This window comes from Pimephales promelas, chromosome 6 (genome assembly GCF_988280905.1).
Source record: "Pimephales promelas chromosome 6, fPimPro1.hap1.1, whole genome shotgun sequence".
In the NCBI taxonomy this organism is placed as follows: domain Eukaryota; kingdom Metazoa; phylum Chordata; class Actinopteri; order Cypriniformes; family Leuciscidae; genus Pimephales; species Pimephales promelas.
The window spans coordinates 32,687,531-32,740,000 of NC_142774.1; the positions used below are offsets into that span (position 1 = coordinate 32,687,531).

General features: G+C 37.6%; 1 protein-coding gene and 1 long non-coding RNA gene across 2 annotated transcripts; both read right to left on the reverse strand.

Moving 5' to 3' along the window:
- Window positions 1-3,407: 3,407 nt before the first annotated feature.
- On the reverse strand, window positions 3,408-41,478 carry pcdh7a (protocadherin 7a). The gene is made up of 4 exons (XM_039674667.2): window positions 38,013-41,478; window positions 36,577-37,293; window positions 8,594-8,792; window positions 3,408-7,170 (listed from the first exon to the last, which is right to left on the reverse strand). Exons 1-4 carry the CDS (start codon window positions 40,572-40,574, stop codon window positions 6,668-6,670), a joined length of 3,981 nt encoding a protein of 1,326 aa, XP_039530601.2. The 5' UTR covers window positions 40,575-41,478; the 3' UTR covers window positions 3,408-6,667.
- LOC148978753 (uncharacterized) lies at window positions 28,880-31,711 on the reverse strand. Its single transcript, XR_016168907.1, has 3 exons — window positions 31,090-31,711; window positions 29,925-30,037; window positions 28,880-29,759 (listed from the first exon to the last, which is right to left on the reverse strand). It is a non-coding gene; the product is annotated as an uncharacterized LOC148978753 (long non-coding RNA).
- Window positions 41,479-52,470: the final 10,992 nt, after the last annotated feature.

Consider the following 52,470-nt stretch of genomic DNA (forward strand, 5'->3'; position numbering starts at 1 on the left):
GAATGCAAAATATATATACAGATAACTACAGTTGACAGCGGATCTAGTAATTGATGTGTGATTATGTGCATCAAAATCAATAATAATAAAAAAAAATAAATAAATAAAAAAAAGATTCTTTATGTGTACTGGGTAACAAGCATTGGTCTTGTAAAATGCGCTAGATTTGATAAACGAGTCCAGCTCTTCAAAGTAGCAGCACATCATGACCCCACTGTGAATCCAAATTAAGCATACATGAGCAAGCAGTAAATAAGTGCACTCTTTGAAGGCAGAAAAAAAAAAAATATATATATATATATATATATATATATATATATATATATATATTCTTTGACTTTGGGAAACTTGAATGATTTTCGTCTGATATTCTTTCTACATTGGGGATTAGTTATGTTTCCAGATTGCTTTAGACTATTCAAAGAGCAAACAAAATGTTAACATGCTGGACTAGAGAAATGATTGGACATCCCTGATGTTCTAAAGCTACAGGCAGAAAAGGAGACCCTGAAAATGGCAGAGAGATAAAAAAATTTAGAAAGTAAGTGAGCTGTTTCTATAACTAGAGCAGCATTTCTATATTCCATCGGGACGAATGAATCCGTGAAAACATCATCCTCCCTAAGCAGCTCCTTTCTTCAAAGAACTCTGGATCATTGAAAATGCCTTCAGGGGCGAGTTCCTCGATTTTAATTCAGGCGAGTTCCACAAAATTTTAGATATTCTATTGCATCAGCCAGTACTCTGGTACAACTAGTAAAGACCACGGGATTTCGATATTGTGTCCTAGGGGTATGCTATGGGTCTGTGGAAAATTTGAAAAGAAAGACTCCACAAAATGTATATTAACAGTAATAAATAATAACTAAATCATATAGTTTTAAGAGAAAAAAATGAAATTTGCTTTTACAGTGCAAAACACAAAACGCAATGCCAAAGGATTCAATGGGAAACAATGTAGTGCCCAGATGTAACGACTAGTCCTAGTTGTCTTGCATAAGATAACTAATCATAAACTAAAAAAATTGGTTGCCCTCATTAAATAGTGTTGTTGTGCTTCATACAATTGGAACTTTACATGCTGTGCAGTTTCAAATCAAACAGCTTTATGTTGGTCAGCAAATTCATGTGACCGAACTGAACCTGTGAAATCCGTGTTGGGACATTGCAAACGCAAAATTTCCAAATGCCTGGTTTCCTACTGTTATAGATTTTGCAGTGAAAATTCGCAGAACATAGCGTTAGAATTAGATTAGACCACCCTCACGTTACATGAACGCATGGCCCTGGTTCATTCTTGTGTCCAAATAGTGTCAAGCATTTTGGATTGCTTTCACATTTTAATGCCCATAAAGTTTATAGAGTGATATTGTGTTATTGTTTTGATATCGTTGAGGACACTGGAAAGACAGTTGGAACAATATTCCCAACATCCACTCAAATCAAAGAAATTGTTTAAAATCTACTGCCATGTTCACTTAAAGGGTTAGTTCACCCAAAAATGAAAATTAAGTCATTAATTACTCACCCCCATGCTGTACCAACCCCGTAAGACCTTCGTTCGTCTTCGGAACACAAATGAAGATCTATAAGGAAGTCTCGTTCTGGCCTACAAGGAAGAAAAGAAATAGTCGAATAAACTCGTTATTTTTGTTTGTTTTTTCGCACAAAAAGTATTCGCGTCGCTTGATAAACATATAGTTGAGCCACGGTAGTCACTTGGGATATTTAAACATTTTCTTCATTGACTTTTTGGGCCGTCAAGAGGCAGTCCCTTAGGAGCCAATGTGGTAGTTATACAGCTCTCAAATTTAATCAAAAATATCTTCATTTGTGTTCCGAAGACGAACGAAGGTCTTACGGGGTTGGTACAGCATGGGGGTGAGTAATTAATGACTTAATTTTCATTTTTGGGTGAACTAACCCTTTAAATGGGATATTGTTATAACTAAAACGTAACTCATGATCTTCATCTTTAAAAATGTTGTTTAGTATTTTATCTAGCATATTAAGAGGTGTCAGAAATGTACTGTGTCAGGAATGACCAATGAATGATTTATGCTGAATTTATTACTTTTAAAAAGGTCAAATGGTTCAACAAGACAGCATTGCACATCATGTAGTTGTTGGACAGCTGGGTCTACTGATAAAATATTGGCCCATTTCCTGATGTGGTAACCGACATGGTTAGCCGCCCAATTCATTGGACAATAGTTATGACATAACTTCTGCACTTCTGGTTCCATCGTCCTCAATAGGTTTTTAAAATGGGGTTTTGGTTAAATCCCCGAAATAAGGTCTGTGGATAAGTTCAAGATATTTCCTTCTTTTATTCTACGACATAAAATACAACAGTAATGTATTTTACCTTATGATTTTTATTTATTTATTTATTTTTAGCTTTTACCTGTTTTAAAAAAGGCGGTTGCTTACATGTGGCTAGGGTTGTCATGGTTATTAAATGTTATGAGAAGAATAGGCGAACTCTGGCCTACACACAGTCTTGTTGTGTTAATCACACGTGTGCATCCTATTCTAAGTCAAACTTTCAGGGAAAATGTTTTTTTTTAAATAAAGACTGAAGGAGTTGTGTTAGCCTTGGTCACGTGGCCGTGTATCCCTTTTATTACCTGTTTAGCTTTGTCTAGGGATTGTAGGCTCCAAAATTTATAAAACACTTGTCAAGATTGTCAAGGTGAACAAAGTGCGTGAGAATCAAACGTTTGTTGGTCACTTAGCTTTTCTTTTCTTTCTTTCTTTTTTCCAGTAATCCAAAAGTCAATGGAAAAATCCCAATGGGTCGATCGAGGGAAACATGGTGATGCTAACTTCCGGTGCTGATGTAACAAAAATACATCATCATTACAATTAATTCATTAAAATTAGACAACTTTTTCTACAACTCTGCCGATTGATCATAACCATTTTACCTGTCAAGAACAAGCAAGTTCAGCAACCATCAAGCGCGATTCTCAAATTCCTCCAGTCGAGAAGCCAATGTGTTCACTTATCTTGCTTTTTTGTTTTCTTATTTTTTGGACATTTGGTTTTGTAAGCCGTTATTGGCGGGTGAGAAATCATAAACTTTTCTCAGAATCCTTTTTATTTAGCTAATTAGCGCTGTCTTTTGCAACACATTTCATGGGTTTACAAAGAAATTGAATACCCAGGATTATTTACTGGTGATAAAAAAGTTATGTAAAACCATGTGGAAATTCATAAAGAGATATCAAACGATGCTTGAGAGGACACTGCGTATTTCTGTGACTGAAGTGTATAAGGAATGTAATTTTATATTTTACCAGCAGGGTGCAGGATTGCAAACGTTATTGTCTGTTCATTATCAACATACATATGTGCAAAAAATTTATCAAACAGCAAGTTCAAGAGTGAAAAAGGAAGCATGACACAGTTTAAAGGTGTTTTAATGTCAAAATCAAACTTTTACATATCACATACCAAACTTTCAAACCATTCCAACCCCATTTGATTTGTTATTTGTAATAACAAACGCAATGAACACATAAATACCATGAAAGAGAGAGAGCTTCAAAAACTCCTCTTTTACATAGCATAAAAACAGAGAAATAATAATAATAAAAAAATCCTCACATGGTGCAGGATTAAAGATCGTCAACATGCCTTTCAGGTTAAAGTTCAGTGGTCATTTCTCTACAGGATAACAGTAAAATGGCGGATGTTCTTGAAGTACATGAGTTCAGAGTTTATCTCATAAAAAAGTTCAAGTGAATGTTATGCTTGAGACACAATGTTATTTTGCCCCACCCATCCCTCCCCGTTTTGCAGTAAGTGAGCTGAACTGTTAGGTAAACGTGCAGTAAAAAAAGAAGAAAAGACACAGTTTCATATACATAGTCCGTTATGCACCCCCTACTGTACACTACTTACAGACTGCTGTATAACAGCATATTTAGCCTATAAACCTGGCAAAGGAAACATGCCATCTTTAGAGACAGATTCCCTCTTCTCAAGTCCTCCAGTTTCACGAACCCTGTGTAGGCCAGTTCAACACTTTCCTCTCATCCAGGCACTGAACCACAGGTTCTGGGCTAGTCTTTTTTTTTCAGATAAGTTTGTGCACCAGTGCTTCCAGTTAAACCAGAAATGCTGGACAGATTTTGGCATAGATGGACTGGAGTCCACCAGTCCCGCTCCAGACCCAAGGCTGTTCCGTGAAGTGAAAGGGATGAGTCTGCGATTCTCGCCGTGAGAAGCAAGGAAACACACACACTTCGGGAACCGTCGCCAGGTGCGGTGTGTCTGAAAAAGGGAAAGGGCAAGAAAACAGGCTCCCCAAATGTATGGCCTCGTGAGGACAAATCGGAGCGCAGACTAAAGCCGAGGACACGCACTGAATCTCAAGTTTCCTGAGAGTTGGTGAAACACACGTCAATTTGTTCTTATCATTCAGATTGTACTTACAACGCAGAAAAGGGGCTAAACATGTCACTCCTAAACTCAATTTGAAAATTCCAAAGGCTTGATGAGATGCCAATTGACCTATGGCTAAGCCACACCCCCTCCACTCACTCGGACAAACACGGCACGGGCGCTATGGCTGCTGTCACAGTAGGAGACATTTCACAGGAGGCTATTGGTGATTTTTGGAGACAGAAAAATTATTTATCATCTTGAAGTCACCTAAAGGGCATTAACTATGCATTGGAGGGTTATATTAATCATTTATTGTTGAGAAGGTCGATGAAAAGCTTCAGCTCCAGGCAGAGATGTACAGGTCACAGTGTAAACATGATAACCCGCATATCGTTGCCATCACCGTTTGGTGCTACAGTATTTACATGAATCATTCGGCACAACATTGTTAACATTTGTTATCTCGGTTATTTACAGATATACGTTAATGAAGCTAATTGACATGATGTACAACACAGCTAGAAGCTAACGTTAATGTTTTCTAATGTACATGTAACGTTAGGCTAACGTTACATTAGATATTTTAAACGTTCAAATACGTTGTTGACTTAACTTAGATCAGATGTAGATATCCTTGTTTAATTTATCCGCATTTAGTTGGTGTTGTGGTCTAGCTACCGCATAACTTTATCCAGAGCAGACACTTATCTCGGTTGAGATGTGGCTTGGGAAAGGGTAAAAAAATACACACCGTCGCCAAGCCTCTCGGGAACCTAGTGTCAGAGTTGCATGTACCCCATGCACACCGTTTGACCATTTTAAACTTAAAATAACAAGAAAAAACGAATGAAAACTGACTAACTCCAATGCATTTCAATGGAAGTGGAAGCAGAGAATGTCCGAGTGTATTGAGGTTAGCTGCGCACTGTGATTGGCTCATCGCGTTTGAGGGCGCGGCTTAGCCATAGGTCAATTGTGGCGAAGACCTGAACTAGGCTGATTAACAAAGACTCATTGGATTCGTTTGAACTGTAATACAAGTATTTGAACAACTACACGGTGTGTGTCATTTCAGGCTAAATTAAAGATCTAGCTCTCCTCTGCGACTTGCGCGCAGCGACCTCGCTTTGCATTCACACACACTCGAACACGCTCCTCCTAACGAGGTCATGTCCTCAGAAAAACATCAAAATCGGATTCTTTCTTATTTAACAAAATAAGCATTAGCTTATCGTCATGCAGTGTTGCCTTCAAAGAAATTTGGTTTACATATGAGCTCTACTTAAAATGGATGAGATACAGTATAGTTTTTGTTCATAGTATAGTATAGATGTATCTAAACATTGTTTAATGCCCCTGTGTATGCACTTTACACAGATGATTAAGTTATTCAAATACACTTCAGTGTCTTATATACTAGTTGAAGATCAAGCAGGCAGAAATGCTACATCTACTTTCAAAAAAACGCTTCTTAAAAAATCCTCAGGTATGCCAAACATGTCTGTTTATACAGTACATACACACGTGTACACACATCTGCACTAAATGGATATAGACATGTATCTCCGTGTGTGCATGTTTTTGTGCTGTGCACATGTCGCATGATTTAATTGGCTGATTTAAACTCTGAGGTCTGATGGGATGGTAATGTAACAGTCATTGTGAAAATATCCGAAAATTCTGAAGCACTAATGAGAGCTGTAGTATATCCCCATATCTGTTAAAAAAAAAAAAAAACTACAGGAAAAAAAAGTAGCTTTACAAATTATAAAAACGGATGACCAAATTTTTGTTGTTCTCTTTTTTCTCTAAAAGTCTGACATGAAAGCATTTACATAACTAGTGAGACTGTAATTAAATAACTGTACCGGCTCAGCAACAGGAAACTACTTATATTAAAATATGATTGGTTAGGATTTCCATTTTCCTGAAGCTACATGGTTTTATTTCCATAATGTGCCACAATCGCATCCATTTCTGTGGCCTGTAACCGGATTTTGTCCATCAATCCCCACATCGCCCCCTGTCTGCGGGAGCCCTAACATGCAAGTGTTTGCCATTGACAAAGTCCGACCAAGTTTATGAAAGAATAAACGACGATTCACTTTTTTTCCTCCTCAACTTTGATATTTTGCATCCAGAGAAATGAATTGATGATGATTTTTTTGGCAAGGAGAAGATGCCTTTTTTAACTAGTCTCTTAATGATCCTCCTGCTCCGATGCCGTGAAGTTGCTTGGGCCGGTCCCGTGGCGTGAGGGGTTGGCTGGAGCTCACAGGTACACTTCCCTGCGAGACAGAGTGAGGCACGAGCTGGTCTTATAGTCGCCCCCCGTCCTCGTAAGGGGTATGACCTCTGGGGTGTGTGGGCCTTCTTCTTCCAGACGACGGCCAAAGCCGGCGCTGCTGAACGTGTCGTAGGACGCAGAGGTCATTTTACGATTCAGGAGATTGCGGTTGTGGTCGCCCATGTTCCTGTTCCGGTCCCGGCGACTGAGAGTTCCAAGCGGATCACCGTTTGCAAGCGAATCCCGGACCTCCTCGCTTCCTCCGCTGCTTTTATCCGTACCCCCGTCTCCGTCTTCCTCTCGGTCGCTGTCATCCTCCGTGTTGTTGTTGTTATCGCCGGGCGAGGCGAAGGTGGAGAGTTGGGGTGTTTCCATGCGTCTTCGCGGTGACGGTTGCACGGGCATCCAGCAGGTGTCAGAGTGACCAAACTCATCACACTCTCGCGTGCACTTTCCCGTCAGAGCCACGTCAGGGAGCTGCCTAGGGTCTGTGGAAGAGAGACAGGGGCTGTTTTAGGATTTCCTGTCAGGGATGTGTCTCAACTGTCTCAACTGAAATATGCGCAGGTCATAGTTCAACATTTTTTGTCCAGACTGTCAAGTTTTAGACACTCGTGATGGCCCTGGAGAATGAATGAATGTCTATCTACAGTGGCGTCCTATGGTCTGGGACCATGTTCATGTCAGGTTGAGGACTGGTGTAATTTACTGCTTTAAAAAATTCAAAGGAGGACAAATCAGACCAAAATGAGAACAAACCAAATGCTAAGAAAATGTTTAAAATGTTAACCTTTCAATTGCTAAGAACATAATTAATATGGTATAGAAAAAAACAGTCTTTTGAACCTCAATCTGCACTGTAAAATATGTCATTTTAATGCTAAAATGCTGTAAAAATTACATGTTAAAACCCACCGTATATGGTGAAAATAGTTCTAAAATTACATTTAAAGTTGGCATGAAATCAAATTTGACAAATCTTCTTTTTATATGTAATACTGTAGTGTTTATCATAAATGATTTATCTGTGCACTTCATTTTTTTTTTAAATTCATGTACCCTTATAATCTTTAATCAAAGACATTACCCTACATTACCCTTCCCTCCCCCATCGACACGACCTCTCTTCTATTTCGGTCACGTGGAAAGGCAAAAGGGGTGCGGCCAGAGCCGATGAGGGTGCGGCTATCGGTGCACCGCCTCTCAGAGAATCGCATTCAAATTGTTTGCAACGCTCAACCTCCAACGATCCAATCAATTCCCGAAAGATGAAATCAAGCCCTGCCCTACATTTTTTCTTCTTCTAATTTTAGAAGCCGTTTCACTCGTAAATACATCACGACAAGGAAAAAATGACAATCTCAACTTCCGTTTCACGCCGACTTTAAAGTAAGTTTACAGTAAAATACTGTTAAACTTTGAAATTAAAAATGAACAGCCATCTTATAATTTACAGTGAAAGTGGTAATACTACAACTCCCTGCTTTGAGACTTTAAATTTGATGGCATTTTATTTATTTATTGATAATTTTTGTTATCAGATAAGTCAATTTGGTTCGTATGTTACTTAGATTGTTTCATATTTATTTGATTTTTTTTGTGAATATTTATTGCATTTTTAACAGCCTTGTGTCATTCCAAACCTGACAGACTTAGATTCTTCTGTGGAGCATAAAATAAGATATTTTGAGAAATGTGTTTTGTCCATGCAATTAAAGGTCAATAGTAACTGTTTGGTTGCCAACATTCTTCAAAATATCTTCTTTTGAATTTTCATTTTTGGGCTAACTAACTCTTTAAAGCGAAAGATGATGAAGAAGAAACAACACAGCCTACAGTGCTTTGAAATTTTGAAAAGCATGTTATTTTTCCCTTTGTGATCTCAGACCTTTCCCACGGATGACTTTTTACCATTTTCCACATGCTCCTCCTCGCCTACGCTCCCTTCTGGTGTCGTCCTTTCATATCCGTCCTCAGGCAGTGGTAAAGATCCCAGTCTGGGTCCAGAGGAGCTCTTGCTGCTCGGGGTCTCAGAGTCCTCCACCCCACTATCATAGCAGCCTTGATCCGGAGCTTGACTCACCACAGAAAATGTCACTCTTCTGAGAGGCTGTGGAGAGACACAGAGAGACGTGGGATTAAAACATGATAGGGGACAGAAGGTAACACGTCAATAAGGACGTGTTATCTGTTTAAGACATTTCATTTGATTGATCTGATTTCACAATGATCTCTCATTGAGACTCTGTGGATAAATAAATCAACATGTATACAGTTACTGTCATCACTGATATTACAGTATCATTAAGCAATGGCACCTGATTATCATAAAGCCTGGAGGGCTCTTTCGACTTAATTAACCACAACACCCTGCATAGCAACACCCTGACAACCATCCAGCATTATATTAGTGTTATTTATTTACTATAATAGTTGTTATTAATATTTTTTTTCAGTTTTTTTTCCAGTTGAATTTGTAGTTGCTTTTATCATTTTTTAAATTATTACTCATTTATTTTAGTTTTTATTTATTGTCAGTAGTGCTTCAACTTCAGTTATTTCATTTAAGGCCCTGATATACTTCAAGCTTTAAACTGGTGTGGCATCATTCAGAACAAAATCAGGCCAAATAGTATTTCCTTTGGAGTTCGCTTTGGGAGTTCTCTGCTCTGGCTGGATAACACCTTCGAACTAGCATTGGTCCATAGTGAATACATAATAGGTAGGTTTGTTCTGAGACTCCTTCTTTTTTTGACATGGAAATCTTTGGTTCATTTCTCCCGTTCAGTCTATTTAGGTCAGAACATACTGGAGAGCTGCTTTATGGTAGAAATTGAAGTTGTAATTCAAATCAAAAGCAACACTGACACTGTTTTGTTATGTTTAATATTGTAAAGCTGCCTGCTATCTAATTGTATTAAAGGTGCAATGTGTAAAATATTTGAGTATCTATTAACACAAATGCAAAATGACATCATAACTATGTTTTCAGTGGTGTGTAAAGAACTTACTTAATAAACCATAATGTTTTTTATTAGCTTAGAATGAGACATTTATATCTACATAACCGCGGGCACCCCCTTCTATGAATGTCGACATATTGTGACGTCAAGTTTCTACCGTAGCCAACAGCGAACAAACAGCGATAGAGCGTGTTTCGTCAGCAGAAAGCTAGAAGCTAGCCATAAACACCGCGAGTAGTGACTTTTCCCTTGTCAATGGTGTAAAATATGTTGTTGGATTGTTCCATGTAACATAGTTCTTTTCCCTCGCTGTAGTATGTGTTTGCTATGTGGGGAGAAATGTGCTGGTTACGTTTACTGATTACTGATGATTACTATTAGTATATTGTATATTAAGACCCTTGATCCGCACCTACTATGGCTTTGTATACTTTATCCATGAAGTGATTTATTATGGACTGAGGTACAGAAACAGTGACAATATTACACACTTCTGGCTTACACTGGCTATTCTCTGCTGTCTCAGTCAGACGATGATATGTTTGTCCCGTTTTAGCCACCGTAGCTTCTTTAGTGCAAACTCGCAACTGAACTGATTTCGCTAAAAATCACACACTGCACCTTTAAGTGCTAACATGACGTGACGTGTGACTTGACGTGATTTTATTTCAGCTTTATTGCAGATAACAAACTGTTTGTAATTGTTTTCGTTTTAGCTTTAGTTAATGATAATAACCCAGAAACAATCCAAGTTTGACATGAGCAAGCACCAAAAAAATGTAAAAAGTTAGTTGCGCATATAATAAGAAACAACACATTTTATTACACCCTGCGGAATACTTTATAGCATGTGGTTTATGGCCTCATCTATATGGGTATGACTCCATCTCCCCAACCTAATCTCACACCAGCAAATCAGCACATTCAAACTCCAACAAAATCATAAAGTCCAGTTCAGGCTGTTTGAAACCGAAGGAAGAAGGTCTCGGCAAGCAAACGAGTCCCACATTGTCCCTTCACTGTCTACTGGAGCGATGACTGACAGCTGTTAGGAGAACTGCCTTATGAGAAGCACATTTATATGCTCCAGTGTCTGCCTTAATCAAGACAATGTGAAAAGAGAGATAGAGAGAGAACGGGAGCGAGAGAGTGCGCTAAATGAACACCGTAATTAACTGATGGTTTCATTTTTCACTGGGGGGAAGTGGAATCGTAACGGAGAAGGATGAGGGTGATGAATCAGTCTTTATGGGTGTCAGGTGTCAAATGTAGCAAGCGGCAAATGACATTAATAGAACAAATCATCTGTTTTGTCTGCGAGACGATGTCTGACATGGTCCTGACACTTGAGAGGTTTTGAGGGACAGCAAGCCTCATCCGGAAAGTTTGTTTTTGTTTTTCTTTTACAAAAAAGACACTGTCTGCTTTTTATTATGCACAGTATTCCACATGTTGTATCATTATAAACTGATTCTGTGTTGTATCAGGAGCATAATGCGTAATAATTTGATGATAATGCTTACAGTCATTCCTAGAAGATCCTTGAATCTTTAATATCGCCTTTGTACCTTTCTCATACTCTTTTCTCTGTGTGCATCTCTGGAGGCACATAGAGAGATGTGCGCACACACACTTTACTCAGCTTTATGTTGAGCCAATCAATGCGGTGCCCTTGACCCTTGCTGGAAGTCTCAGTGGAACGCTGTATTATTGACCCATAATCTCCACCCTCGTTTAGTAACTCCACTCCTCACTTTTCTCGGAATGTCTGCCTTTCAATTAAGAAGGGGATCTCCTAGGGTCTAACTCTGACATTGAATGCAGCTCTCCTGTACACTAGAGAGAGAAACATTGTGCAGTTACAGATGCATTATATAAGTGCTTTCTCAATTGGTGCATAGCGACACGGAAATGGGTAGGTATTTTCTGATAATAAACAGCAGGGGAAAACAATGCTGCATGGAAATCATAAAATGTAACTGACCACTGAATCATATCCACTCATGGCATTGTGAACTTTCACTAATGATGTCAATATTTACTATGCTTTTGGCAGACACTTTTATGTGACTTCCATTGCATTCAAGTTACATTGATTCTACTAATAGTTATTTATATGTTTAAAAATAATAGTACTTAATGATTTTTTTTTAACAATTCCATTCATTTACTGGAAAAAAAATGTTTACAGGTTAAATTACAAAAAAGTAATTATGTGATATTCAATAAAAAAATAAAGTGTTTTAATAAAGTGTTTTATATTATTCTTTTTGAGAAGTACAATGCAATAACATGTATAATGGTGACATATTTCTATAATAATTAGTTTTAAGTTTAACCAAACTTTTATTTTGGAGGGCTGTAGCAAAGATACTTTAGTTTCTGAGATGCTATTTCACCATAAATGTCCTGCATGCTTCAGTATGTGCTGTAGATAAAACTGTGCCATTCATTCACACAGAGACATGCAGAACATACATCTAATTTTGTGGTTTCATTTCATACACACAAGTCAATTCAATCTTCCCAACTTTATGACTGTTTTCAATGGCATTGTCTTTGTTTTCTACACCAGGGAAATCATAGCAACCTACTGTAGCGTTACTTGCACTGCTGTGCTGTTTAATACCAGAAATGCATGTCAAGGCCACACTTCCAATTAAACTCTACTAGTACATTATGTTGGCCCACATCCATGTTAATTCTGCTTTAAGACTGCTTAAAAGGTTAGTTCCCCCAAAAATGAAAATGATGTCATTAATGACTCGCCCTCATGTTGTCCCAAGCCCGTAAGACGTCTTCATCTTAGGAACATAGTTTAAGATATTTTAGATTTAGTCCAAGAGCTTTCTGTCCCTCCATTGAAAATGTATGTACGGTATACTGTCCTTGTCCAGGAAGGGAAAAAAGACATAATCAAAGTAGTACGTGTGACATCAGTGGGTTAGTTAGAATGTTTTGAAGCATTCACATTTTTTGGGGGATTTTTTGAAAAAAAAAATTAAAATTGATGAAAATTTTAAAAAAAATTAGAAAATTTTGACGCTGCAGACGTGTATCTGGTGGGTCCATGTAATCGGGTTCAAATAAATATGGCTGGGCAAAAAATGCAAGTCTTCCTCTGTGTCAAAATCCTTAGACATGTTTGCAAAGATTGTTTTGTTTACAGCGTGCGTCTCCCTCAGACTGTGAACGAAGCTCGACGCACTAGCAACGTCAGCAGCGTCACTGAACACGGTTTGACAACAGAACTGGAAGACAATACAATGCTGAATAAAATCGTAGTTTTTGTTATTTTTGGACCAAAATGTATTTTCGATGTTTCAAAACATTCTAACTAACCCACTGATGTCACATGGACTACTTTGATGACGTCTTTATTTCCTTTCTGGACAAGGACAGTATATCGTACATACTTGCGGGCTTGGAACGGCAAGAAGGTGAGTCATAGTGACATAATTTTCATTTTTGGGTAAACTAACCCTATAATTTAGGTATATTGTTTATATATTGCTTGTTGTTGTCAGGTCTATTAAGTCAATAAATTCTATTGAATAAAATGCCATTCAAGTTGATAATTCAAATTTGGCGGTATGGCCCTGTTCAGGGAGACAGCAGCAGCATTGGGGAACGCTCACAGTTTAGTATTGGGAGAGCTGAACTATTCCCCCATTTGAACAGAGCAGCAGCGACGACAGAAAAGCAAATACCACGTTATACACGACAAGGAGGAGCTGGGGAGGAGGTGGGTTGCAGAGAGCGAGCAGTTAGGAGCGAACTGAATCTGCTTAAATAGGGCGCCCTGATTTAAGCGTAGTCATTAGCAGCGAGGGGAGAGATGAACAGCAGATGCAGCCCAGCTGATGGGACCGTGTTGATGGCCGATAGCAATAGCAGCATCTTGACAACATGGCCTGCCAGAACTGACACTCAATTTGTGTTTCCCCGTATTGGTTGTTTTATTATTATTATTACTTTTTTTGTTTCTGTCCTGTACGCCACTTTGGTCATCCTTGTTTGTTTTTAAATGTGCCTTATGAAGATTGTATTGTAATTCAGTGAAACCAGTTGATTCCTATGAAAACTGTACACGGCTGACTCGTTTAACTGTATGAGGGTGGGTCTAGAGGCTCAATAACATGGGTGGGAATATAAGCCTGTTTGCTGCATTGTTTTATCGACACAGTGGAACCAATCAGATTACGGCGGATTTTATGTTGAATTGCCAAGCACTGCTGGCTTATGTGCGACTGTATACTGATTACCCAAGCCCACATTTACACTAATGTCTGCATTTGATTTGTTTGATGAAGATTAAATAAGTTCATATTTAAGAATGATATCTGCACTTAAACAAGAACATAGCTCATAAAGAACATTTCAGAAGATTGTCAGAGCATCATTATATCCACATAATTGCCTTAAGCGTTTCTACAAATTACCCACTGAATTGAGAATCACCTTCTCATTTTTGAGGGTCCATGAGTAATGCTGTGGGTTGTTCTAAAAGCTCCACAGATTCAACTTATGTTGCCTATTTGGCTCAGAAACAGTGTAATCAGCCCTATTATGAGTGTGAGAAAGTGACTAAGTGTTTGTTTCAAGGTTTGACACAGTTTCCTTGACAAATAATGAGCCATTATTCTAAATTGTCATCATTACGCTTTTAGTTTTAGAGGGATTCTCACTGTCGTTATGTATTATTAGAAACACTTTTAATTAAAACCTTGCTAACCTGTGGGTGAAGGTCTCTTATCAGAAGGATAAAACAAAGAATTAGATCTTTTTAACATTGTTGTTTCTCTTGTTTAAATGGTGTTACTTAAGTCTCCTGCTTCTCAGATTTTTCTTCTGAGAAAAAGAGTAATCTCAAGTGTCAGAAAAGGACATTCAATATATTTCAAGCAGTTTCAAAATGTATACTAGTGAGTGAGATTTAATAAGAATTGAATTATATTTAGTGAGGATGCATTACATTCACAAAAGTGACACTAAAGTCATTTACGTATAATGTTAGAGATCCATTTTGCATAAATTCTGATCTTTTGAACTATCCAAATATATTCAATGAATAATCTTGACAAAAAAATAAGCAATACTATATCAATAATTAGAAATGTTTGTTTAGCACCAAATCAGCATATTCTGAAAGGACACTGAAAATTGAATAATGGCTGCTTATTACTGTTTTTATATTTCTGTATTTTTTTTAAATGCAGCCTTGGTGAGTGAGCGTATAATAAATCTCTTTCAAAAGCCTTAAAAAAAAAAAAAAAACGTTTGACATTTAACGTTTGAACAAAACTTATACACGAAGGAACTCCACTCTCTTCAGAGCCAAATGAGAAGCATTCAAGTAATAAAATGTTCCTCTGGGCTCTTTAATATGCATATGTAATGCATATTCAGAAGCTGCACCTGTATATCGTGTCAAACTGCTCCCCTTGAGAAATTGGAGGTTTTACAGAATAATAATATGAGTTTCTATATTTGTATCACACATGCTATGCCATATTGTTGCAATATGATGGCATAACGTTTGCGTGGGAGACAGAAACTGAGAGCGCGTCAGTCACAGAGGTTGAGCTTTTGGCTTTGTGCTTGTTTGTGTTTGTGAGAGAAGAGTTTGGCTAAAGACACAGAGGTTTGGCTGTGTGGATGTGTGTGAAAAGCAGAGTCTGGCTAAAGTCACAAAGGTTGGGCTTTTGGATGTTTTGTGTGTGTGTGTGTCTGTGTGTTTGGGTCTTGGCTGGGGTCCAGTCAGTGCACCAGCAGCAGAAACAGAGCTGATAGAATATTAATGGACTTTGACAGCAAACATTAAAAACCAACCCTTTAATCTGACACAGGCCATTTCCTTTCCCTTTCCAGCATGACATCCAACTGTGTCTGTGTATGTTTACTGATGTGACTGTCTGTTAAACCAGGTGTGCATCACCGCCTGCCTGCCTTTATGTGCATGTGTCCACATCTACAGCGGTGTGCATGAACATCTAATAATCTTGTTTGTGAGGTATCAGACCCGAGTGTGCGTGTGTATGTGTGTCTGCTTTCCGCAGTCATCAACATAATTAGAGAGAAACACTCTTACCTGACGGCTCAAAGGAAATTAACGAGGCCTGATTAATTAGTGCTTAGCCTCTCCTCTGCGTTCCATGACTCTGCATATTGAAAGGGCATGCCGCATACAATGAATAATTCAGGCGAGCTGATTTGGATATGGATCTATAGTGTGTTCCAACTATAAGTACATTCAATTAGTGACATCACTCAAACCGCACAGAAGAGCCCCTCAATCCTCCGCCATTAACCGTGGAATCAGTTGTATTAACCATTAGTGTGTACAAACTGTCCTGTTAACGATTCCGCTTATTCCGTAAATGATTCATTAGCATTTTGGTCAGAATTATAATTTTTGTCTATTACGAATATTCTGCTCTAGTCTATCTATTCTGTTCCCAATTTGTAGACAAGTCACAAATGTATTCTCTACAATCTCTATTTCTCAAAAGTTCTCAACAATATCTCAGAATGTGCTCAGATTTGCCCAGTTCAAAATCTCTAATCAAAAACCAAGGATTTCAATGCGAACCAAAGATTTTGAATCAAACTCTTTTCTGTACGTTCACAGCTCTGGCCGCCGTGTCAAGGACGCTTGAATACGCTTGACACAAGAATAGAAGTGTCACAACATGAAATGTAATAAATAGAAAAAACAAGCAATACATTGAAGAAACCTTTTATAATAACAGCATTTTTATAACCGTATTGGTCACATTTGGTGAAAAAAAAAAAAAAGCATAGTTGGCAATTTTTATTTGCGGCCAAATCGGTGTCACCGTGTGCAAATGCGAGCGTTCGTAAATATTTTAAAAGAAAAGTTGCGCTCAAGCGGTCCCTATATGCAAACAACTTGATGTCATAAATGATAGGAAACCTACGATTATTAGCTTCTCTTCTATTTTCTCGGAACTAATGTTTTGGTAGGAACTAAAGTTTTCATTGTATGTTTCTCCGGAATCAGCCAGCACGAAGGACGTCTATATTCCGATTGGTTGCTGCCTGGCGTTTTGGCCGCTGAACCCACAGCTCACAATCATAAAGTTGAGCTTCTTTCAACTTTTTGATTGACGCTCAAAACGCCCAAAACGCGACGCCGATGGATTCGACGCTCCATGCAGCTGAGATAAGTCGACGGCGGTGTGAATGTAAAGTACAGTTAGGGGAGAAAAAAAAAACTTTGTCTTTAATGACATGCCTTCTTTCAGACTTGTGGTGAAAAAAGTCCAAAATATACAAGTACATTTTATCCATTTTGTCTATTTGCGTCTGTAGATTTCTCCTAAATTTGACTAAATTTGGCGTTCTAAATCAACATTCTGCTCCGCGATCGCTGTCTGCACCATGTCGTCACATATGCCATTGGAAAGCTCTCTTTCTCTCCTATACAATGTTGTTGGATCCAAGAATGGTCATTTCTTTTTCATCAGCAACCAATCGTGAGAGTATAATGGGGCATTTAACTCAGCAAAATCTCAATGGCTGATTTCAATTCTTTAAAGGCTGTTTTCTCAAATTGTTTTTTCTTTTCTTTTCTCATACTCTGAGTCAGAAATCTCCACTTCAGCAGCACTTACATGTGTTTTGTTCAGTGGTGTTTTTGAAGGTAATTCATTCTCTATGTGACTTATTCAAAAAAGTCTCTCCTTTATGAATCACATGGCCGCTTAACTACTGAATGAGCCAATGGCATTTGTGTGGGTTAGGAGCATATTATTGGAAACATGTCCAGCGATTGGCCCTAAAATGTTAATTGTGTTTGAAGATAACATACCATCTACACTAAACTCTACCCTGAACTTATCTGACAGTGCACAAAAGCAAACATGAAACAATAAGAAATGCATCTGCTGAAGCAACCATACCCTTTTTGCCTCTACAAGTCATTGGGCTATTTTATTGTGACTGTTGTTTCAAGAACTCGGACCTGAGTGTCTGCTTTGCACTCGGATACAGAGTGTCTGTATCAGGTGAGCTATCAAGCAAGTTTACCACATCAGAAAAGGCATATGGAGATGATTATGCGAGGCAATGTGGATATATACAGCCCGTTCTCATCCAAAGGGGTCATCTAACTGACGCTTTTGACCATGCGTCAACAGAGGATGAGAATGCGTTGAAATACAGTATATTAGTTTACAAAACCTTGCACTAGCAGAAAACACTGTGTTTGGAGGTCCTAACATAGTTTTGTGCAAGGAACAAAAACATTGTCGGGAAATTTCTAATTTTCTGTTCAGTGAACAGAAGAAAGTCGAACAACAAGATATTGGGAAATTGTTTTTTTAACAGTATTTTCTTTTGTCCCGAGCTATGAAAGAGCAACCCCTGAGCATTAAAGTTTTATGAAATTTCTGTGTCTGCCCAAAAGCCAGCAATAAACAAAGCATTTATATATGTGTGACTTAAAGGCGTTAAAGGAGAATGCAGAATTGAACACGCAGAGCGAGACACTTTGTCGTTGTTTCTTCGCTTTAGCTTAGTATTCACTCATATGCTTGTTCTGTGGAAAACAATTTCACCCGCGTGTGTGTAACAGCAGCAAACACTGACAGTTATTAATACAAGCAGGTGGCAAACTGACAAGCGTAAGTTTGTGTAGGACGGAGATAGATGGACAGACACAATTTCCTGTACGTCTCCTGCTCAATGACATGAGAAGGATAAGCGTGTGTGTGCGCAGGACTCCCGTTTCTGCGGCGGAATAAAGGTCATGGAGATGCGTATGTGTTCTGCAATAGCGTGACAGATACTCCCGATGATCATCCTGCACCACGGCTCGCTCTGACTGCAGCATTTTACACTCGCGCTCCCCTCTCACTCACTCATTCTTTCTGCTCTCTTCCTTTTCCCTTGTTTCTCCTCTTTATCCATAACTCTCATCCCTTTTTCTTACCGCAATTCCCTTGCTGTTTGAACCTCTTTGGTTCATTCAGCCAACCTAGAATTCTCTCATTTCTCTCTGTCTCTCATCCTCTCTCTCTTCCTCTTTCTTCCTCTCTTTGGGCTCCAGGTGATTTACAGGGCTGCTCAGCAGTATCTGAGTATCAGCACTGAGTCTGTGTGAGGAATAATAATCACCATGCAGTGAAAGAGGCACTGCAGAGAGAGAGAGAGAGAGAGAGAGAGAGAGAGAGAGAGTGAGAAGGAGGGAGAGAGAGAGAGTGTGTGTCGTGAGAAGAGCAGAGAGCAAACAGAGGTAAGAAGTGGTTGCGCTATACACGCACACAAACACACAAAGATATACAAACGTGGATTAGTGCACATTAACTGTTGCAGAGGGGTCATCGACTGACTGCAACTCAAAGTCAAAGAGGAAGACGGGCACTAGTGCCGCTTAGTGGCTGAAATTAAGCACTGTCAAATTCTCAAGCATGCTGTGAATTTTTTTTTTTTTAATTGTGGGTAATTATAGCCCCAATAGGTCTGCTATATATTTTGATTCATATAAGTTTTAAACCTTTTAAAATATTATTTTTGACATTTTTATTGAAGAAATGATGAAGAGCAGAATAGAGGGTAGGGACTGGGAAATTACTTGAGCAGAATTCAAAATCTTGGATCCTTTTGGCTGACTATTAATTGAGTTTCAAAATGTAAAATCTGCCATGATGTCAGCATAATATTGGCATGTCACACTTAGTCTTTCATAAGGGGCATTCACGCTGACAGTGATTTACAAATTATTTGTTATCATTTAAAAGTTGACCAATCGCTAAATGATAATATTGTACAATGTTGTTGTTTATTAGAAAATGAAACTATTATTGTTATGAAGGATAAAATAGCCCTAGTGAACTAAAATTTAAATGTTTTATTGCTAAATATACACATATGTATGAACTTAATAATACCCTGCAATTGTACCTTTGGTATACTAAATGGGTATACTTAAAAGCTAAATTGGACTTTAGTTATCCATACTAATGTACATAGTTATCCAACTAATGTACTTTAGTTATCCATAAATAGTGCTGAGGTCCAAATAAAGATATATAGGATATATTATGATGTATATATGTGATTATATATATATATATATATATATATATGTGTGTGTGTGTGTGTGTGTGTGTGTGCAAAAAGAAGTCATCCACAAAGTTTATACTAGATTACAATGATTATATGAGTAAGTATCAAGCGATATGTCAGTAAATATATTAATGTACAAAAACTTGTACAAAAGTTTGGGTCAGTAAGATTATTATATATTTTTTTAAGAAATACTTTTATTTAAGGTTCTTTAAGGAAAATCAATTTATCAAAGGTGGCATTAATATATATATATATATATATATATATATACAAGATTTCTATTTCTTTTAAACATTTATATTCAATAAAGAATCCTAAAAACAAATCATATTTGACCCAATCGATATTAAACATATCGAGGACCAAATTAGCATATTGGAATGATTTCAAACACTGAAGACAGGAGTAATAATGCTTAAAATTCAGCTTAGACATCCCAGTAATAAATTACATTTTAAATGTGAAATGTAAAACAGCTATTTTACATTTTTCACAATATGACTGTTTTACTAATACTTTTAATCAAATAAATGCAGACGTCTTTCAAGTACTTTCACAAGTGATAAATAATAATCATCATATTCCTTGACCTTGGAGTGAGTTATTCATTATTATAATTAGTTTAATGAAGTCAGTAATCTGACTCCAGTCAAAGTGCCACAGCTGAGTCAAAGTCAAACAAGTCTAAGCACATAATTCCTAGAGGAACCAAAGAGCATCGTCTAAAGCAAAGCTGTTTAACCAACCACACAGTGTTTGGGACGGAGGGGAGGGCAAACTAATCCATATGTGATTGGGCTTTGACTGAATAAAAGATAATGGTTAGGTGCATGTCTGACAGACGTCTTTGTGTCTTCCTGGTTTGTTTCTCTGAAAACAAGACTTAGTTAATGAGGGGGTTAGCAAGCATTGTATGTGGAGGTGATATTTATGGCTTTCCCCTCATCATCGTCTCAGACTTCCATATAAAAGTCTCCATTGTGCTTTACGTAGTAAACAGGATGCTTCAGCTTCAGCTCCAGCTTTGCCTTAATATGTGTGTGTGTGTGTTGTGAATTTCACATGTGTGTCTGGGTAATGAATACCCACTTGTGACGAAAAGATACACCCACACACACATGCACACACACACACCGTCCCCTATTGTCCATTTTATACTGACCAGCAACCAAACAAAGCGGTTCTGTCACAGACACAGGCAAATACACAATGAAGTGAGTAAGGATGTCTTACAATGTGTGTATAATGAGCTTTATAAATATGTCCCGTACCGGGTGAGTTATTTTCACAAGAAGATGAGCTCATGCTATATACGGCATTTCTAATCAGTTATGCTACATGCAGTTTTGCCATATAACAAATGCACACACAAATTCCTGTCAGAAACCTGTCACTGAGATGAAAACTCAGAAACCATGCGATTTGGACAGTCTCTGAAAGCGAAACAATTCGCACACACCTACTCAGTGGCCCAGACAGTGAACACACCCATGTGACACACATACATTTAAAACGAATGTCTCACGACATACTGTGGTTGCTGTGACAATAAGCTCAGTGTGTGTATGCGTGTGACACAGAGGGGTGTTATTAACACTGCACACTACACTCATTCAGTCCGCCCCCCATTCTCAGTTCCTCTCAGACGCAATCGCTCATCTCTGTGAAGCCTTCATCATCTAGGTTCATCTCATGACGTCCACTGTGAGAATAGGCCCTTTCTGTGACCAAGGCATAATTAACATCTAATGTCGGGAAGAAGCTAACTAAAAGGAGGAACAATGCAAAGTTAAGATCCATTTTTTTCAGACTGACAGTATTTCTGAATGCTGTTTTCAAAAATGCTGACTTTTTCCAACAATAGTGATTTAATGTACAAAACACTAAACAAATCGAGGTACTAATAAAACATTGGATGTATAACTCAAACAAAACATTTGGGAGACTGATTTTAGTGAACTGGTTCAAATGAACAATCAGTTCAATAAAACGATTCACATTTGAGTCAATGCAGTATTTTCATTTGCCATACACAATATTACAGTAAATTCTAATGTTTATAGCAATCATTTCTCAAACTATTTTTTGTTAAATGTCTTCTTTTAATGTTTTTTTATTTTTTATTTTATGGCATTGATTCATTTGTGTCCATGCTCAGATGTCTGTTTGGAAATTTTTAATTTTCTGACAATATATCAAATTATATTAATAATAAAATGATGTGTATAATATTTTTTGTAAAGATAAAATACTATTTTGCTAAATGTCACTGTCGGTCACTATTTTTAATATAAATGATGTTGTTTTCTAGCTTTATCCACGTCATTTTGTGCAAATAAATTTGTCAAATGCTGGTGCTCATTGTTTCGATACAAAGAAAATAAAATAAAAAAATATATATATAATATATATATTAAAAAATGTATTGGAAAGTAGCCAACTACTTTTCCAAATGCATAACTTGACAGTGTTCAGCTCTCCATTCCCTCTGCTACTGTTTTATTTTCTCTCCAACTGTCGTTTTAGGCTATAAAATAGTCAGACCATTAAGTGCAAACATTAAATCACTCTGCACTTTAATAAAACCTAATCCAGAGTTATAACGACCAACATAAACCATCATAAAGACACCTGACAATATAGGCACCTCTCTTTAAAGAACAGGTTGTTGTAAACATCAATTTCATGAGTTCAAATGTTATAATTTCCTTGAGTGTGATGAAGCATCCACAATGAAGGGGCATGAGACCACCCCCAACTCCCAAACGTATTTAATTATAAAAAATTAAGGTGGAGTCATGGTGGTGGAGAGATGCCAGACGAATTATCAAAGGAGTGTGATAAACAGCTGTGTATATATCCTTCATGGCATGATTAGCAGAATTAGATGAACATGCTCCTCCTGAACATCCATTTGGAGCTTGATTATTATGTCTCAAGTCTGTTATACTGTAAATATATAGAGTTGTCTGTACACTCTGAAAAATGCTGGGTTGATTTAACCCAATTTTGGGTCAAATATGGACAAACTCAAACATTGGGTTAAAAATTTAAATTAAAAATGTAACTCAATGGCTGCGGGTTTGTCCATATTTGATCCAAAATTGGGTTAAACAACCTAGAATTTTTAGCTGAAATAAAAGTTTAAGGGTTTTTATATTTTTAATTTTATTTAGACGTTAGTTACCTTTCTAAGTGATCTGAAATGTGATTTTCAAAAGTCCCATAGGCTTACATTGAAAGTGGGACATGATGAGCCATATGTTTTCACTCTTAAACATGCAGGGCTGTTTTAACCCAGAGTTGGGGCAAATATGGACAAAAACAAAAGTTGGGTTAAAAATGTAATTTAAAAAAAGTAACCCAATGGCTGGGTTTGTCCATATTTGACCCAAAGTTGGGGTGAAACAACCCAGCATTTTTTAGAGTGTTTTGTATATTTCTCACCATGTTACTGCGCGAAACAGATAACTTAAAATGATCAGGATAGAATCAATACAAGTCAGATTCGAACCCACATTTCTCAAATGAAAACCATGGCTCAACATATAAAACCACTATATTGTATAATAGCCTGCAGCTCAAACATATTATGTGGAATATCAGACTGTTCGCTTTATCAGATTTGAATATAACTGATGGCTCACAGCGCTCCAGAGGGAGAAAGTTGCCATGTTTTCTTATGAAACACTAAAACTGCCACAACCACTGTATTTTAAGGAATGGTGATATAAACTGAGATCAGGTCAGCAATAGTGGCCTGATGGAGACTGGATCTGATGCTATAAAAGGCTAACAAGGTAAGTATCACTAATCTAAGAAGCTTGAAAGGGCAGTTTTTAGTGCTGCCTCTGGAAATACCCAATACTGGAGAGGGGAAAAAAGTCCATTTAGCAGCAATAAACAATTGTAGCCCACAAAATGGGGACAAAATGTCCCCACAAAGATGGCAATATCTGAAATCCTTGTCCTTGGTGGAACATTTTGTGGTCACCATGATGGAAACAGCTTGTAATTCATACTAAGTGATATTTTTTCCTTTTGTTTTTTAATGTTAAAATGCAGAAAGTTTTCATTGGTGGGTAGGGTTAGTGTAGAGGGATAGAATATACAGTTTAATCATTACGTCTATGGAATAAAAACATGAAAACTAAAAAAAGGAGCGAACAAAATAGGGATTATGGGAAACTAAAAGTCATTTTTAGATTTTTAGAACGTTAGAATGCCTTTTGACCCATAGGACTAAGATTTCATAATTACTTCTATTGTCTTTGAAATATAATTAAAGAGTGATAAGTGCACTGACAATCATAATTTAAGGTAAACTAAAATATACTTCCCTTCTAAGTCACTTCTATTGAAAATAGTCTTATTTAGTCTTCTAAAATAGTCTTAAAATAGTCTTCTTATTTTTGAAACTTATTTTCAAAATAAGTGCACTTCTTTAAAGCATCTTTTAAATACTATAAAACATAATGATTCAAAAGTAAATTGTTTAATTTGACAACATTATTGCAAAGTGCACTTTATAAGTGTGTTAAGATACATGAAAGTATACCCTCTTTAAGTAGTTTGTTTTTTATTATTTCATTAATATACAACCCATTCTCACCCCCAAGGCGTCACTTAACTGACGCCTTGGGAAGCATTTGGACATGCTTCAATATCTGACGCTTTAGGCGCCCTTTAGCGTCAGTAAGATGACGCCCTAGGATCGCGTGTACCCTACCCCCACCCCACACCTAAACCTAACTGCGTCCTCTAACTGACGCTTTTCTTTAGCGTCAGTTAGATGACAGCGTAGGATCACTTCATGTAAGTGACGCTAAAGGGCGCCTAAAACGTCAAATATTGAAGCATAGTCAAAGGTGACGCCTTGGGGTGAGAATGCGTTGTAATATAATCTTCAAGGCTTTTTTGAAAAATATACTTTTAAAGGAGAACTCCGGTCAATTTTAACATTGAGCTCATTTTTTGTACATTTGGAGTGCTGTCAGTACAGACAAAAACGACAAAAAAATCGGTGTTGCCAACGCCGTGTTATCGTCTTTTTAAAATTCGCACCCTGTTGACTTCAATGGGGCATGTTCTAAACCTGCTTTTAGCCTCTTAACATCCTTTATTTGTCATTACGAGTGCACAGCCATGTGAGTGACCACGGTCAATCTGACTGCAGTAGATTTGAAAGATATGAATAAAAATGATGTTAATTCAGCCAGCTCACATACCTCTATTAGCTTCCTGTATTCGGTCGAAGGTTTGAGATGATATTCACTAATGATCGAGCGCGTGAGATCGACAATCAACTACTGTGGGCTTCAACTGAAAACATCTTTATCTCATATCTTTCACATCTACTACAGTCAGATTGACCATGGTCGCTCTTAATAACACAACTCACATGGCTGTGCACTCGTAATGACAAATCAAGGATGTTAAGAGGCTAAAAGCAGGTTTAGAACATGCCCCATTGAAGTCAACAGGGTGCGAATTTTAAAAAGACGATAACACGGTGTAGGCAACACCAATTTTTGACGTTTTTGTCTGTACTGACAGCACTCCAAAAGTACAAGAAAATGAGTTCTCCTTTAAGATTTGAATTACACAAGGGCATATTCAATATTAAAAGCCCACTTCTGTTTCACAAGATTGATCAAGTAAAACAGCTAGATATTGCAGGTTTGAAGGTGACAACCATCAGTTGAAATTCTAAAGCAAGACAATTGTACATTTCAAAATTTAATTGACATTTCCTTGTTTGTTTATTTGATCATATCAATTCATCGACATTTCCACTTTGTGTGAAATACTGTGAATGTCTGTCCTCACAAGCTGTTTCGCTCGTCAGCAACCGCACAAACACAGACTGCAACTATGACATCTCAGCGGGACTTGTCTGACCGTGTCGTGCGACTGAAGCCCCAGCCCCAGCTTGAAAGCGTTTATGTGTGAATAGATTTCAGACATTTTCTTTCTTCCTAGCTGTTATTCCAGCACAAACGCCTTCAAAATCTCTCTTCTGTTGTGAGAAGTTTGAAGAATAACTGTGTTGTTGAACTTCAAAAAAAAGGCTTTCCACCTCACACTCGTTTCGCTTAGCAAAGTGCTCGCTCTAAATTACAAAGAAAACGAGGCACTTACAGCCCACATAGTTGACAGTCTAACTTATGTTCAGCAAATCTCCCAACACACACACACACACACACACACGTTTCCCTCTCTTCCCATTGCTGCATTTCCAAAACGTCCTTCTCAGGTCTGTCTTCTTAGATGTATTGCCCCTTTTATCCAACCAATTAGGCATCAGCATTTCATCTCCCAGGAAACGTGTTTGTGGCTTTAATTGGCCATTTGATTTGCATCGCTTTGATTTAATTCTAACCGAGTGAAGAGTTTTATTTTCGCCCAGGCGGCTGTTGTTTCCCCTGGGGCCGGTGCCACGTGTGTGTGTGTGTGTGTGAGGGTTGTGTTGCATGGGTGTTTATGGGTGTTGCTGTTTGTGTGTGCATCAAAAAGCAGACCGAAAGAGTGTGTGTGCGATCTAGATTGGGGAGGGTGTCGGATTTAGATCCAGGGTTAGAAAGTGTGTTGCCTCGGTTGCTTTACTTTCAAGCATTTTTAGCATTCTTTGAAGCATGGTGGGTGTTGTTCTGAACACTGTTACACTTGGGCAGTGTGGGGAAAGCATCAAGCCTTATCTCTGTGGGCTCCCGGTCGACGTGTACAGGCAGGTGTAAGGGATCACACAAACACTAACACACACACACACAAGCGCACACATAGACGAATAGGCCCACAGGCCCTAACTTGCCCACACACTCATTTTCCACCAGTGGGATGAGATGGAGGGGGGCGGACGACTGTATAATGGTGTATATCCAAGGAGAACGACAAGTAGTTTTTCTTCTACATGAAAAGTGCTTTTGCAACAGGAGCAAAAGATTATCTATAGTGCTCCTATAGTGTACCTTAAAATATACAAATAGCTAAACAAATTAATAAATAACTAGTAAACGCCATGGTTTGAAGCAGAATAATGTCACAGTAGCATATCTGAACGTTTCTATAGTTCACAAACCCAATGACTCCCGTTAATGCTGTATTCAGCCACTATTCTTTCACTCATAATCATGCTGTTCACACACGGATTGAGTACAATGCGGTAAAAGTGACCAATCAAAAACACAAGCTTATTTGATTTGATTGACATACTGTACAACTATACATACATGAACAAACCCTTGGGTGGTCATGTTCTGTAGTCAGGAATTAGTGAACCAATATAATGATCAGGTTCACAGGCCTAACAATGTGATGAAAGGAAGACAGAAAACCCCATCTCTCAGTTTTTATCTACTTTCCTTCCTGAGCTTTCCTTCAGCAAGAAAAAGTTGAGCCAATGTATAATCCCTAATTACAGACGTATAATTAAGTGTTCAAGTCCAAACAGACTAAAACGCTAATTAAAGACTGTGCCCTTTATTCTGATACTGATCAATTGTGCATATGGAATTTCAATAGGGCTGGGTATTGACACATTTCACAATTCGATTCACAAGCTTGCAATTCAATTTATTTGATTTATTTTTTTTATATGATAAAGTTATATGAAATTTAAAAGCTGGCTGTCATAAAAACTTGCCAGATTTATTCAAACATGCATTAAGGGCAGTGGTGGAGGAAGTACTGAATCTCAGTACTTAAGTAAAAGTACAAACAACCAGATAAATATTTACTTTAGTAAAAGTAGAAGTAACACAATGGCAACCATACTTAAGTAAAAAGTCAAAAGTACCTGATTTTAAATGTACTTTAAGTATTAAAAGTAAAAGTACTTGCATAACAATTTATTCTCTTAATGTCTATTTTCTAATGATTTATAAAACATTTAATTCTAACTCATTCAACCTAATACTCCTATAATGATGTTCAATAATTATGCGAAGGTCTTACGGGGTTGGAACAACATGAGGGAGAGTAAATACTGACAGAATTTTCATTTTTGGGTGAACTATCCCTTTAAAGGAACACTCCGACTTTTTGGGACTTTAGCCTATTCACCTTACCCCCCAGAGTTAGATAAGTCCATACATACCTTTTTCATCTCCGTGCGTGCTATAAGTCTGTTTGACGCACCCACCGCTAGCCTAGCTTAGCACAAAGACTGGATGTGAATGGTTGCAGCTTTCATACTGATCCAAATGAGTGGCAAAATAACGCAAACGTTTTCCTATTTACATGTTGTGATTTGTATAGTCACATAATGTACAAATAACAAAGTCAAATGAGACACAGACATCTTTTACCCGTATAAAACCTGGGAACTATTCTCTGAAGGCGAAGCACTGCTACTTTGACGGCGTAATAACCGCATCACCGGAGACACACCGTGGTGAGGAGCGGAGAGTTCGCTCGGTGTTTGGGTAACAGAGTCAGCAATTTATAAATAGTAAAAGCGTAGTTTAGAGTCATGGGTTTTCGCTCTATTGTAAATAGCTGCGACTGTAAACAGGGGAGCCCAGGTGAAAAGGAAATATATTTAAATTGTATTTATTTTGATATACTTAATGTATTTTAAATGTACCGTATTAAATATGTATTAAATGTGCTAAATTGAAACAACTTCAAGTATATTAAGTGTATTTTAATATGTATTTAAGTTCAATTTTAAGGTAATAGTAATATATTTTATTATACTAAATTGTGCTAAAATGGAACCATTTTAAGTACATTTAATGTAATATAATAGCACTTATTTAAAGTGTATTTTAATACACTTTAAATCGACTTTAGAAATACAGCATTAGTATATTTTTAGCTTCACATTAATGCGTTCTGAGTATATTTTAAATATAATTTCAGCTTATTAATAATGTATTAGTAGAACACTATTGGACCCACTATTAACATATTAAAAATATATTTTTCCAAAAACCATTTAATATAAAAATAATATATTTTAATGTATTAAAAATACATTTAAACATTTGAATTCAACAAAACCCAATAAAAAAAATATTTCTACAAAACACACAAACACTCTTTGAAAGATAAACTTTAATGCACTACATCAGTAAAGCATTATGAAAACTAAACAAAATACATTAACATAAAATGCATTGATTTGCAGATGTATTAAACAGAACAAAAATAAATAAATAAATAAACTAACTGAAAGGAGTAGTTCACTTTTGAAAAAACTTTTGGTGATAATTTACTCACCCCCATGTCTTCCAAGATGTCCATGTCTTTCTTTCTTCAGTCGAAAAGAAATTAAGGTTTTTGATGAAAACATTCCAGGATTTTCTCCATATAATGGACTTCACTGGGAACCAAACAGTTCAGGGTCCAATGGCTAACAGTCAATTTGTCGTGAAAGCATGAGAATTGGCTCAATTGCGAGAGTCTTGTGCTGAATGCTTGAGAGTTGGCAGCCCTGACAAATCTTTTTTCGAGTCAATTCATTCATTTCGTTCATTGAATGAACCTAATGACTCGGAAAAATATTTGTTAATTTTGATGAACGAGTTCAAATAGGAAAATCATGAACATGCATAACAGAACAGAGCAAGGCGACCATTTGAGCTTATAAAACTTAAACTTGTGGGTTTTTTTTTTTTAAATGACCGATCGTTTCGCTTGATAAGACCCTTATTCATCGTCTGGAATCGTTTAAAGCCCTTTGAACAGTTTGCACAGAAACTGTCTTTTGGACCTTGAACCGTTTGGTCCCCAATGAAGTCCATTATATGGAGAAAATCCTGAAATGTTTTCATCAAAAACCTTAATTTCTTTTCAACTGAAGAAAGAATGACATGGATATCTTGGCATGGGGGTGAGTAAGCTATCAGCTAAAGGTTTTTTTTTTTTTTTTTAAAGTGAACTAATCCTTTAAGTCAAACAAAGTGAAATACAATAGCAAAAAGTAAAGTGGCCAAATCTTGAGTAAAAAGAGAAGTTCGTGACTTGTTCAGTCTGCCATAGACTCTTTTGGGGACATCAGAAACACCGAGGGAAATCTGGCAAGAATAAAAAAAAACAAGCATTAGTATAAACTTGTTCATTTATAATTCTAATAAAAAGCTGTCACTTTGTTACTTAATTCAGAACACTTAATGCACAAAAAGTCAGATATAATTATTATAACAAATAGGATTTTTCTTTATCATAAAGAATTTTCTAACCATTTCTGAGGTTTCAGGAAGACACAGCTCAGATGATCTTGGGCTTGAGCTGAATGAACCTCGTTTCATGGACTCCAGGGCCTCTTTGAGAGATGCTAATATCCCTGGAAGCTCTATAAGAAAAAATAAAGTCGCATGTTATACAAAGTTAGGGCAGAAAAAACACTAGTTTGTGTTCTTCATATATAATTTGTATTTTGTTTAAATGGTGAAACATATTTAATGAACCATTACTGTAACTTCCACCCTATTATTAAAGTAATTATTCATTATTAATAAAGACAGAACTTTCTATTGAAAGTTACAAGTTGGTGACAGCTGATAACGCCTTGATTAAATGTAAAAAAGCTGAATACCACTCATAAAATCATATAACACAAAACACAATTATGTGATTGCATAATTCAATGCATAATCAGGCAAAATACATATTCATTTTTCAAATACGTGTTAATATATATAGGTCACTTAGTTACTTAGCTGCTACATGAAACACTATTGCCTTTTTTTTGTTGTTTTTCACCAACAAAAAGTTACAAATCAAGAGGATCAACTACTACTTACTCGACTTGACCTCATCTACTCACGGTTGGGTTTAATAAAAAAAATGTCTTTGCAATGTGCAAATTCCTTGGCTAGGCTAAATATTAAATATAAAATCTCTCATTTCATTATTTAACATCATTTTAATTTCTCAGTGCAAGATATTTAATAATTGGTTTTGTGAAAGCTTATAGTTGGTGATTACAACTTAATTTATTTATCGAATTGACATGAAAACTGACAGCCTACTAATAATTAATTCGATTTTACTATGAATTAAATATCACAGATGTGAAAGTTTTATTAGAGCTTAAAATATATTATAATATTTAAAACACAAGAAGTTACTTAGGGACAATCAAGCCTGTCGTGTAATCACCATTAATAACCTTTTTTCTGCAAACACAGTGTGCAATGTTTTTATAGTTGTATTATGTCACTGTCTAGATCTATAACAATTAAGTTGATAGACGTCAATGGATAGACGATAACTCGCTTTAGTGTCAAATCAACAGAAACGCCTGTAATCCACAGAACATCGTCATCAACTTCTGAAAATATTTTCTAAACCCAAAGTGAGAATAAAGCCAATTATACTAATCACTTAAACTAATAAACTTACCACCAAGAAGTAAGATCTTTTCTGGCAGTATCTTGCTCTGTCCATGTCGTGGCGGCGCAGCTCTGCGTTGTCCTCTTCACTGCTAAATTGTTCGCGGGAGCTGACGACCTGGTAATCTGCTCGTGTGTTCTCTCAATATTAGATCGGTGCTATCCACATTCACTAGGTCCGAGCCAGTGAAATAACAAAGCAAAATTTGGAAAATACATGATTTCTGTTGAAATATCCGAAGCTATAATGGGATACCACAGACAGTCAGTATCCGCTGTCTGCGCCCCGCCCAACATGTAAGTTCAAATGGCAGTGTGTGATTGGACAATTGCCGGCAAGCTTGTTTTGAAAAGATTGGCTCTGATTGGTCCAAATGAATGCAACTGGAAATATTAACTAACATCCACAAAAAAAGAAACAACTCTGTTTATATAAACCTAACATGCTTATTAACAAGTTTTTTTTAATTAATTTTGGCTAAACAAATGTAAGAGTCAAGCTTTAAGAAATTTATTTTGTTTTTCTAGTATGTACACCTGATCTTTTATGTTGATGTGTGCAAGTACTGGTATTCACTTGTTTTGTGGAAAAGACTATTTGATTAATTAATGCAGAAGTATAGAAGTGCATTACTTGTTTGTCAAATTTTAGTGCTTTTCATAATTATAACAAATTAATTTAAAAAAGTTAAACCTAAAACACATAATATAAAGTGTGAAATACATATGCATTGAGTTAAGTGTTGGTAGTATTACAAAAAGTGTGTTAGTTTTTGGTATATTTCTTAAAAGCTTAACTGAGCACATATTTATAATTAAAGTGCTACTTCTAGTCTTTGTAGAAATATACAATTAATTTCGATACATGTTTAATTGCCTTCATGTTAGGAAGGGAATTAAAGGGACTTGAATTTTTAAACTTGAAGTGAACACAAAAAATACTTTAATTTAGCAACAAGTATGCTTTCTGTAAATACACTAAAACTTCACTAAAACTATGTTTGTTTTTAGCATATTTCTAAAAGTGTAATTAAGTGTATATTTATTAGCATTGCGTTTCTAGTAAAACATTTTTAAATATAATTAAAATATGTTTGTATTTAGCATATTTCTTAAAAATGTAATTAAATACCAATGTACTTCTAGTACACTTTTTAGAAACATATTTAAAGCATGATTGTCATTAGCATATTTATTAAAAATATAATTAAGCACACATTTATTACCAATGTACTAATAATATACTTTTTTAGAAATACATTAAAAGTATGCTTTTCTATAGTGTATTTCTTAAAAGTGTATTTAAACATATATTTATTACCAATGTACTTCTAATATACTTTTTAGAAATACATTTAAAGTATAATTATCATTAGCATATTTATTAAAAATATAATAAAGCATACATTTATTACCAATATATTACTAATATACTTTTTATAAATACATTAAAAGTATGCTTTTCTATAGTATATTTCTTAAAAGTGTATTTAAACATATATTTATTACCAATGTACTTCTAATATACTTTTTAGAAATACATTTAAAGTATAATTATCATTAGCATATTTATTAAAAATATAATAAAGCATACATTTATTACCAATATATTACTAATATACTTTTTATAAATACATTAAAAGTATGCTTTTCTATAGTATATTTCTTAAAAGTGTAATTAAATATATATTTATTACCAATGTACTTCTAGTATACTTTTTAGAAATATACTAAAATGCAATAAAATACATTTTTAGTACACTTTAAATAAGCATGTTGTAAATACAAATGTATTATAAACACACTATTTGTATTTCAAATATATTTTTAATACATTTAATACAACGTCTTTTTCACCTGGGTGTGCATTACAAATCTCTGACAGTCTTGACTCTCTGGCTCATGTCAAATTTTTTTACGCCTTGACAATGAACGAAGATATTTTGATAAAATGTATTCAAATTAATTTTCATTTAACATTGACATCACTAAGCAGGCTATTATTGGCTAATGTTAATCAATAGTCAAATCCCTAGTTTGTGCATTATTGTGGCAAATTAGAATTCTGTGTGACTCCATTCTGATAAAAACTCCCTTTTTAAAACCCAAATGATTCTCTTCTTGTTTCAATTGGAAATATGTCACATTATGGAAATAAAATGGGTTGCGAGCGAACAGCAATTCACGCTGACTTTAAAGTCTTTGCATGAATAACTTTTCAATAAATCAGAAAGCGTCTCCATATTTGGACCCTTGGGAATATAACAGTAAATAGGATTAAATGTCAGGTATATATGTATACACTATTTTCTTATCTAATTTCAATTATCATTCAGTCTCACTGAAGGAATATATGGATAAACAATGAGTTAACCAAGCACTAATGGTTGTTGTTCTAAAGATATGTGGTGGTCACATGAGAACACCTCCCATCTGGTCATGGCCATCAGTGTTACTAACTAGATGTGTCATCTATAAATTATTAACCTCTCATTTTTCAGTACGTTACACTTGGCCACTAAAAAGCATCCTCTGTCATTTTTATAGCCTTGCGTTTCACAGATGTCCAGCACAATTTTATGGGAAGTACACAGTACTGAGGTTATTTACTGCAAATGTACTTGCATTTACACTAAATGACTTTTAATGGAGCGGTTGACATTAAATGTGATCAGAAAGGCAATCAGAAAACAAGCCATAAACAGAGAGAATTGAAAATGTTCATATATCTAGAGACTTCTTATTGCCTTCTATTGCTGCAATTCATATTATTAATTCGAACCACTCCATTCTAAACTCAAATCTGGCATTTTTAGAGGTCAAAGAATCAAAACATAATTTAATGACTTAACTTAATTTGTCCTTTTAAGGATCTCCCCAAAATTAGATTTTTCCCCCCTCTTCAGATTTAGAAGACTTCTTGACATTTCTCATCAGTTTTCTCCCAATAACATTGCTAGGTCGAACACACACACATAGTTCCAACATCATTCTCAATCCTTTATAACCATTGCAGTGCACGTCCATGTAAAAGCTTTCATAATGCTTTCCCAATGAAAATCAATACAGCCCAGCAAAAGTGTGGTTAGCATTAGCAATCTCCCTTCATTTCTCTCTCTCTCTCTCTAGCTTTCTCTTTCCCCATATGTCTCCCACTGTCTCCTGGACCCTCCATCACTGGTCTCCTCCATTAATTTATAATATCTATCTCTGGAGTCGGCCCTCGCTAGCATTTGCATGGCCCCGCGTGAGCATGCAAGTGTGAGTGTCAAAGTGTATCGGCTATCCATCTGACCTGTTGCCTGATCCCAAGTGTGTGTGTTGAGTTACACAGACTCGCCTACTGCCCACCTGTCTGACCGTTACCCCTGCACACCTGAGTGGCACGGATTCGGGTGTGCATTGGTGCTAGCAACATTAACAAGTCTAGTATATTCATTGCCACTCTGTCTAAAATGATAGGAATGTGGGCCGACCTGGGGACAGCATGCAGCCGGTCGATAGGTGTTGGCGTGACTGGGTGTAAAGGGGAGGGGCTATAGAAAAAGTGCCCTTCAGCAAAGAGGGAGTTCGGAGTTTCACTTAGGAAAATGCTGAGTTGTGCATTTATAGAATATGGGAGAGACGAGCGATAGAGAGAGTGAGACAGATATAGGTCAACGATTTCCATTTTCTTTGCCATTCAATTTCCAGGAGTGCTGTTTATGCATGTGTCCGCACACGGACCTATTTGCAAATTCAGACAGCGGTAGGGTATTGGCTTCCCATCACGCTATACCGTCCCATCATGGAAGCAACAGCCAAGTGCACGCATACACTTACCGTCTGCACCGGGTTCAGGTTAGGCTAGGTCACAAAGCTCCACGGTAGAGGAGTTAATTACAGTGTGATCAATAATTGATTAAACCGTCAGAAAGAGTCCAACAAACTCACCAGTAAGCATTAACGCTCTCTCACACACAACAAACTCTTGGCCGAGTATGAATGCAAAAGCAGAAGCACATACATACCGAATTCTCTATTAAGCATTTTCAGAGAAAAAAATTAAAAAAATGTCAGCAGATTAAGAGGATTGACTCGGTATTGGATTAACCCACCCACTGCGGTCAGGATCACACCAGCATGGATAGATTGATTAGGTCTTGCACATTTCCCTAACGACTGCGTCAGCTGTTTTTTAGGCTCTGGGTAAAGAGATTTACAATCCGACTGTCAGTCATGCTAAAAAGACCAAAAATGACATGTCATTTAGGACTCAATATCTTGCGTGTAGACCTCCGCGGATTTGGTTTAAGCTCCCAACACCTGTCAGAAAATGTAATGCGATCCCAGTGTTCAATTTAACCATGTCTCTCTATAGTACGAGGCCACCCTTTGGTTCGGGCTTGTCCAAAGCACCCGTCAAAGGGTGCACAGGTAATCTTTTTTAATGCTTCCCGTTAAGTGCAAAGCTAGCAGTTTGGATTTGCTGCATTAAATATATGACCTGGATAAAACTGTAAAGATGACAGATTAAGTTAAAAAAAAAAGAGACAACTCTGCAAGCCAGCATGGTTTCTCTCTCAAGCACTTCACGCTCATCCTGTCAAACACACTGGCCAGATTCTGCTCAAAGCAGCTACAGTAGACACATTGTATATTTCACTCTATATTTAACACTTCCAAAAGTGTCAGAAAAATGATAGACCATGGAAAGGAGTGGAAAGAAAGTCAAAGACAAAAAAGTAAAGAGAGTATGATGAAGAGAAGGATATAAAGCAAAACAGAAGGAGAGAAAGAGAGAGAAACTGAGCAAGTCAAAAGAGATCTATGGTGGTGTGAGAGAAAATGGGTTACATTTCTCCTCTCTTCGACAGTCTATTTTCAGTAGCTACTCCTGGAAAGGAGAGCAGGCAGTTAGCACCGTATAACCTTAACCACTCCACGCGCACCAACTCAACAACAGTACAGGATGATTGCAGAAGTTTTTACATTTGTGCTTGTCATAGTTTTGCTTTTTCTTTTGATGGGATATGATTCGGTTAAAAGCAGATCGGATTGAATTTGCCCCAGGAATACAAATTAACCCCAGGGCCATTGACTAGATGGGCAACATATTCTAGCTAAATACATACAATCTTGTGTTATAAGCACAGGGAAGCCTGTTCCCGCCAGTAAAATGTAATTGTGACAATACATCACTAAAGGATGACATTTTATTTCTCATAATTTCAATGTCCCAATTGTGACTTTAGATCTCATAAATGGGACTTTATATCTCACAAAGTGGCATTCTACGTAACAATTGAAACTTTATATTTCTTGGAAAATCTCATATCAAATTACTCAAAGAAAATAATACAGGAATATCCCACAGGACTCACTGAATTCAGGTTAGTTTTGGGATCCAAATCTAGTTCAAGCTTGAGGCTTTTGTCCTGACAAGCCTTGTAACATTTTTTTTGTACTTGTTAAAGGTGCAGTGATGAAACTGAGTCGTTTGTATTTATGTTCTTACCTGTTTGCTGTACTTGACAGTTTGGCAGCCATAATCGGAGCACTGGTCTGAGCTGAGTGACATGGCGTCTGCATTACTGGTGCCGTTGCCAGTGAAGGTGTTGGTGGGGGGCAGTTCCTGCACAGCCTGGTGCTTCTTGCCTTCTACAGGTGGTGAGTTGGGTTGAAGATGCACTGCAGGCAAAGGTGAGCTAGACTTGTAGTGGCGGGCCAGATCTGGGCTTGACTGATGACGTCTCGCGCCGAGCCTTGGACTGCTGGGGTCTCCATTAGCAGCTGCACAATAACGGGCCGCAATCCTCTCACTGGCACTGCTTGCATCTTCATCATCCTCTTCTTCATCACCTCCCCCACGTCTGCAGCCATTCACCGTCATAATTCCACTGTATAAAGAACGCTCAAATTTGGCAGTACCATTATTACGCTTGTCTCTGCGTGGTTTGCGCCCACGCTCATTTTGGGAGGCCTGGGCTTGTAGAGGGGGAGGCTGTGGACCGAAAAAGTCCTCTTCTGGGTCTTTCTTGCCAGCCTCGTAGCCGTTCTTACCCTGCACCCCACACTGTCGTGCTGTCACAACCAGAAGGATCACCAGAATAACGGCAGCAGCACCGGTCAGGACACCAATAGCAACGCTCAGGCGTTGTTTACCCAGAGCTCTCTCGCTGTCTGGGTCACCTGCAATATCCAAATAGAGGGGGATTGCAAGGCTGCGGGCCACCTGAGTGAAAGAGAGAGAGACATACAGAGGGAGAAAGAGAGAGCGCAAAAATGAAAAGTCATGAATGGTGTGTCTGCCCTTTGATAACTGCATCCTCATTTTACATCTATTTCTGCTGAACCATACACGCACACATACACATTCATCCCCACTGCAAGGCCCAGATTCTCAATTATCATGTCAAGGCTTGGATATCCAATCATAGTTATTCTGCGCAGGCAAGTGTGACTGTGTGTGTGTGTGTGTGTGTGTGTGTGTGTGTGTTTGTGTTACTTTCATCTTTATATTTGTGTGTGCTTCCTTCTATCCAATATCCAATGTGGGTCAACAGCAATTGGATGCATGAATATTTACAAACAGAAATATATTTTCTTTAAAATGTGCCATTTCGTGCTTGGATTTCCTAGTTGTGAAAAGTTATCAGTAAGTTTCTGACTGCAGTTCACTTCTGTGCTCCATCCTCTCATGTAAAATAAAATTATTCATTTCAATTTAAATCTGCATTGGCCCCCATCTCAATTTAAAATCTAAAATTTGATCTAAAATCTAAAATTCTCAATTTGAAATCTAAAATCCCCAATCTAAAATTTGAATTATTCTTTTTGGTTCGGTGCTACACTGGCTCATTGTTCAACAGCACAAACTGTTATTGTTGCTCTATATTGAATTACACTTTGTTTGAGTTTATTTGAACAGCATGCTGCACTGATGTGTCTCACCTGTGCTTCCACCAGCGTAGCATTGGCCAAGCTCTCATTGATGAAGACATGCACCAGTGCTGTGGCACAAAGGGAAGGCATGCCACTGTCATTGACCCGGACCACCAAGCGGTGCAGACCCCTGTGTCTTCCCTCCAGGGGATCTGTCAAGGTTATGACCCCACTACTAGAGCCAATCTCAAACAGACGAAAAGGGTTTCCGCCTACCAGAGCATAGCGGACATCGGCATTAGACCCTGCATCACCATCAGAGGCTGTGACTGTCCGGACCACAGTCCGGGCCTCGCTAGCGGGTCGCAGGAGGATGTATGAATCATTAGCGGGTGATGTGATGGATGGTGCGTTGTCATTTTCATCAGTGACAAACAGGGAGACCGTGGCGGTGGCAGACCGTGGCGGTTCTCCGCCATCAACAGCACGCACGCGGAATGAGTATGCGCTACGTCGTTCGCGGTCAAAGGATGCAGAGGAGAATATGGTTCCAGTGTTATTTTCAATGGAGAAAACTTCTTGCTTCCCCTCCTCTCCACCCTCCTCTTCATCGTGCTCAACAAAAAGACTCAACTCTGCATTCTCGCCCTCATCTGCGTCAGTAACAGTCACCATGCCGACGGGGCTATTGGTGAGCAGGTTCTCTTTGACGTAGAATGTGAAGACTTCCTGGACAAATTTGGGGGAATTGTCGTTTCTGTCTGTGACCTGGACTACGACGGTAGCAGAACCCTGCAGAGACGGAGTGCCCTTATCTCGAGCTATCACGCGAAATTCATAGCGTTCCCTCTGCTCTCTATCTAGTGTCCCAGTGGCACGAATATCACCATTATCAGCATCAATGTAAAAAGCTCCGTTAACAGATGGATCCAGTGAGTAGGCAATTTCTGCATTCTTGCCACTATCTGCATCAGCCGCCACAACAGTGACCACTCTTTCGCCTGGGGCATTATTCTCTGCAAAATGCACTTCCACTAAGCTTTGGGCAAAAGTGGGAGCATGGTCATTTATGTCCACCACTCGCACCATAAGGGAACTATTACTCGAGAGGCTTGGACTACCGGAGTCCACCGCCACGATAGTGACACTATACTCACGAGTTGCTTCATAATCCAAAAGTGCTGAGGTGTGGAGAAAATATTTCTTTTTGTTTCGTTCAAATGCATCATCCATGGCTGGTGGAGGTGCCAAGGCTGCCTCACCAGCCGGTTTCAATGTGAATGGAACATCCCCAACCACAGTGCAGGTAACCGCACCATTTTCTCCCTGGTCACGGTCTGACACCTGCACCAACGCTACTGGTGTGTCCACCAACACGTTCTCTGGAACCATTGCAGCACCATCCCGAACGAGAATCCGTCCAATTTTTCTAATTTCAACTATTGGTACATTGTCATTTTCATCTCTTACATTGAGAACGACTGTAGTGCGGTCAGTGCGGGGTGGTTGGCCACGGTCACGGGCCGTGATGGTGAAACGTAGCTGTGAAACTTCCTCACGGTCTATTCGGTGTAGAACAGTCAGCCAACCTGATGCCTCATCCAACCTCAGGAGGCGACGCACTGATTCCGTCGCTGCTCCAAACACATACTCAACTTGCCCGTTCACGCCGACGTCACGATCTGTGGCACGCACCTGCAGGACAGGTGTGCCAGGTGGGGCGTTTTCTGCCATTTCCGCTTCATACACTGGTCTCTCAAAGCGTGGACTGTTGTCGTTGACGTCTGTAATGGACACGCGTAACAGAGCTTGAGAGGAGCGGGATGGATTGCCACCATCACGGACGCGTAGCACAAGTTCATAAGAATCCCGCGCTTCGCGGTCCAGGGGCCCTTTCACAATCAGCTGAGGCTGTTTCTGTCCTTCAGGTGTGTCGGCAACTTGCAGTTCAAACACGCTGCTCCTGCTGGCAGGCCCCGAACCTGTTTCTGACCCTCTCCTACGGTCACCACCGTTCCCATTTGTTTGGCCATTCGCAGGTCGGCGCAAAGATGACCCCCCATCTCTACTGTCCTGGATAAGTTCATAGCGATCAATGCCGTTGCGACCATAATCACGATCTGTGGCAGTAGGAAGGAGATAGAGAGTGCCGACTGGACGATTCTCCTCAACAGATAGAGTGAGTACAGGTGAAGGGAAAGAGGGGGTGTTGTCATTGATGTCTGTGACTACAATACGGCCATCAAACAGATCCACCCAACTCTGCAGGGGACCTATGACGGACACCTCAAAGTTCAAAAAGCACTCGTTCTCGTCAAATATCATCTGACACTGCGGTAGCTTCTCTCTGTCAATCCTCCTGGTGCCTGTAGTAAGCTCTCCGGTGACGTTGTCAATTTTGAAGTATTCAGAGCCAGATTCCAAAGCAAAAGTGACATCACCGGTCCCAATCCCAGAGGTGGACAGCCCCAGGTCTGAAGCCACGTTCCCAATGTGCACATCGGCCGGCCCCTCTTCCGGCACGCGGTAGCGCAGCACTGAATTGGCGCTCGGGAGCTGAGTCAGCAGCTGCAGGATAAGCACGAGGTAGCAGCGCGCGGAGTGCACTGCGCCAACGCTCCTGCTCCCCATGACTCTCTCTTTTTCTTTCTCTTTCACTCTCTATCTGCAGCTTCCTTCGGTCCAAGGCAGACTCGCCACTGAATAATTTCTATAAACGCTTCCTTTGACAAAATCTTATTTTCTCCGACAGTCTTTTAGTTCCCCAGTCACGTTTTCAACACGATACAATAAAACATCCACTTTGTGAAGACATCGGCATTGGCAATAAGTCTTTACGGCTCTTTTACGGACAAGAATGTTCCTTTGTGTCTTTTAGGAGTAAGCGAGAGTCAAATTTGAGCAGTTTAAATGACTTTGTCCGGCTCATTGAGATGCTGCGGAGCGCGGGTTCCTCTCGCGCTTTCACTGTTTAAAACTGCAATGCAGTAGAACACAAAAGAGATCTGTCTGTGAATTCAGCTCTCACATTCGCATCCCAGAGCTTTCGCTACTGGCTGGGAAGAAGCCAAAGTGCGTTTTAAAGTCTTTCCCTGATATTATATATTCTCTTACCTTAAAACACAGCGGGAGGGAAATTGGAAATCTTTTCCCGCAGTCTTACGCGCGCGTGCCAAGCTCTTATAGATTCCTTTACGGTGAACTTGACAAAGAGAAAAGCTTTTCAGTTCGACTTCCCAGAACACGTAAATTAGCCACTTATGGAAAGATGGAGAGCATGGTAGAGAAGTAGCAACAAAAGCCTTTAGTAATTCCTCCGGAGTCCGTGCTGGATGTGTGTGAAGTGTTTGAGGAAAAAGTCCCGCATTCTCCTCCTCCCTCACCTGCACGTTCTACTGCACTGCATGTGAACGTCCCTCAAATGATGCTGCAGTCTCTCCCTCACTCTCTCTCTCAACCTATCCCTCTCTCTTACCCTCCGTTCACTGCAACACTTCCCTCGCTACGTAACTCGACCGTTCAGATGAAACGGGAGACCGAGAGTGTCTCGAAGGAGCTAGCGCTTTCCTTTTAACGCGCAAATACAGGGGGTGTGTTTGCATACGACCACAAAACAAAATACCTCAAAAGCGAAAAATACATACAATTAGACAAGTCCAGTGAAGCACTTATTTTGTCAAAACAGAGCAACTAATTAAATCAATTTAATTTGTTAAATGTGTACTTGTACTTGTACAAGAGCAGTACTTGTTGACACTGAATGTGTTTTTCTTTTTACAAAAAAACAAAACATTTTAAATACATATTTTATATTTAAAATAATTAGTATGAAGAAAATGTAGTAAAAAATAAGTAAAGTAAAAGAGAAAAGTAAAAAATTCAAAGATATGCTTAGCTATATATATATATATATATATATATATATATATATATATATATATATATATATATATATATATATATATATTAAAGGGTGTAGCATACAAACAAAAAGAAATAAAGCAAACATAACCACTTAAAGCTGTTTTTAGGCTATACCGTAGGAAATGTTTCACGCAGAGAGTCAATGTTGTGTTTGATAGTCTTTAGCCTGCGAAGCTGTTTAGTAGAAAACAGGCAGAAAGGCTGGGGGTCACTGGGGTCTTTCACAATGGACCTGCATTTTTCTATAAGCCATATCGGATGGCCTCCACAAAAAAAAAAAAAAAAAACATTAAGAAATGTCTTGGATGTGTTCAAATTGGATCCTTACTATAGGCATACGTAACATAATGATAGGCTATTGTATAAGGTTAGTGGTCGAGGTATTTCTTTAAGGAGATTCAACTGTGAAATAAAAACTTCAAAGTGCAGATAGATAGATAGATAGATAGATAGATAGATAGATAGATAGATAGATAGATAGATAGATAGATAGATAGATAGATAGATAGATAGATAGATAGATAGATAGATAGATAGATAGATAGATAGATAGATAGATAGATATCTATCTTTTTTATTTTATTTTATATCTATTCTCTTAATCACGAAGAAGTGTTCTCGTTGTCTGAATGCGGCAGTGCTTTTCGCTCATCCTGTGAACAATAAAAAAGCATGTATCGCACACACTCTATATCCGGTCCCAGCACGGGCTGCCCCGTAGCCACGCGGATGCGCGAGCGCAATGCAGCACTGAGTGAACGTAATACTACAGTCACACACAACAAAAGGAACAGCCCTTCTCCGTTTATACTCCCCATCCCGTGTCCTCAGTCTCAAACATGCGTTTAATTTGAGGGTTGGGATGATTTGAGATTCACGGAGGAGGGTGTCCCTGGACAATTTCAGTTCGTTTTGTCATAGCAGAGGAGCAGCATCAGATCTCGGCGCGCGACTCTCCTGCTACTGCTGCACCGGGGCTGGTTAACATTCCACTGGCGTCAACACACGTGCGTATACTCTGCGTCTCGCGCTTTCTGTTGTTCCACCGCGCGCGTTTTGATTTCGCTTTTGCAATCAATCGCCCAGTCGAAGTGGGTGGGAGAGTGGATTCAGCGTTCCTATCCCGCGAGCACCCCCCATCTTTATCCCATCACGTTAACGCGTGGGTCTAGAGGTGAAAAACTTTACCATCTGCAGTACACACTCGAATAGCAAACACCCCTGGCTATGAGAATACAAATAGCTATCCTCAATTTAAAGCATATGAGAAAAGACAGAACAAAACAGGTCTCCAAGAAAAAAGGGGTGGGTATGAATAAAATGCACTCTCTTTATCCTCATCATCTAAGAAGCAGACAAAATCATCACCCAAAAAAAGGAAGAAAGGTAAGCCTATAGACAGACAGACAGACAGACAGACAGACAGACAGATAGATAGATAGATAGATAGATAGATAGATAGATAGATAGATAGATAGATAGATAGATAGATAGATAGATAGATAGATAGATAGATAGATAGATAGATAGATAGATAGATAGATTGATTGATTGATTTTTGGAACAAAAGGTCGCTCCCACCACTGTGCAATCTTGCATTTTCTAACTGATGCAAGGAGTGAGGACATGAATTTTAAACAGTAAAATGAGCTGGGGGAATTGCCTATGTATTGGGAGCACCAATTAGTTCACTGTGCTTTTGTACTTTGTTTTTATGATGGTTTGTTTGTTTTCAGCATTGTAAAAAGAACGTTCGCAATTTTGCATGGATTTTCATTATATTCTTCAGCTTCTCTCAACCTGCACCCAGTTTTCCTTATCCTTATTAATGAATTAAATCGTGGCATTAATATCTCTATTCTGTTGTATGTTAGTCCTTAAACACAGAAGGCTATTCATTGACCTTATATAAAATGATTTCAAATTTTATCATTGTTGCTAAAATTGTAATTTTCTTACACATTTTTGATTCAATGCTTTATATATTCTATTTATATCCTTTATGGTTATGTTTGGGTTTTGGAGTATAGGTTTGAAGGATCTAAAATGTATCTATAAAATGGTAAAAGGGCAATTATACAAATATCTTTATGATATAAATGAGTAACCACTTACATTTTTTTTAACAGGGGAACGATTCATAGTGATTAATTGCATCCAAAATAAAAGTTTATATTTACAAAATATATGTGTGTAATGTGTATAATTATTTTTTATATATAAATACACACACACACATTTTTCATATAAAATATTATATGTGAGTGAGCATATATATATATATATATATATATATACACACACACACACACACACACACACACACACCTACACACACACACACACACACACATATGCATATGTGTGTATTATATACAAAATAATTATGCACAGTACACGCACACACACACATTATTTAAACACAAACTTTTATCGTACAAAAATGTATGTTTTGTACCTGTAAATGTTATATGGCATAACAATTAGACCAAGCTGATTTATGAGGTATTTTCACCACTTCCTCTGCACTGTCAGTTGCTAGTTTATTTACTGTCTCTTAAACATGCAATCTGTCAGTGAGCATAAATCTGTGGCTGATTCTGTCTTTTACCAAGGTATCCAAGGTTGTAATACCTCTTATCTAATGCATATCACATAAACCCAAAATACACCGTCAAATAGAAAATAATACAAGAGTCAAATAAGAAACATCTAGAATCAAAACTTACAGGGATTCTACAGTTTTAGCTCTGACTTTCAGTTACAGAGGTTTCCATAGTTACATTTCAATATTCAAGCATCAGAACAGAAAGTTTACTCACTTATTTACAGTGTAAATGCAGACTGAAATAAGAAACCCTGGTGGAGAAGAAAAACAGAAAATATTAACCAAAACAACTGATGGGCATTATATTAAAATCATTGATGGAGAAGGAGCCTAACTCTTGTGTGGAAGCCTACCTAATAAAAGAAAAAAAAAATGTAAATGGTTTATGTATTGACCTGGGGTTCTCAGAGCGCAGAACAAACAAAGCAGGAAAACACAGAAAAGTGCAATTACATGAAGTTAAATAAAACAGTACTTGAGTTCAAGTGCTCTTACGAATACGAAACTTTATGACTTTTTTGAGCATAGATCTAAACTTAAATGGATATAATTCATAAATGCTATAGAATACATCTGGTCTCTGTTTTTTTATACCAAGGATACACTGTAAGGCCAATAATGAATGCAAATTGATACTTACGACTGATCATGCCCAAACGCGCCGAGTTGCGTTCAGTCGGTGTTCACAGTTGGTGTTTAAAATCTGCTGCAGTCTGTAAGTGTGTTCACTTCAGCTAGTCTTTAAGGGCGTCCCCAGCTTTAAAGAAGACACTGCAGATTATTGCAGAAGTGAAGTCCTTCAAACAATGAAATGGAAAAAAGTTTAAGTTAATTCCAAATAAAGTTGTAGTTTTTGTTATTTTTTGGATCAAAATGTATTTTCTATGCTTCAAAACATTCTATCTAACCTACTGATGTCACTTGGACTATACTTTGATGATGTCTTTATTTCCTTTCTGGACAAGGACAGTATACATTTTCAATGGAGGGACAGAAAACTCTTGAACTAAATCTAAAATATCTTAAACTGTGTTCCGATGATGAACGGATGTCTTATGGGCTTGGAACGACATGAGGGCGAGCCATTAAAGACACCATTTTCATTTTTAGGTGAACTAACCCTTTAAGCCGGCTAAAGGGTTTTAAAGAACAGTTTCCACTGTTATGTAATTTCAAAACAAGATGAATTTTCATTGGATAAATTTTGACTGTTAAAGCTTTCATATGATTTCTAATGATTGTTAAACCTATTGTTTGAAATTGATTACTAAAATAGGATTGGGAAAATGGGCAAAAAGATTAATTACACAAAGTGTCCCATTACCACGACACTGACTTTAAGGTGCCATGTGTACACTCTAAAAATGCTGGGTTGTTTCAAACCAACTTTGGGTCAAAAATGGACAAACCCAAACATTGGGTTAAAATGTAATTAAAAAAATGAACCCAATTGGGTTTGTCCATATTTCACCCAAAGTTGGGTTAAAACAACCCAGCATTTTTTAGAGTGTAAGAATTGAGGTAAAAAAAAAAAATCTAAAACGAGAAGAAATAAGGGTGATGATGTCATTAAAAAATGACAAGTTGTAGTGCTGCAGAGATATCAAACTGAATTAGCATAAATTACCACAAGTGGCAGAATACCAGTTTCGGCCATAGGAGGCGGTATGTGGGCGGGCAACATAACCATCAGTCAAACTGCAATACACAACGTCAATGTGACGTCATTGTGGCGTTACATTCGATTACATTAATGGCGTGGCATTACATTCTCCTCTTGTCTATACGGTAATGTCTCTATTGTGCAACAGAATCAGCCTATTTTTTACAAAAACGCCTTCTACGGGGCCGTAACATAAGATACAAAGTAATGGAGCATTTTATACATTGTTTCTTTACAACGCATTCTCACCCCAAGGCGTCACCTTTGACCATGCTTCAATATTTGACGTTTTAGGCGCCCTTTAGCGTCACTTACATGACGCGATCCTACGGCGTCATCTAACTGATGCTAAAGGAAAGCGTCAGATAGAGGACGCGGTTAGGTTTAGGTGTGGGGTGGGGGTAGGGTACACGCGATCCTAGGGCGTCATCTAACTGACGCTAAAGGGCGCCTAAAGCGTCAGATATTGAAGCATGTCCAAATGCTTCCCATGGCGTCAGTTAAGTGACGCCTTTGGGGTGAGAATGGGCTGTTCTTAGAAATAATGAAAGGACAAATTAAGTCTTTGGACACCTCAGATGTACAATTATTTGCTGTCGAAGTGACGCCAAAATGAATGGAATGCTCAATGGAATGCTAACAGCAGGAGAAGTTCTGCTACAATGGCGGCTCCCGCAAGGCTTCAACTTTCGACTGATGGATTACCCCATTGACTATGCCATTTCTTGTTTGTTACTCTAGAGTAGACCAACTCACTTTCTGGAGGTATACTGCCCCCATCTGGCATGGAATGTTGAATATGAATTGATTTTTTTTTTTTTTTTTGACACAAGGCACCTTTAAACACAGTAATGCAAATTTTGACTGTTTTTGCTCTATTTCACAAACAAAAGTTCAGAGCAAAGCAGAACAGTTGCATCTCCTTGCAACACAGATGAATCAGCTGGTTTGAACAAATCAGTGAATTAAGGATTGTTTTACTCACTTATTAAGCCTTGCCGCCACCTACAACAGTTTCATATAAAAGCATTTAATACAGAACAGTATCATTTCATTTAAAAAAATAAAACTTCATATTTCTAATTTCATAATATTGCAACTGTATTTCATCTAAATAATACAAGTAATAGTAATATAGTAATTTCTGTTAGTAATGCACAACATTGATTTACAGTAGCTCATTTACCAATTACAGCAAAATCTGGAAAATATATGTTTATTTAAATAAATAGATATGAAAGTAATTTAAATGTGTTTTGCATAGTAATTATGACAGGGGTGCCATTTTTTCTCACTTGAGCACCTGTTCCTATAATATCTGTGCACAGCCCTGAGTAGCAGCATGGTGTTGCAAGCAAATAAAAATGTACAGCATTACCATGTACATTTTCTTGGAAAAAAAGAAAAAAAAAAAAACATCTGCCAAATGCATAAATGTAGAGGGTAGTTGAACTAACAAAACAAATTACATACATTTTTTGTTCAGTAGGGGGTCGTCAAATCATAATCTTAATAGAAATTTGATATGCACATTACAACACAACAGAGAGTTGAAACTGTGCATGCATTTTCATGATTCTAAATGAGGGAGAGAAAAAAAAAAACATAGGTTGACCAGTATTTCCAACAACTTGACCCACAACATAACAATGGTTAAGATAAATATATATGTATAGACAAGACACTGTAATTATACCTTTGTGTGTGTCTGCATCTATTTGTGTGTTTATGAGAGATAAAACGCATTAGAGGTTCCTCACTTTTAAAAGCTTCATTTAGCCATAATGGAAAGCCTTTGAAAATGATAAGTGGGCCTTTTCAGCACTGTGGTGTTTACATAGACAGCTTTCTAAGATAGCAAGTAAATGTAGACAGATCGTACTGTAACAGGTGATGTCTTTTTAAAGACTTCGAAACCAATATGTGCTTAGTGAGAACACCTTTAAAAAGTCTACAGACAGATTCAGTGTGACAATAATAATGATGATGATGATGAGGTGAGGTATCACTCACTCAGCAACTCTTCTGTCCAATAATACCGGTACCTCTCCAGGAGCAAGTGGTTGGGTTAGTTGAAATGCTGCCTTCATATTGGAGTGTTTACTAAGTGCAAGCAATGTCACAATTACCAGGGAGAATTTTTATTGATCCTTGAATTTGCAGATTGGGGGTTCAATTGAAGGTTCAATTTGAAAGAAAATTGTTAATGGTCATAATTAAGGTGTAATTGTGAATATTGATTTGCTACAATTTAGTTCTTTGATGAAGCGTGCAAGAGAATACGACCCGTGTATGAGGCAACAGGCTTGAAAAGAATGACATTCAAGAGATTCACCCAAAAAATGAAAGTAGTGTCATCATTTACTGTACTCACTCTCATATCTTTCCAAAACTGCATGACATACTTTCCTTTTAACGTGGAACACAAAAGGAGATGTCTAGCATAATGTTGAGGACTGACAACCTCAGTCACCATTCACTTTGATTGTGTCTGTTTTCCATACAATGAAAATAAATGATGAGTGAGGCTGTCATTCTACCCAACATCTCCTTTTGTGTTGTGCAGAAAGAATTTTTTGATGAACAGTCCCTTCAAGGTGAAAATAACCCAGAAAATTCCTTAAAGACTTGTACACCTATGAACCGAACACATTTCTCATTATTCTCAGTGCATCACAAGAAGGAAAAAAATACTAAAAATACCTATTGTTCACCTTTTTACAATATGTAATAAAAGTCTCAGGTGTCCCTAGAATATGTCTGTGAAATTTCATCTTAAAATACACCATAGATCCTTTATTGTGCCCATGTTGTAAATTCCCATTTTGGAAAATAAAGTTGGAAAGTAAGAGTTGGAAAATAAATCTTTTTCCGAGTCAATACGTTCATTTCGTTCGTTGAATGAACCAAATGACTCGAAAAAAGATTTGTTCATTTTGATGAACAAGTTTGAACAGGAGAGTCACAAACGTGCATCACAGAACAGAGCAAGGCGAGCATTTGAGCTTATAAAACTTTGTTTGTTTGTTTTTTTTTTAATGAGGGATCGTTTCACTTGATAAGACCCTTATTCATCATCTTGGATCGATTAAAGCCCTTTGAACAATTTGCAGTTTGTACTGAAACTGTCTTTTGGACCTTGAACTGTTTGGTTCCCATGCATTAGAACAAACCTGGAATGTTTTCATCAAAAACCTTAATTTCTTTTCGACTAAAGAAAGAAAGACATGGACATCTTGGATGACATGGGGGTGCGTTAATTATCAGCAAGTTTTTTTTTTAAAAAGTGAACTACTCCTTTAACCTCAGCGTAAATACTTTGACATACTATTTAGTTACGTATGCTCCTTACTTGGAGCATGCTATAGGTTTTGGATCTTACGCTGGATCTAGATAACAGTGTGAATTATCGATAATAAAATCACTAGTTTACCGCTTGCGGGAATATAGTTGGAATTGCCTCTTTCTTCAGTATGGGATGCTGAGAGAAGCCTTCTTTTCTGTGGGAAGGGTATGAAAAGTCCTGCACAGCCTGGAACATAATTTTTGTTTCCATGATCTGCCATTTTCCCTGATCCTCGCTTGTTTTTTCTTGTTTTTTTGTCATTAATGATTCGCCCTCATGTCGTTCCATGCCCGTAAGACCTCCGTTCACCTTCGGATCACAGTTTAAGATATTTTATATTTAGTCCGAGAGTTTTCTGTCCCTCCATTGAAAATATATATACGTTTTACTGTCCTTGTCCAGAAAGGAAATAAAGACATCATCAAAGTAGTCCATGTGACATCAGTGGGTTAGTTAGAATTTTTGAAGCATCAAAAATACATTTTGGTCCAAAAATAACAAAAACTACGACTTCACTAAGCATTGTATTATCTTTTGTAGTGATGCTGATGACGTAAGATAATGCTGACATGTATCTTGTGCGTCCGTTCGGGTTCAAATAAATATGAACCAAAATCTATTTTTGATGCTCCAAAACAGTTTAACTAACCCACTGATATCCAACGCATTCTCACCCCAAGGCGTCACCTTTGACCATTTTACCTTTCACCTTTGCTTCAATATTTGACGTTTTAGGCGCCCTTTAGCGTCACTTACATGACGCGATCCTACAGCGTCATCTAACTGGCGCTAAAGGAAAGCGTCAGTTAGAGGACGCGGTTAGGTTTAGGTGTGGGGTGGGGGTAGGGTACACGCGATCCTAGGGCGTCATCTAACTGACGCTAAAGGGCGCCTAAAGCGTCAGATATTGAAGCATGGTCAAATGCTTCCCAAGGCGTCAGTTAAGTGACGCCTTGGGGGTGAGAATGGGCTGTGATATCACATGGACTACTTTGATGATGTATTTATTTCCTTTCTGGACAAGGACAGTATAGCGTCCATTGTCAATGAAAGGACAGAAAGCTCTCGGACTAAATCTAGAATATCTTAAACTGTGTTTTCCGAAGATGAACGGAGGTCTTACAGGCTTGCAGCGACATGAGGGTGAGTCATTAATGACATAATTTTCATTTTTGGGTGAACTAACCCTTTAACAAAAAAAAAAAAAAAAAAAAAAAAACACTTGATTATTTCATAATTGTGATTTCCAAGCTTCACATCAGACTTTATCCATTTAAACTCTGTCTTGTTACAATAACGCATTGTACAAGGCTATTTTTAAAATGCCAATTTCACTGTTATGTAAACAACACTAGCACATCTATAAAAGTATATTAATACGGTGAAAGGCTGCTGTAAATACATACAAAGCATTCAGCGTTAGGGCTCTCGGCAGTATTCTTACTAAAAGCAAAGTGTCAACAACATTTTATCACCCAAGGTGTTAAACAAGCATCAACATGGGTGTGGTGGTCTGCAACAGTGAAAATATATTATTTCTACAAGCTTAATGCAGAAAACAAGCAGTTCCCAGATGATCTGTATAAAAGGAGAGCATGAGTTTGGATGCTTGTAATGCATGGTACGGATGGAGCATGTAAATCTGCAAAGACAAGCTGTAGATGAGGTTCAGGAAATCCGTTTCTACGGAAGTTAAAAGAGCCTGCCAGTCGTGCTCTGACTTAAAATCAGTGCAGTGGTATACTTTGATCTACTAAGATGCACAGTAAAATTCAACTGTCACATCAAATAAGATACGATTCCATAACACTCATCAAATATTATTTCTAGTAAATATGCATAGCACAAAAGTTCTCAAGCACTGAAAATTAATTCATTTTATTTTATATTTTATTATTTTTGCTATATAACTGAATCAAAACAGTATAAAAACTTCTCACAAATGATATTCCAATTCATAGTTGTATATCACAAATTATATATGCATCAGTGACATAAGAGAACCCTATGATAATACAAAATAAGACATCTTTTTAAACATTTCTTTTAAAAATCGTTCTAATCTCATGTTCTTACAAGTGTATGTTTTATGTATGAAGAGTTCAGATGCAAAAGCCTCTAAATGCCATTTGAAATTTTCTTCTTTAATGATGATTTTTATCAAACTTTTATATTTAAGTTCAGTAATTCCACTTAAATGGCAATGAAGATTACCTATTAATTGTCATTTAAGTGAAATGATTGAACTTAAATATACAAGCTTGATAAAAATGACCATTCTAGAAGAAAATTTCAAATAGCACTTAGAGGCTTTTGCATCTGAACTCTTCGTATATTCATGATGGTTTCATGTCTTCTTTTTTTCTTTTAAGTTGTAATATTTTCTAAAGAGAATGTCAAGAGGTGCAACCATCAAATATTAAAATGCTTTTCTTGCACCTTGAATAGATACAAGCATACCCAACTTTGGCATGATGATTATTACATATATGTTTGAATATTTGAGTCATAAATATTAAGAAGTTTAATTGAATACCATCTGACCTGTTGAAAAAAAATGACTTTTAATAAAAAGGCCAAAATATGTGATGTGTGAAAAGCAGAAAAAGAAAACAAATGTTAGTTAATAGGAGTGCATTAAAATAAGTTCTGTCATGAATCTGTAGATGTCGCAGGCTGATGGGTAACTGATGATATTTACATTGTTGGTAACACTTTACAATACGGGTGCACTAATAAGGACAATTTTAAAGAGAATACTTTATTCGTCTATTCCTTTTCTTCCTTCTGGGCTTGAGACGAGAGTTCAAGAGATTTCCACGACGCATGAGCGAGAACTGAATAAGAAGTCGTAGAATAAGAATGCAATTCTCGCGCACGCGTCGTGGAAATCTCTTGAACTCTCGTCTCAGGCCCAGAAGGAAGAAAAGGAATAGTCGAATAAAGTTGTCACTTTAAAATTGTCCTTTGTAAAAAAAAAAAAAAA

What these genes read in the sequence shown, in the direction of transcription:
- pcdh7a (XM_039674667.2), bottom strand. Translation starts at nt 40,574, where the DNA reads ATGGGGAGCAGGAGCGTTGGCGCAGTGCACTCCGCGCGCTGCTACCTC. An exon ending in CTGTCAAGTACAGCAAACAG is followed by an intron (nt 8,793 to 36,576) that starts GTAAGAACATAA and finishes GTCTCTCCACAG; the next exon opens with CCTCTCAGAAGAGTGACATT. An exon ending in GGAGGAGCATGTGGAAAATG is followed by an intron (nt 7,171 to 8,593) that starts GTAAAAAGTCAT and finishes TCTCTTCCACAG; the next exon opens with ACCCTAGGCAGCTCCCTGAC.